The sequence below is a fragment of the Panthera tigris genome, chromosome B4 (genome assembly GCF_018350195.1).
Source record: "Panthera tigris isolate Pti1 chromosome B4, P.tigris_Pti1_mat1.1, whole genome shotgun sequence".
Lineage (NCBI taxonomy): Eukaryota > Metazoa > Chordata > Mammalia > Carnivora > Felidae > Panthera > Panthera tigris.
The window spans coordinates 38,878,983-38,939,930 of NC_056666.1; the positions used below are offsets into that span (position 1 = coordinate 38,878,983).

General features: G+C 46.9%; 1 protein-coding gene across 1 annotated transcript; it reads left to right on the forward strand.

The window, feature by feature from the left end:
• Positions 1–28,908: 28,908 nt before the first annotated feature.
• CCND2 (cyclin D2) lies at positions 28,909–59,482 on the forward strand. The gene is made up of 5 exons (XM_007089662.3): positions 28,909–29,414; positions 31,222–31,437; positions 34,121–34,280; positions 43,513–43,661; positions 53,962–59,482. The coding sequence occupies exons 1-5, from the start codon at positions 29,220–29,222 to the stop codon at positions 54,109–54,111; spliced, it is 870 nt and encodes a 289-aa protein (XP_007089724.1). The 5' UTR covers positions 28,909–29,219; the 3' UTR covers positions 54,112–59,482.
• Positions 59,483–60,948: the final 1,466 nt, after the last annotated feature.

A 60,948-nucleotide genomic window follows, 5' to 3' on the forward strand; every position in this document is an offset into this window, starting at 1 on the left:
AGATACAGATATAGGTATTTGTATGAGAGGGTTCTTACACAGTTGCACATGGAGTATTTATAGATGAGATTATGTGATTGTTCAGATTTGCTTTAAAATCATCTGTGCAGGAAGGGAAGCTGGGGAAAGGTACAGATAAAAGAAGATTGGTCATATGTTAATAATTGTAGAAGCTGAGTGAGGGGCACATGGGAGTTATTTATATTATATTCTCTATTTTATGTTTGAAATTTTTCAATAACAAATGGGAAAAAATACAAAAGGGGAATCAGGGAATGATTAAGCATCTATGACAGCAGCTGAGGACCAAACAGAGGATCCTAAACAGGGACTAACAGATATGTTGGATACAAGGAAGATGCACAGTAATGGGGAAAAACTTGAAATTGGACAGCCTGTCACAGACAAAGCCTTTCGATGTGACCACACCATATAATTTTTTCCAGGCTGCTGTTTCCTCATCTTTGAAGTGAGGAAAAGAGACACAAATGCCCCTTTTGGCTTTAACATGATAAGATTTTTAAGGATTTCAAAATTGAGGACACTTCACCAGATTTTCTGGATAGAATATATAAATCTCACTTGTAAGTGAGTGAAAGCATTTAAAATGTACCAGAAGTGCTCTCAATTTAAAGAAGTACCACGAGGGGTGCCTGGGTAGCTCAGTGGATTAAGCATCCGACTTTGACTCAGGTCATGACCTCATGGTTTGTGAGTTCAAGCTCCACATCAGGCTCTGTGCTGATGGCTCAGAGCCTGGAGCCTGCTTTGGATTCTGTGTCTCCCTCTCTCTCTGCCCCTCCCCTAGTCACACTCTGTCTCTCTGTCTCTCTCTCTCTCAAAAATAAACATTAAAAAACAATTAAAAAGAAACAAAGAAGTACCATGATAAAGTGTCTAGATAAGCAACGAATCTTGTGGTGAAGAATATACCTTCTTCCTCAATTTATTTGTGGCTTCCGATTTGCTCGTTACAGTAACAGGTCAATTGACCAAAGCATACAGAGTTTGGAGAAGTTCTTCAAACATCATTTTTATGAGCTAGATGTGAACTTCACCAAAAAAAACCCTTTTTATGTTTCAATTCTTCTTACAAAAAAAGTCTCACAACCAAGAGGCTACTTTCCTATCTTAGCAAGAGAAATGAATGCAACCTTCATGGTGATCTCAGGGGCTTTTTCTTCTTCTTTTTAATTTTTTAAAATGTTTATTTACTTTTGAGAGAGAGAGAGAGAGAGAGAGAGAGAGAGAGAAAGCGTGAACAGGGAGGGGCAGAAAGAGAGGGAGACACCAAATCCAAAGCAGGCTCCAGGCTCTGAGCCATCAGCACAGAGTCTGACTCGGGGATCAAACTTATGAACCGTGATATCATGACCTGAGTCAAAGTCGGACACTTAACTGACTGAGCCACCCTGGTGCCCCAGAGACTTCTTCTGACTTGATGTCACCACTGGGCACTAGATCTTAACTGTCCAGGTCTGGAGATGTAGACAGACTGGGCAGAGATCAAGTCAAGTCTACACTGATGCCTTGGCATTTTCTGGAAAGTGCATTTTCTTTCTTTCTTTCTTTCTTTCTTTCTTTCTTTTTAATGTTTATTTTATTTATTTTGAGAGAGAGAGAGTGTGTGTGTGTGAGTTGGAGGGGAAGAGAGAGAGGGAGATGGAGAATCCCAAGCAGGCTCCCTGCCATCAGTTCAGAGCCCAACTCAAGGCTTGAACTCATGACCATGAGATCATGACCTGCGCCGAAATCAGGAGTTGGACACTTAACCGACTGAGCCACCCAGACACCCCTGGAAGGTGCATTTTCAACATCAATCCTGGTATGAGCCAGTTTTCTCCTAAAAGCGGCAGACAGAGAGGGAAGAGCAGTTAATAAAGTGGTTTTGATGGGCTGAGTCAATTAATCAAGGTTATGCTGATATGGGGTTGTCTCCCTGTACCCTTCATTCCCAACTGCTTTTCCCCTTTCTTTTTTTTTTTTTTTAATTTTTTTTTTAACATTTTATTTATTTTTGAGACAGAGAGAGACAGAGCATGAACGGGGGAGGGGCAGAGAGAGAGGGAGACACAGAATCGAAGCAGGCTCCAGGCTCTGAGCCATCAGCCCAGAGCCCGACGCGGGGCTCGAACTCACAGACCGTGAGATCATGACCTGAGTTGAAGTCGGCCGCTTAACTGACTGAGCCACCCAGGCGCCCCTGCTTTTCCCCTTTCTGTTTGCTTCTATGAACTGTGTTTACTCACAACCCTTCTGGCACAAAATGTGGGGGCTTTTCCCCAAAACCAACAAATTCTCCCACTGACTGGGTGCCCTAGGATTCATTCAGTTCTGATGCTAACTCCCCAGAGTTAGCACAGACCCCATGGTTTAAGGGCTCAGCCCCACAGGACTGCCCTATGTCCAACGCCAGTCACAAGTTCCAGGTTGCCAACTGCACTACTGACTGACCAGCTATAAATTCAGGGGTTCCCATAAGACCCTTCCCCAGGCTTGATCATTTGGTAGAATGGCTCACAGAACTCAAGAACAGTTGACTTACTATTACCAGTTGATTATAAAGGGTACTATAAAGGACACAAATAAACAGCCAGATGATGAGGTACATAGGGTGAGGTCTGGAAGAATCCAGAGCACGGGAGCTTCTGTCTCCAGGGAGTTGGGGTGTTCCCCACTCCTAGGCATGACTGATTAAATCACTGGCCATTGGTGACTGACTGAATCTCCAGCCCCTCTCCCTTCTCAGGAGGCTGGGGGAAGGAACTCAAAGTTCCAACATTCTAATCATGCCTGTGTCTTTTTGGTGATAGGCCTCCATCCTGAAGCTATGTAGGGGCCACCAAGAGTGGTCTTCCTAGAACAAAGAATGCTCCAATCACTCCCCTCACCGAGGAAATTCCAAGGGAGTTAGGAACTCTGTGTCAGGATCCAGGGACAAAAACCAAATATCAATTTTATATTATATCACAGCTCCTATAATGACTTCGAACACAATTTTCTAGGACACTGCCTACAAATCTCTCACTTCTTCAAAAAGTACCTGAGTTTGTCTAGCAAGGATTCGACACTCTCTTGCCCTCTCAAAAGCACTTTCACTCACTGAACATGGAAAAAGCAGATGATAAATGTCTTTGCACAGTCAATAAGCTAACACTTATGGAATAACTGTTATGCACAGACACTTGCTAGGAGAGATACAAAGGTCTCTGACTTCTTTTTACTGAGGACAAGTCAGAAACAAATCCCAGATGTTGATGCCCAAGGTTTTGACGTTGTGTTTGGGCCAGGGCTTGCTCCTTAGCTGCTGAGGATTTGGGTGTCTATCTCCTTCTCTGTGATTGCTGTGATCATAACATCAACTCCCAGGGTTGTTGGAAGGGTTAAATGAGATAACCCCTGGAAAGCCATTACAATAGTGCTCAGCATATGGTACGTGCTCAATAAGTGTGGCAGGAGCACCTGAGAAATGCACATATGTATGCAAGAAGCTGCTAACACCAGGAGACACCATCCCAGAGAGGTGACAGGCATCCAACGTCCAAGCCCAAATGAACAGCAGAGAAGGCATATTTGCCATGAGAATGGGCTTATTGGGAGAAGAGGTCCCAGGAGTGACTGGGCTGGATTCCAGAGTATCTGAGGCATCAGTCACCTGAATGACTGGTCCCAGCCCACTGGGGAGGGACCCCTGCTCTGAATGAATGTGGACTAGCCTAGACCTCAGAATACTTAGTCTTTCTGTCCCCTGAATGAAACTGAGTTCTACAAGTGTGTGGGGAGTGGTCAGGGTGGGCTGTGTGGAGGAAATGACAGTGGAATCAAAACTCCAAAAATGGATAGGGTTTCAGAAGGTTAGGGGCAGAGATAATGAAGAGATTAGCTTCAGGGTGGACCATCTCCTCTCTCTTACAAGTCCCTCCTCTGGGCACAGGCTCCGTGGCCCGTTGGGGATGTATCCTGCTTTCTTCCCGAAACGTCTTCACTGTCGTCTAAACAGAAACCTACTTCTTCTCGCCTGGCTCTTGGGAGGGCCGCTACCTACATCCCCTATCCCACAGGGCAGCCCTTCTCAGATCTGAATGCTGAGGTCACACCAGCCCTTCCCTTGGGTTCTCTCCTCTCCCAAAGACCATGTTCTGCTGGCCTTCTAGAAGCCACGACTCGTCCCTGTGCACCACCCAGCACAGGGGTGCCAACCCACCAGTGGGCTTTGTGGCCTTTCCTGGCAGGGCCCCCAGCTTGTGGCTGCTGTCTCTGCCGCCCCCATCCTGGGGCTGCAGGGATGTAGCGTCACTGGCACCCTCTTCCAGTCCAGCCTAGAGACTCTGTTCTCAGCACCTTGGCTTCTCCGTCCAAGCTATCACCAGAGATTTCAAGTGGAAAGCCAAACAAAAACCAGGGGATGTCTTCCTATTTTATCACAGAATATAAGCAGTCAAATAGAATGCCAGCCAGCTCTGCCACTTCTAGGCTGGGTGAGGGTAGGCAAATTTCTGTGCCCAGTTTCCCCATTTATTGGACAGAGATGATAGTGGTCCTTATCACAGTGATGTGAGGGCTGAATGAGTTACCACGAGACAAGTACTTGAAACGGTGCCTTGTACGGTGTGAGGGCACAACTCATCGTCAGCACATCGTCATCAAGGTTAAGGGTGCAGGGCATGGAATCAGGCAGACATTGGAGATATCACTTAACCTCTCTGAGGGTCAGTTTCTTCATCATTTGAAAATGGGAATAATAACAGTACCTACTTCATTCTACTGTTACAGGACCAAACAAGATGCTGCCTACGGAGGGTTTAATGTGAATGATTTAGCACCAGTACTTGGCATACATAATGCCAGAAAAAGGTTTACACCATAAAGGGAAAAAAAATATTTAAAGAAAGAAAGAAAACAGGGCATCTGGGTGGCTCAGTTGGCTAAGCATCTGACTTCAGCTCAGGTCAGGATCTCACAGTTTGTGAGTTCGAGCCCCAAATCAGGCTCTCTGCTGTTAGCACGGAGCCCCTGTCTCCCTCTCTCTGCCCCTCCCTGGTTTGTGCTTTCCCTCTGTCTCAAAAATAAATAAAAACATCAAAAAAATTAAGAAAACAAAAAAAAGAAGGAAAACAAATGAAGACAGACCCAGGCCAGAAAAGTAATGAGCACTTGCTGGAGATGGAAGAATCTCGCAAGTTGGCCTTGCAAATCCGGGAGCCGGCCACACTGTCTGCAGTCTGCAGCTCCTCCTGAGAGCTGCCACACCCAGGTCCACCCTGCACGCCCTCACCCCCTCCCCCTGCTCCCGCCCTGCCTCCCCTGGCCACTCTAACAGCTCGGTACTGAAATAAAGCAGTGCAGAGTGAACGGCACCCTTAAACGTGCCTGCTGGACCCCCAGGAGACCAGGAGTGTAAAAAGAATCCCTCTTAAAATTTGTCTTGCTTGCCCAATGCTCAGAGCTCCGCCATCTGGGAGGGCAGCTGCTGTGGGTGGTGCAGATGCCACGCACTGGCCACGTGGCTGCGAGCGCAGCGGTCAGAAGCCCAGGCCTTGGCTTTTGAAAGACTGTGGTTCGAGTGGCGGCTCTGCCAGATACTGACTGTGGGATTTGGGTAAATTTTTAATCCTTCTTAGCCTCGGTTCCCTCCTTCATAAAACGGGAGTTGTGAAAATCATCTCACTCCAGAGTTGTGAGTTAATTAAATGGGTTACCTGCCAGATGCCTTAACACCGTGCCTGATAGATGTAAGGGCTTACTAGATTTGGGCTATTGGTATCAACCCTGGGTTTCTGAACCCCAGAAGATGGGAAGGCATTCTGTTCAGGAAGTCGTTTGGGGGAAAATCTGTGCCTTCTTCATTTTTCTGGGTGCGAGTCCAGAATAAGGAGGGCGTGTGACCATGGCCTGAGCCTCTGGAATGCATCTGCCCAGTGGGGCCAGCATCCCCAACATGTGCCCACCCTGCTTCGGGGTCCTCGTCTTCCTCTGGCTGCAGTCATTATTGCCAGTTCTCCTTCTGCATTGATGTGAACACTCTGGCATTGTTTCCTCCAGCCAATGGCTTCTCTCTGGCCTGTGATTGGTACCCCTGAGATGCCATCGCAACCCAGGCATCTCAGCTATGTCAGCGTGACTCACGTTGTGTGTGTCTGACATCCACACGGCCCCGTAGAAGGCCGGCTCCAGCAAAAGGTTATTTGGAATGCTGCTGAATGTTTGAGGGCTGTCCAGTTATCTTTTTGGGGTGAGGCCATTAACGTTGCATCTGATGTTTTATGGAACGAATGAGATAAACTGCGTGTTGAAATCCATGGGGAGTGGAGGGGATTTTTATGGATGTGGACACAGTGGCAGCTGAAAGTAGGTAGGTTTTTTTCTTTTCTAGAAGTTTGCAGTTTTTCTTCCACAGAGCTATTTCATTTAAATTCAGAACAGAAACAACCCCCCGAAAGTGAAGCATAGTCATAGTAACAGACTCAGTAAAACCTGGAGCTGCAGGGCTACTTTTAATGACAGCGATCTGTCTCTCTGGCTCCTATCATCCCGATCAGAGAGCTGTCTCCTCTGTCCTGAAATTCTCTATCCAACCTTCATCCCACACCCTGAAGAAAAATTTCTTCCAGGCAAACCTAAGTTCTTCCTGGGTGCTTTTTTTTAAAAATAATTTTTTTTAATGTTTATATTTATTTTTGAGACAGTGAGAGACAGAGCATGTGCAGGGGAGGGGCAGAGGGACAGAGAGGGAGACACAGAATCTGAAGCAGGCTCCAGGAACTGAGCTATCAGCATAGAGCCTGATGCGGGGCTTGAACTCACGGACCACAAGATCATGACCTAAGCCAAAGTCTGATGCTCAGCTGACTGAGCCACCCAGGCGCCCCTTTCCTGGCTGCTTTTTAGTCCATGCCCTTGATAACTCCCGACTTCTGTCCAGCCCCTCGCTCCCCTGAGGCAATTGAAACTCTAGGTGCTCCAGCCACGGCAGCCTGTTCTTTGCCCTCTGAGCACACCATGCATGTTCCCACTTTTGTTCCTGAGCTTTGTCTCCTTTCTCCAGAGCACCTTTCCCTTCCATCTCTGTCACTGTTCATCCAACCAGACGGTCGAACAAAGAGTCCAGACAAATAACAGGCACATTGCCAGGGGATGATAGGAAGACAAGCAGACCAAACCTCAGAACCTTCCTATCCTCCAAACCCAGACTTCAGGGCCACCTCCTCCATGCCGCCTTGTCATTCATCCACCTGACCAAACCTTTTATTTTCTGTTTTTCTGCACTCCCATAACATTGAGGTGACCCCATCTCCCTCTCCCTTATATTAATGTGAAAATTATGTATGCATGTGTCTGGTCCCCTATAGACTATAAGGTTGCTGAAGATAGGAACCTCAAGATGTTCATTTTCTTTTTTTTTAATGTTTATTTATTTATTTATTTTGACAGAGAGAGAGAGAGTGACAGAGAGCACAAGAGAGGGAGGGGCAGGGAGAGAGAGGGAGAGGAGAGAATCCCAAGCAGGCTCAGAGCTCTCAGCACAGAGTCAGATGGGGATCGATCTCAGGAACCATGAGATCATGACCTAAGCCAAAATCAAGAGTTGGGTGCTGAACCAATGGAGCCACCCAGTTACCCCAAGATGTTCATTTTCTATCTCAGACCACTTAATTTATAACATCAAGACCCCAAGATTTTTCTCCTCCCATGGATACCTGAACGAATAAAAAAGCAAAGTACAATGATGCTGGATGGAACATTTTTTATAAAAGCAAAAAATTGGTGAGGGAGTTCTCAAATGCTTATTAATTGTAAGAAGTGGTTATATTCTGATACATTCTTGATATTGAAAACCATTTATAATGAATGAAGTACATCTGTATGTACTGGCATAGAAAGACTCCTGAGATTATTGTTAATTACAAAAAAAAAATCAAGTTACAAAATAGTATGTTTGGCATGGTCCTATTTAGATTTTTAAACTCTTATTCAAAAGAAAAATATACCCGGGGCGCCTGGGTGGCTCAGTCGGTTGAGTGTCCGACTTCAGCTCAGGTCACGATCTCACGGTCCGTGAGTTCGAGCCCCGAGTCGGGCTCTGGGCTGATGGCCCAGAGCCTGGAGCCTGCTTCCGATTCTGTGTCTCCCTCTCTCTCTGCTCCTCCCCCGTTCATGCTCTGTCTCTCTCTGTCTCAAAAATAAATAAACGTTAAAAAAAATTAAAAAAAAAAAAAAGAAAAATATACCCAAAAGTAAAGATCTCTGATGTGATTGAGCAGGTGATGGGTTATCTGAAAATGTTGGAAGAAATTATTTTTAAAAAATGAATCATATGTACCTTGGATATTTCTTTGAAGTTAATATGCATTTATTTATCCATCTCTTGATATCAGTCCCAAGTTCATGTTTTTTTAAAAAATATTTTTTACATTTATTTATTTTTGAGAGAGAGAGAGAGAGAGCCACGAGCACAAATGGGGGAGGGGCAAAGAGAGGAGACACAGAATCCAAAGCAGGCTCCAGGCTCTGAGCTGTCAGCACAGAGCACGACACAGGGCTCAAACTCACAAACAGTAAGATCATGACCTGAGCCGAAGTCGGATGCTTAACTGACTGAGCCACCCAGGCACCCCAAGCTCATGTTTTTTTGAAGTAGGTTCCACGCCCAGCATGCGGCTTGAACTCCCGACCTTGAGATCAAGAGTTGCATGCTCTACTCACTGAGCCAGCCAGGTTCCCCAGTCGTAAGCATTTTTCAGCATGCATCTGACACAGAGCTCTACATCATTTTTCACATGTAAGCCACACCCATTATGTATTGTCTCTGATTTCCAGTTTTGTTTTCTGTGAAGTGGAATGGGAACTTAAAGACGTGGATACAGTCATTTGAATGCAGGATCCCAAATGATGATATGTAGAAAATGTGTGAACTACATGCTTAAATAACCTCGCCAAGCATCAGTAAAAGCAGCCATGGGTGACTGAGAGGAAAAAAGATCATTCTGTGTATATAATGCCTAGAGTGTAGTAAGATTAGCTTTAGCTAATCTATGAAGTATTTTACTTTCTTATTATTATGGTGCAGTAAGAAGATGAAGAAGCAACAGGGAATCATTCTGCTGGGGACTCTGTCCACTGTCTCTTTCTGCCTCATAGATGCTCAAAGTCCAGAAATACCAGGGGGAGCAAATATCATGGCATAAATCCTAAGTGAATGAGAACCTGTGATGTGACAGCACCGTGCCCAGTGGCACGGCAACATGGTGCTTAGTAAGTTAGTTTCTGTTCCAAATGACATTATAATCTCATGACAAAGGGTTGAATACACATGGGAAGGTAATAATAATAATATGGAGTATCAATTAAGATATTTTTAGTTGCAAATGATTTTTTAAAGAAACTAATAAAGTATCTTGAATACTAAATTTTTTAATGTTTATTTTATTTTTGAGAGAGAGAGAGACCGAGGACAAGCAGGGGAGGGGCAGAGAGAGGGGGAGACACAGAATCCAAAGCAGGCTCCAGGCTCTGAGCTGTCAGCACAGAACTTGATGTGGGGCTCAAACCCACAAAGGGCGAGATCATGATCTGAGCCAAAGTCGAACACTCAACCGACTGAGCCACCTAGGCGCCCCTGAATAGTAACTTTTTTAATTGCCTGGAGCAATGGAAAATTCAAGAGGTTGAGGCACCTCAGGAGATCAGAACTGTGGTTCCAGTTCTCTTTGGCTTTCTTAGCTCTGCCGTATTGTAGGTGTCAGCTTTGTTCTTGGGCTAGCTTCCTGCTAGCAGAAAAAAAATGACTCCAGCTGTTCTGCTCTCAATTTTGAGACCATATCATCAAACTACAGTCCTGAAAGTTCCTCTGGACCAGTCAAGTTCATGTACCCATCCCTAACTCAACCACTTTGGCAAGGCAGATGGGATTCTGTTGATCAGCTTAAGCCAATGAGGGTTCATCCCCAGATCTGGAGATGGAATCAATTTATTGGGTACTTCTCTCCTGGGTTAGGCACCACTCTACTTGTCTTTACACATGTATCCGCACAAAAACCCTATGAGGTATGTGCTATTAACATCTCCAGTTTGCAGTTGAGGAAACTGAGGCCCAGAGAGGTTAAATCATTTTCCCAAGGTTTTACAGCTAATAAGTAGTAGCGCTGAGATTCATCCTTTGGCTCACTGACTCCAGACCCCACATTCATAACCACTAGACCATAGAGGCTCCCAAGGCAGAAGTCCCAAGGAGGCACCTGCTGTGTGGGTAGTGCAGACAACACATGCAGGGTAAATTGAGAGGGAAGAGCACTTGGCCAGAGTGAGGTGATGATAGAAAAGGCAGGGCTTGAGGTAGGTCTTAAACAAGTGTGAAAAACTTAGAACAAGTGAACTTTTAGAGACAGGAATCATAGAAATAACAAAGGCAATGATGTCAGCAGCTGCCAAGTCAGCGACTTTGATATAAGTTGAGTGACCTTTTCCAAGTTGACTTCTCTGAGCCCTCAGGTGAAGTAAGAAGTCATCAGAGTGAAACAAAGGCCTATGAGGAGAATCTAAAGAGAGAAAAGGGCAGAGAATACAACCCTGGAAACGCTGAAATGGGCCAGTAAGAGTAACGTCAATTCCTACAGAAAATGGAAAGCCCTTTGGGAAGGTAGAGGGTGAGAAGCCACAGCCCATGGACTCACTATAGTGATATGTCTGGAGCAATTATTCAACAGCAAGCTCACACTGCCAGCTAAGAAATAGGAAAGAGGGAAATAAGGTGGAGCCTCAGGAACTATAAGAATATCCTAATAAAGATAGCCCCTCACAATCACTCAATTCTGGAACTGGATGAGTCAGTGGGCAACATGTAATACATCCTGTTTATTTTATAGACAAGAAAGGAGACACATTTGAACACAAATATAGAGGCTTGTGGGTAAAGTTTCTAACACAGTGCCTGGTAAACAGTAGTTACTGAATAGATAAGAATTTTTTTTAATGTTTATTTATTTATTTTTGAGAGACAGGGAGAAAAAGCCTGTGTGCCAGCAGGGTAGGGGTAGAGAGGGAGGGAGAGAGAGAATCTCAAGCAGGATTGGGGCTGTGTCAGTGCAGAGTCTGACAGGGGGCTTGATCCCACCAACAGTGAGATCATGACCTGAGTTGAAATCAAGAGTCAGATGACCAACGGACTGAGCCACCCAGGCACCCAGATAGTAATCCTTATTACTTTTGAAGTGACTTAACCAAGATCTCAGAAGTTGGTTAGTGACCAAAAAAACATGAGCACCTATGTTTCTTAGTGCTCAGTGTAGTTCCTTCCATTACTTTTAGCTTTTTTTCTTCTATGGCAAATTTGAGATGAAGGATGCCAAATTCTACTGAAGAAAGTGGGAGAAAGAAAAGTTATAAAGCTGCTTACTCATCCAAAGCCAGAAACCCTTCTTAGTACCCAAAGTGGGGAAAAGGATCATACAAGGAAAATGTTACAACAAGCATTAGAAGAGAGTTTGGAAGTCTAGATTATGGATGTTGGTCTGCCATTAATCAGTTCAATTGGATCTAACCAGCTTGGGCTCCCATTCACTCATCTATAAAATTAGAGGTTTGTGAAAAAAATAATTTTAGTTTCCTTCCAACTCTGCAAGTCTATGAAAGTAGGTTCCACTCTTAACACTGCAGTAACTTTCTTTATTATAGGACATAACCAAATTGGAAAGAAAGAAAGAAAGAAAGAAAGAAAGAAAGAAAGAAAGAAAAGAAGGAAGGAAGGAAGGAAGGAAGGAAGGAAGGAAGGAAGGAAGAAAGGATGAGGGTCATATTAAAAAAATTAAGTGAGAAAAGACATGAGAGTTGTCTTCAAATATCTGAACAGCTCTCAAGTCACATAGGGATTAGATCTACTTTGTGTGAGGCTCTAGATGGCAGAAATAAGACCAACAAGTAAAAGCAATGGGGGTAGGTTTTGCTCAATACAAAACAGATTTTTTTTCTATGAATTTTGTGTGCTCTTATATTGGGTGCATATATGTTTATAATTGTTAGGTCACAGCACTCAAACTCAAGAGCTGTGAGATCTTGACCTGAGCTGAAGTCAGACACTTAACCAACTGAGCCACCCAGGCACTTCTCCTTTTTATTAAAAAAAAAAATTTTTAAGTTTATTTTTTTGAGAGAGACAGAGAGAGCATGAGTGGGGGAGGGGCAGAGAGAGAGGGAGGATCCCAAGCAGGCTCCATGCTGTCAGTGCAGAGCCTGATGTGGGGTTTGAACATATGAAACTGTGAGATCATGACCTGAGCTGAAATCAGGAGTTGGACGCTCAACCGATTGAGCCACCCAGGTGCCCCTCATTTCCTTTTTAAAAAAAATTCTTTTCTTAGTGGGTGTCTTGGGGATTACAATTAACATTTTACCTTAAAACAATATGGTTTTGATTAATATCAACTAAATGTCAATAGTACACAAAATTTTAGTACTGTTTTTTTCACTTCTTTTTGCTATTATTGTCATACAAATTACATCTTTATACATTATAAACCTATTAGCACAGTATTATAATTATTGCTTTATGCAATTGGTTTTTCAATTAGGTAGAAGAAAATTATTATCAAAAAGAAAAAAACTGACATCTATATCATCTCTGTATTTACCTTTGTGTTTACATTTACCAGTGTTTTTTATTTATTTGGGTGGATTTGAGTTACTATCTAGTGTCCTTTCATTTAAACCACAAGAACTCCTTTTAGGGGTGCCTCGTGGCTCAGTTGGTTGAGTGTCCAACTGTTGATTTTCGCTCAGGTTATGGTCCAAGGTTTGTGGGATCGAGTCCCATATGGAGCTCCACACTGAGTGCAGAGCCTGCTTACGATTCTCTCTCTCTCTCTCTCTCTCTCTCTCTCTCCCTTTGCTCCACTCCCCTGCTCATTCTCTCTATAAATACATACATACATAAAATAAACCATAGGAACTCCCTTTAGTATTTTTTTATTTATTTTCAGAGAGAGAGAGAGAATGAGAGAGCACAGCAGGGAAGGGGCAGAGTGAGAGGGAGAGAGAGAATCCCAAGCAGGCTCTGTACCGTCAGCATGGAGCCCCACAGGGTTTTTGAGGACTCACAAACCATGAGACCATGACCTGAGCCAAAACCAAGAGTCAAATGCTTAATACCCAGGTGACCCTTTAGTATTTCTTGCAAAGAAGGTCTGCTAGCAGCAAACTCTCTCAGTTTTTGTTTATCTGAAAATGTTATCCCACTGCTTCTGGCCTTCATGGTTTCTGATAAGTAGTCAACTGTTAAATTTATTGAGGATCCTTTGTATAGGATGAGTTGCTTTTTTCTTGCTGTTTTCAAAATTCCTTCTTTGTCTTTTGAAAACTTGACAATGAAGTGTGTAGGTGTGACTGCCCTTAAGTTTAGTCTATTTACAGTTTTTTGAGCTTCTTGAATGCATAGGTTAATGTTTTAAAATAAATTTGGGAAGTGTTCAGCTATTATTTCTTCAAATATTTTTTCTGCCCCTTTTTCTCTTCTCTTTCTGGAACTCCCACTATGTGTATGTTTGTATACTTAGTGATACCCCACAGGTCTTTGAGATGCTCATTTTTCTTCATCCCTCTTTCTGTTTCTCAGCCTGGGTAATCTCAATTGACTTATCTTCAAGTTAGCTGACTCTTTCTTCTGTTAGTTCAAATATGCTGTTGAAGCCACTTAGTTAATTTTTCATTTAGTTATAGTTTTCAACTTCAGAATTCATATTTGGATATTTTTAATAATTTTTATCTTTATTGATATTTTCTATTTTTATACTCTAATTCTTTAGAGATAGTTTAGTGCTTTGAACCTATTTATACTTTAAATAACTGATTTAATATCTTTGTCTAATAAATGCAATATCTGGGATGCCTTGGGAATGGCTTCTATGGATTGTTTTTTATCCTGTGTATTGGTCGCATTGTCCTGTTTTTCTGTGTGTCTTATAACTTTTTATTGAAAACTAGACATCTGAAATAATATAAGGTAGCAACTCTGCAAATCAGATCCTCCCACCCCCACTCACACACACATGGTGCCAGGTTTATTGCTTTTGTTGCTCTTTGTTTGCCTAGTGATTTTCCTGACTAATTCTGTAAAATCTGTATTCCTGGTCATGCCCAACCATGGAAGTCTGTTTAGCTTGCTTCATGGTCAAATAATGATTGGACGGGGACTTCCTTAAATGCCTTGAACCAATATGTCTCTTAGCCTTTGCCAAGGGACTCTAGTGTATGTGTGGGCATACCTTCAACAATCTGGTAGGTAGTTTAACACTCTACCTTAGCTATCACTTTCTGTTTGCACAGATGCTCAAGATCAGCTGGTGGCAAGTAATTAGGGCTTTCTCAGGTCTTTCCTGGGCACATGCAAAGCCATGCACATGAATGTAGCCTTTTAGATTCCCAAGAACATATCAGAGCTTTTCAAAGCCCCTGTGGACAGCACATGTTCCAGTGTTCCTTAATTTTTTTTAGCCAGCCTCTTATTAAACCCAATGGGTATTGCCACCTCAGGTGGTTGGAATGTTAAACGACTGCAATTGATTGTTTTGGACGAACATGCTGGCGATAAGGCTGTTCACAGAAAGCAAGCTCTGACTCAGGTCAGATAATGACAAACCCTGAGATTGCAGCTTTTCCAGAGAACTGCCAAATAAGTCAAATAATGACATTTCTCTGCCTTTTTAAAGGCAGAGAATTTTGGACGGGTGACAGGACAAAAGGAAAACCTACTTGGACAGACAAAAGTCACAGGCAGTTATGATCTGGTAAAAAGCAAGGTACCCAGTGCAAAACTTCAAAGTCGGGAAAATCATTAAAATTAAAATGAGCAATAAGTATCTAAGGCCATTCAGAGAACAGAATAAGTTTGTGAAACACAATAAAATACTGACAGAAGAAACAAGAATAGGGAAATTGTAACGATATAGTTTAAATGAAAAGATCCATGCAAAGTATTAACTTTAGTTTTATTTACTTTTTTAATGTTTATTTATTTTTTGAGAGAGAGAGAGAGAAAGAAAGAGAGAGAGAGAGAGCGATCCAGGGAGGGGAAGAGAGAGAGGGGAAGAGAAATCCCAAGCAGGCTCCATGCTGTCAGCACAGAGACTGACATGGGGCTCAAACTCATGAACTGTGAGATCATGACCTGAACTGAAACAAAGGGTCTGACACTTGACAGACTAGGCCACCCAGGCACCCCTTAACCTCTTTAGTTTTTAAAGTGAAGAGTGCTACTTTAATCCCAGCACTGTCACTAACATGCCACATGATTGTGGGTGTAAGTGAGATGCTATCCCTTAGTTTTCCATGGAAGAACCGGAGTTTGGAGTTTGTCTCCCAAACTTTATTTGTATACAACCTTCCTGATTTTAAACTCCCCATATCTATATCCCACTTTGTCAATTTAATTTTTATTTATAGTTTTTTTTAAATGTTTATTCATTGTTGAGAGAGTGTGAGAGCAGGGCAAGGGCAGAGAGAGAGGGGGGCAGAGGATATGAAGCAGGCTCTATGCTGACAGCAGCGAGCCTGATGCAGGGCTTGAACTCACAAACCATGAGATTGTGACCTGAGCTGAAGTCAGACACTCAACTGACTGAGCCACCCAGGGGCCCCTGTAAGTTTAACTTTTAAAAAAATTGATTCCAGGGCACCTGGGTGACTCAGTTGGTTAAGCTTCTGACTTCAGCTCAGGTCATGATCTCACCATTAATGAATTTGAACCCGGTGTGGGGTTCTACTCTGACAGCTGAGAGCCTGGAGCCTGCTTCAGATTCTATGTCTCCCTCTCTCTCTCTCTCTGCCCTTCCCCCACTTGCATTCTCTCTCTCTTTCTCTCTCTCTCAAAAGTAAACATTAAAACTATAAATACATAAATAAATAAATAAATAAATAAATAATACAAAAACTGATTCCTTTTCTCGACACTAATATAGTATTTGCCAAATCATCAGTTTGATATGTTACATTTTCTTCTAATACTCATTAAAATAAATATCAAACCATTAAAATACACAATGGTCCTCCATGTACCAACTACTTCACTTTGGTTTTTTTTATACATATTAAATATAATTTATTGTCAAATTGGTTTCCATACAACACCCAGTGCTCATCCCAACAGGTGCCCTCCTCAATGGCCATCACCCACTTTCTCCTCTCCCCCACCCCCCATCAACCCTCAGTTTGTTCTCAGTATTTAAGAGTCTTTTATGGTTTGCCTCCCTCCCTCTCTTGTAACTTTTTTTTCCCTTCCCCTCCCCCATGGTCTTCTGTTAAGTTTCTCAGGTTCCACATATGAGTGAAAATATACAGTATCTGTCTTTCTCTGCCTGACTTATTTCACTTAGCATAATACCCTCCAGTTCCATCCACGTTGCTACAAATGGCCAGATTTAATTCTTTCTCATTGGCAAGTAGTATTCCATTGTACATATAAACCACATCTTTAAAAAAATTTTTTTTAATGTTTATTTATTTTTGAGACAGAGAGAGAGAGAGACAGAACATGAGTGGGGGAGGAGCAGAGAGAGAGAGGGAGATACAGAATCTGAAGCAGGCTCCAGGCTCCGAGCTGTCAGCACAGAGCCCAATGCAGGGCTCGAACCCACAAACCGTGAGGTCATGACCAGAGCCGAAGTCGGACGGTTAACCGACTGAGCCACCCAGGCCCCCGAAACCACATCTTTTTTATCCATTCATCTCAACTACCTCACTTTAATAAACACTGGGTTTGATGTGTAAGGTTCTTTCCACATCTATGATTGTGTGGATGGGTTTTCCCCTATCCTTCCTATTCACTTTGGAAGGTTACCTCTCAGTATGTGTCTCTCTGAGGACAAGGTAATTTGGAGTCTACTATGGACTACATGTGACTACACGATTACATGTGTGACCAAGCCATGTTGGCAGCAGCCACTGAGTCACTGACCCATGGTGGTGGTAAAAAGTGGGTGGAGATACCCCAGAGCTGACATCTGGGACAGAAAGGTTCATGATTTCATAGAGTAGATGAAAGACATTAATAATACCATCTACCAGAGCTGAACTGATTCTAAAAGAACATGATGCAGTAGAGTTTGACTTAGCTTGATCTCAGCACTTACTGTATGCCAGGGCACTGTGCTAAGCACACAACCTTTACTCTTTACAATCAGTCTCCTCATTAGATGTTATTATCCCCATCTTACAGATGAGGAAACCCAAGCTCAGAGCAACTAAATGACTCATCAATACTCTTGTAACACCCTAATGAGTTCCTATAGGTCCTTTAATTAATCCTGGGAGGTAACCCTTGCTGTGTTGGAATGTATTGTAGGGAAAGCTCATTATATGAGCAGAAATCTTCCTCCTTTTGATGTTTTATCAGAGACATTAGTTTTGTTCCCTGGGGCCACAAAACATAAGATCATCTGTAGTTTAATTCACCCAATTTATAGATGAGAAAATGGAGTGCAATTGTGGGTTTCATTACAAAACCAGCCTCCAGAAGATGAGATAAGCATTTTCTACTTCCTGTCTAGACTAGTATGCCTCAATAGTACTGGGGATGCCAGAAAAGTGGTACCAGAAAAGTGGGTGAGGGAAGGCAAATGTGGCTCATGGCCCTAGTGTGTTTCATCGTAACCACTCTAATGGTCTGCCGGTTTCTGGACTTGCTCCACTTTGCTCTTCTCATTAGTCACATGCTAAGAAATACACCATACTGTAAGATGGATATCAGTGACCTAGTCAGGATCCAGAGAGGGACAGCCTGCTAATAAGGGACTAGCATCCTACTGAAGAGCTGAAGGGAAAGAGTAACCTAGCCCAGGGGAGAATGGATGAAGGGATGGCATTTTCAAGTATCTGACCAACTGTCAGCATAAATGAGGAAGATGGCCAATCTGCCTTGTGTCAGAGGTCAAAGACACCATTTGTGGGCAGAAATTGCCAGGAAGCAGAAAATTCTGGGCACCTGACTAGCTTTGTGATCTTCAACAAGTCATTTAATCTGTTATCCTTTGGGATCATAATGGCACATGGTTCTTGGGAATATCCTATAAGGCAAAGGACCTAGTTCAAGACCCACTGATAGTAAGTAGACACCAATGCTACTGAGTTTAGCCTCTGAAGTGTCTTGTCCCACCTATGAAAGCACTGTATAAACATAGAATAGACAATGAAGATACCTTAGAGGACATGAGGTTCTCAGCAGCAGAAATGTTTGAGCAAAGGCATCATCTTTATCTTTCAGGGACACTCTAAAGAGGTTCCTCTATGACAGATAGGGTATGGACTGGGAGACCCATGGAGGTCTCTTCCAACCCTAAAATGTTGTCATCCCATATAAGTCTTGCCCTAATTTACATAGTTTGTGGCACAATGGGGACAGAACCCACCCCTTCCATCTCCAAGCCCAGTGCTCTCTTCACCAGCCCACATATCACACATTAAAAAAATTATATAGAACACTGTCTAGAAACTATTCCAAGTGTATCTGTTTATTCATTACAAGTTTCTCTTTCTCAGTAGCCACATTTTAAGAAGGAAACATGTCTACAAACACATAATTTTATAAAGCAGATAATTTAAATCATTTTATTAACCAATATTTTAATGTTTATTTATTTTTGAGAGAAAGAGACAGAGTGCAAGCTGAGTAGGGGCACAGAGAGAGACACACACACTTGGAAGCATGCTCCAGGCTCTGAGCTGTCAGGACAGAGCCCGACGCAGGGCTCGAACTCACGAACTGTGAGATCATGACCTGAACCAAAGTCAGATGCTTAACTGACTGAGCTACCCAAGCGCCCCGATAGTTTAAATCTAAGTAGATTTCACTGGAGTACAAATAATCCCAAAGAATGAAGTTTCTCACATGTTCAAAGCTTTGAAAAGTGAGGAAGAAAAGTAGGACCCAGCAGAAAGCCTTATTTGCTCATTCTTAGTTATTAGGACATTCCAGAAAGCAGGGATGGGTATCTTGTGTAAAGATGGCAACTCTTGAAATTTGCTGTACTCCTTTTCCACCAAAGAAGCCACCTGATGCACATGAGATCTGATGCATAGCTCAGAATAAATCTCATTTAAAGATTCCCATAAGGCTCTGAGCCATCTCTTAGTTACCTAAAGAAGGACCTGAAAGTTAGGGTCCATTCAAAACTATATGTTTATATGTGCTCTAATGGGGACTGTGTTTGAGTTGTAGGAATAAAGCATTTGGTTAGTTTAATCCATGTGTTAGGATTTCCTTAAGCACTCTGGAACAGATATATGTTTCATGTATTTTTACATCCTCTATATATTTTTACATTCCATATATTTTTTGAAGACTGCCATCCTATTCTATTAATTTAGGATTAGGAAAACGGTATTCTCTATTAGCTGACAACATGCATCAAAGTGCCTGCCTATAAGGGGAACTGAATTTTAAAGGTTCCAATCTGTGATGAGTTAACAACTCCCGAATACTTAGGGAGGGAGACTATGCCTAAATTCACAATTTAAGAATTGTTATGTAAAACATAAAATATATAAAAGATGCTATAAGATATAATTCCTATTTTGATGATGATGATGATGATGATGATGATGACGATGGTGATGATAAAAGCCATGGGAACATAACAAAAACTTTAAGCTGAAAGGGATCTTAATGATCATTTACTATAGCTAGCTAAGTTTGTAGATGGGGAGCTGTGAAAATAGAAATATTTAAGGTACCTGAACGTCACAGTACTGCTTGGTAGCAAAGTAGGAACCAGAATGCAAATATTCTGAATTCTAGCCTAGTGCCATTTCACCAACGTGATGCCATGAGGACACTATTTTATGCATCAATTTTAGAAGACATCCAGGCTACTAATTAGAGGTCTATATTTTGCTCTATCAACGTCTGGGTGACTAGGGACAAGTAAATGAACTACTCTGACCTCAACTTCTTAACCAAAGGAGTGAAACACTAATCAATACCCTGTCGGATTCAACGAGGATTCATTCAGACGAGAAACAGATGCTCTGGGAAATACAGCTACTCCAAGAAAGGAATGCTCTCAGAATGATGGACCAAGAAAGCAGCTCTATCTTTGGCAACTTTAAAAGGACTAACCATACCCCAAACATGTAACCCAGACATCCAACCAACTAGCTCCAGTATAGACAAATTAAGAGCATAATTTAAGAATAATTTAAGAACACTGTAAAAAACACTATGTAATTCAAGTAATAACTACTTGATTAGACCGAGTTTTAAAGGGAAGATAAATTTCCATGTCCCTGGCTTAAGGTGGGTTGTGTAAGATGGGTAAAACACAGCATCTTATTCTATGTCTTTTGCTCTATAATTTATTATTTTTAAAGCACTCATTTCTCATGCTTACCCACTAGAAAATGTACTTTTCAGAGTTAGGGACTGTATTCTTCAACTCTTTTTTCTCTCCTGCCTGCCTTCCAAAACATTCACTGAGTGTCTAACTGTATGCCCACTACGTTCCCAATGCCTAGCACACTGTTTGGCACGTGGTAAGGACTCAGTTTTTATTTAAAAATATGAATGAATAAATCACAAAAGCTAAAGACATTCTCCAAAGCACAGAAACTTCTACATGTTTGACTCCTCCATTTAAACCATTAAAATTCTACCTCACAAATCTGAAGCATGCCCCCGACATGCTCTGATATATCTGTGCACAGACCTGTGATGTTACCAGTTTAACACATATGTGATTGCTCAGCATGAATACAATATAGAATTTCAACTGCAGGCTCCTAGACACAGAGGCATATTCTGTGACTGGACAAAATGTCATGAGGTCCTACAGTACATTCCCGTTTCTAAGCAAGACTGCATCTAATCTACAGTAGAGAACAAGGCTTTCCTCAATCTGAAAGATTTCCGTTCAGTGAAACATACAGGCAGCCTAGGTAGAGTCTTAAGTGTCTAAATAGAAGGTGAGATTTTGATTTCTTGGGGTATGATTTTCATCCCAAGTGTAGCCAATTTCACCAGAGTTCCATTACTGACTGACTTACATCATCTGCTAGATGACAAAAAATTGCTGGCAATTACACTACAAAGAGTATTTATATGAACTTTTCTCGTACAAAGGCAAGTAAATTTGAGCCTTCTTCAGTATTTTGTTAGGGAAATTTTTAATTAGATACACCACTTTATTTAAAAAGAGAAGCACTAGAAAAACATATTCAGAAATGGGGGGGGGGGGGCAGAAAAACTTACGATTAGCCCAGTTTATTGGAATCACACAGTAGCGATCTCGTGCACTGTTACTTGATACAGCTAAATTTCCTGAGTTTAAGTGATTTCAGGAAGATCCCCACACAGAATGGCCTGTACAGGTCTAGACTCCCTTCTCTCAAAATATTTTTTTAAAATAATGTTTCATGATCCTGAAATAATTGTTGGCCAGATGTAAGACATTTCATCTGAAATCTTATGTAAACTAACCTAAACCATTTTCTTCAGGACATCTTCCTTGACACCAGGAAAAAGTTTTGGTCCTGGGTCTGCATTTGCCTGACGGACTGGCTGGCTGCTCTCAAAAATGGAAACATATGTGGGCACGATGAAGGAAAGGATTTGGAAGTTAGGCAAAGGAATTTTCTTGCTCCTTTTTAATCTTGTATGTTTTTCTCTCCCCCTAAGCAATAGGTCTACTAAATTTTGGTGACTTTTTATTTTCAAAAGTGCAAAACTGAATGCTTTTGGTGTTATTTCCCAGGACAAAAACTTCACTTAGTATTCATAACTTTTTTCTTACAATTTGATGACAATTTTTAGAGAAAAATAATGTGAAGGCTCACACATACACTCATTGAAAGAAGGAGACAGGGGAATTCTTATCATCATCAACATCATCATCACTAAATAGAGCTTGAAGGAACTCACCTCTGTACATCACAAAGAAAGAAGTATTTGGTTTACACTTAAAGGGACCACAATGAAAGTGTGATATGAGATGGCTAACAGCAGAAATAAATTAGGACTTTTTGCTCTAATTTCACCTTCCACATAAACCCCTCTGCTTTGGATTTGTGCTTTCCTAAGTTGTTTACACAATGCACAGGCACAGATTTTGTTTCAAGTTCATGTAAGAGCAGATGCCCTTACTTAAGTAAGGCTGAGCAAAGAGGAAGTGCATTCCTCCTAAGAGCCTAAATCCAACCTCACTTGGATTGTCAAGCACACTTATACAAACTGCTTGCTTTCAGGTCAGTCCTAAAATAGAAAGAATATATCTCTCCAGAGGTGCACATTTTGAAAATTATAAAAATTTTAAAACAACCTGTTTTCACATTTCAAAACTCATTCCTTTTAATGCCACTAAAAGACCACCAAGAAAATAATTTTAGAAAAAATTTTAATCTGCCCCCTGAAATTTGCCACCAGCAAAAAACAAACAAACAAACAAACAAACAAATAAATCCCAAAAGCCTCAACAAGAAAACTATTTCTCCAGTTTTTATTAATTAGTTTTTAAAAATTTGAAGAATAGGAATTCAGCATGTTGTAGAATTATGTTATACACTGAACTAGCAGATGCTGGCAATCCTTGTGTTTAATGATTGCCAAATAAAATATGAAATAAGGAATATTTATTAGAAATATTTTATATTGCTCCAAATTGGTTGTAACCAATGCACAGCTGAATAAAACCATGAAATCAAAAGAATATTCAATCACATTCAGAAAGTGGATTTCTAAAGGGGAATGAATGAACTTGGACAAAACTGAAGTGTTTAGAAAACAAAAATCACTATTGTTCGAAAAAAATTTCTGGTAGGGGTAGTCTTGACATTTTACCAAGAATTTAGATCTACAAAGTGCTTAACTTGACCTTCCACAACTTAGGTGTCTGAAATTAAGCAGGAGCAAAATTTAAAGGGCAGTTATCTCTTAAGTTTTTTAAGCACTTCCTCTGGGTCTTTCCTTTTTTTTTTTTTTTCCCAATAATTTATTCTATTTTTTTACCTTTGTATAAACAAACCAAGTGTCCATAAAATCAGGCACCCAGAAGCAAGCCCTCTCACATACAGTTCACTCAGACTGAACTTCAACAGCAAGTATTGATATTATCACTAATTTTAACTCTTCTCTTTTTTTCAAAAGAAACAAAACAAAGTGTCTTGGGTCAGATCAGCAACCATTAAACGAAAAAGAAATAAATAATAAGTTAAAAATAGAGGGAATGTATTAAAACGAGTGAAGAAAGTAATACTCACAACCAAACTCTGTCATCTTAAAAAAGAAACACTTCCACACTTCATATCTGATTGGGACAGAAAGCTTTTCCTTTACATTTGAGACAAATAATTGCACCTCAAATTCACATTTTCAAAGAAGCCCCTAGCTTTCTGCATCTGGCTCTTTCAACAGTCTCTACCTCATTGAGGTAAAAGCAAGTTCACATTTACTATTTCCGCCACCCCCCCAAACACATCCCACTACAGTTCCTTGTAAATTTCAGCATAAAATCAGGATTATCACTGTGGGTTTAGAAAATGACATATTTTAGATCTCACCCCCCCTCCCCGGACTCAAAGATTAAAAAGGCTTTGCCCAAATTTAGGGGAAATTGAAGGTGCTTGGGCTCTGCCTGCAGTTGGAGTTTCCAGCCCCTGCAGTCTAGAAGGTTCTTCATGAGTACGGACACCACATGGGTACCCAGAGAGTGGGAGGGGAGTCGCCCTGCACTTTTGCCGGTCTATTTGTGGAACTCTTTGACAAGCATATTTCTGGACGGATTCGCTCCTCGTGCAGTAAAATTCATCTAATATCGCTCATGTCCATTTTCGGGAGGCAGAGCATCGACCAACCCAGCTGGTGTTTAAATGGTGAAGGGGGCGGGGGGCAGGAACGAATATGCCGCGCGTGAAAAACTCCTGGCGTAAAAGCAAACGCAGAACTCATGCCCCGAAGAACAGAAAAACACTGTCCCGTCTCCCTCACAGGAAAGAGGGTAGAAAATAGCCGAGTGGCGGGGCGTCGCGACTTAGGAGTCGTGATATTCAGTCTGGTGTCGATACGGAGCGGAACCGGACCACGACCCAAAGCAATGAGCTTTTTCTGCAGCCAAGAGCTGCTCCCGACCTCCAAGTGCAAAAATAAAGTCGGAGGGGGTGGCAGGCGGCGGCGGGGAGGGGAGGGTGCGGAAGGAGGGTCGCCGCCCCGGCTCGCGGGGAGGCCCGCACCGCCTCTCCCACCCCGCCGGCCGGCCGGGGGCCGCGGACCTGCCCCGCCGCTCGTGCGCCCACCGCGCTGTGCCGGACACGCCGCAGCCACCCCGCGCCGCTCCCCTGCCGGCGGGCCCCCTCCCCCGCCGCTTCCTCTAGCTCTCCCAGCCCCTTCCCCCCACGTGTGGGTGACGTCAAAATTCCGCGAAAAAGCCGCGTGGTGGCTCCCCGAGCGGAGGCGCGATTCCGCCGCCCAGCGGCCCCCTCCCGGGCGCGCCGGGGAGGGGAGGGGGGAGGAGGGCGAAGCACCGAGACGGCCGGTTCCTTTTCCTCCGGGGAGGCAGGGCGCCGCCGACGCCGCGAGCCAGGCGCCCCCCGCCCCAAATCTTATTGGAAAATTCACTTTTATAAAGCTAATGCATTTCCAGATCTATTTTCGGCCTCTCGAGGCGTGTCTTGCGGCTGAATCAGACAGGAAGAGGGGGAAGTTCGGGTCTTTTTATTTTTTATTTTTTTTCCAAGGGAGGGGAGTGAGATGCTAGGTGGGTGAACAGACGGCAGGCGCGAGCCGTCGGGACCCACGCCTATCGCATCTGCTGCATCAGGCACACAGCCCCGGTCCGAGCTGAAACACCGAAAGGGCAGTCTGAACACACGGGCCGGGCCCGACGCTGCCCCCCCCCCCACGCTGGACCCCGGGCGCCCCAGAGAGGCGACCGGCGGGGCGGGGGGCGTGGGGGCCGCGGCAGCAGGGTCCCGGAAGCGTATTCACACCTGGAGTCCCAGGGCCCAGGTTGGGAAGCCCTCCTCCGGCTCGTCCCCTCCCACCTTCCTCGCTCTGCGCCCTCCAGTTCCCGACCTGTCCTTTTCCTTTCACACGTTTTTTCAGTTTGCTTTCACTCTTTTCCTGTGACCGCCCCCCTCCCCAATTCCTCTTTCTCTCCCTTCTCTAGCTCTTTCCTGTGTCCCGGGAGCCGGGAACTGAGACTAGGTCACTTGCCACCTACTTTGAAGTAACCGTCGGGTTTTTGGTTTTCATTGTCTAACCATCCTTCAATGGAGAAACACAGACACAGCCCTGCTCTTTCAGGGACTTCGGGGGAGGGCGATGGTACCCATTCCGGAGCCTGAACTCACTCCCCTCCCCCTACCCGGCTAGATCGCCCCTGCGACGCAGCAGCGGGGCTCGAACTAGCGCGCGGCTCGGAAGCTGTGAGCCGACGGCGTGATCACCTGGCCTGCGGGCATCTGCCAGGTGAGCTTGGGAGTGTGTGTGCTTAGTGTTTGCAGGTTCCTGCAGAAATGTGCCTATAAACACCCAACACCCTGCTGCACCCTACACCTACAGGGTTTTGTACACTTTCCAACCGAAACTCCAAAACGCGAGGAACAAGGGGGTGGGGAGCCTGCACGGGAGGGAATAAAAGTCCAATAAAACTTATGTTCACCAGAGTTTATCACTGATCCTATGAAGGACAGGATTTTTTCTTCCTTGAGGGTGAAAAGGGGATAAGGAAAAACCAACATTATTCCCCTCCCCCCTTTTTCCACAGGGACCAGTTTTGACTTAAAAGGCAGAGCACAGGCGCTTGGGTCCCCCCCCCCCCCCCCGCAAACCCGAGTCTATACTCAAAGAAAATTCGCACATTTGCCCAGAAGGCAACGTGCCTTTTCCCGCGTGCTAGGTGCTGTGCTTTTTAACAAGCAAAATTAAGGTTTTAACACATGGTCGGAGTGGCGACCGAAAGGGAAAACTCAGTTTCCAGTCCAAGCCTCCCGGAGACATTCCTGCCAACCTCCGCACCCTCTCACGCCCCACCCCGTGCGTTGGAGACTGAAACCCAACTGGGGGACGGATTCGAAGCGAGGTTAATGTTCGGGAACAGTCCGTAATAGGAAGTGGAAGTGAATGGGGGAACTCGAAGAAGCAAGCCTGCCACGCAGGAAGCGTCCGCCCGCGTGGGGCTGAGTGAATGCAAAGGCCGGCGGGAGAGGGGGCATCCGCCCGCGCCCCTCTGCGCCCCTCCCCTCCCAGCCGCCGCTCCCCCAGCCCCGCGCCCCGCCGGAATTTCTCCGAGAAGACAGACAGGGGTAGGGGTAGGGGTACGGGGGGAGGGAAGGGGCTAGAGGGGCCCTCGGCTTGCTTTTGAGACTCTAGACGTCGCCACCCAGGCTCTCCCCACCCCCCCCCCCCAGGGTGGGCCAGGCCGGGAGGACGACCACCCGCCTCTTCCCCTCCCCCCTCCTCCCCATTTCAGGAGCCCCAGGGCTGGGGATGCTTTCCCTGCCGGGAGGTGGAGAGAAGACCGTGCTTGGTTAGTTATCAAGTGATGTCAAGAGGCTGGAAGCCTTCGCCGACTTCTGTCCTTGCCTGTCGGGCTAGATTTATACTTTAAAAATACCTCTCTCACCCCCACTGCCCCCCCGCCCCACCTCCCCAGCAGCTTTCTTTGAACCGCTCATTGGTGGCTGAGGTGAAGTTTGAGTAATTCCTTTATGGGGTCTTAAAATGTAAGTTAATATATTTATCCGGAGTGACTCAAGCTGGAGTCGGGAAGTCCAAGTTGACTAAAATCAATAGGTAATTGTTAGGGACCGACTCTATTCCGAGGAACACTGTACTTAGCCGGAGTGTCATCCGCTGTGCAGGGCTGTTTCATTTTGAGTTGCAACTTGGGTTTCTCATTGAGCTTTTTTCTTCCCGAAAGCTAATGGCTTCCACAGCAATTAGACATTTTCCTCGCCCGCCCCCTTCCCTCCCCTTTCTTTACCTAAGGTAGATTGGATACTAATTCCCGCGGCTATTGATAAGGTCGGAGGCACCGCGGCCTCTCCCCAGCCCTCGCCCGCCCCAGTCCCCGCTCTCCCTCCGCCCTCCCTTGGCTTCCTTTTGATGTAGCGGGGAACGCGTCCTACTAAAAAAAAAAAAAAAAAAAAAAAAAAAAAAAAAAAAGAAAGAAAAAAAAAAAGAAAAAAAAAGAAAAAAAGTAATCTGCCCGGTAACAATCAGCGCGCAGTAGCAGGAGCCCCAGAGCTATTGGCTATGCAAATAGAGGGAGGGGAGACGGCGCCCCAAACTCTTACTCACACTTTAAAGAGATATACCCCCCCTTCGTCCCCCCCCCACCCCTTCCGCCCCACCCTCGTTTAAAGGGGCTCGCTTCAGGGCCTGAGCAAATCGCTTGCACCTCTGGTTTATTCACTCCCGGCCTTCTCTATTCCACTTCGGCCCCTTCTTTCAGGGAATCTAGTGAACAGCTCACCCAGCTCGGCCCCCCCTCCCGCCCTGCTAACTCTCCACGCCCCGGTTTGGGCCCCCTTTCTCGGTGAAGGAGGTGCACAGCTGACCATGGTGTTTCCAGGGCCCTGACCCACGCCATGCTCGCTGCACGTGCCAGTTCGGCCAACTTGCTGGGGGCTCTGGGCTCCCTCCCCATCCCCCCAAAGTGAAATAACACTGAAAGTCGTGGGGGCGGGGGTGGTGGGAGGAAGGAGATGAGGAAACGCCACTATATCCCCTATAAAAGCAGCGTTGACCCCGGGATGCATTTGAGCACATGTCTGAGCCGACTAGGCTGGCAGCATCTCCACCACAATCCCGCTCCCGGGGAGAAAGCCCTGGCTGGCGGGTGAGGCGTGAACCCCGAGGGGTCGGCGAGGATGCAAGCGAAGGACACTGGGTGGAAGTCTTGGGCCTCCGAGGAAAGGAAGGGGTGGTGTTGTTTGCGCAGGGGGAGAGAGGGGGAGCCAGACCTAATCCCTCCCTTGCCCCCCTCCCCTCCCCTCCCCCTCCCGGGCTATTTCCTAGAAAGCTGTATCAGTGTGGCCACGCTCGGCGGAGACACCTCGGGCAGCTTGTCAGCAGATGCAGGGGCGAGGAAGCGGGTTTTTCCTGCGTGGCCGCCGGCCGCGGAGGAACCAATGGTAGCCCTGCAAACCGGCCCCCCCGCCCCCCGCCGGCCTGCGGCAGCCCTAGGCGTCTCTCCGCTGCTCCCCAAGGCGCCTGTAGCGCCCCCAAGAATGGGCTGGTTTCTGCTCTAGGGTCACATTCTATCACGTCGAAGAAGCTGCCCCCTCCCTCCTAACACCCACCCCTTCCTCCTCTTCCTCTCCACACACAAATGCGGGCGTGGGGGCTGGGGGGGGGGGGGACGTTGTTCTGGTCCCTTTAATCGGACTTTTGAAACAGCCTTGCAGTGATCAGGAACTTAAACGTCCGGGATATAACCTTTATCTCTGGATATCCGAGCTTGCTATTTTCTAAAATCGCTCTCCTTATTTTTCACTTAAGGGATCTGTTTCAAAATTGCACGAGCCTACCTCATCTTCCAGTAATCTACCCGTCATTCTCGGATCTTACATACAGGGGCAGGAGTGTAAGGATCAATTTTGAAAAAGCCCAAGTTGGTCGTATTTTGGCATGATACAACCTACAGAATGTGCGAAATTAGAGGGACTAAAGAGGAATCGGTGTGGGTTTTTTTGTGGGTTCCCCTATCGGGGCCCCTGGCATGCCGGGCTGGATGGAGGGAGAGGGCCTCGGAGAGCTAAGGAGACGGGTGGGGGGGCGGGGGACCGCGTTTGAAGTTAGGTCGGGCCAGCTGCTGTTCTCCTTAATAACAAGAGGGGAAAGGAGGGAGGGAGGGAGAGATTGAAAGGAGGAGGGGAGGGACGGGAGGGGAGGGAAGGGGAGGAGGAACCGGAGAGGGGAGCGAGGCGAGAGGGAGGAGAACTAACTGCCCAGCCAGTTTGCGTCACTGCCTCTCAGAGCAGAGAAGAGCGAGCAGGGGAGAGCGAGACAACTTTGAAGGGGAGGGCAGGCAGAGTCAGCAGCCCCCGAGGCTCTCCTCTCCCACCGCCCATCCCTTTCCTCTCTTCTCCCCCAGCCTCTCTCTCTCTCTGCCCCATAACTTTTCTCCCGAAAACCCCCTACCTAGCCAAAGGAAGGAGGTAAGGGGAACCCTCTCCCCTCCCCCCTCCAAAAACCCCCAATTTTCCAGTCCGGAGAAAGCAGGGAGCGAGCGGGCACCCGGCTGGCCATGGAGCTGCTGTGCTGCGAGGTGGACCCGGTCCGCAGGGCCGTGCCGGACGCCAACCTGCTCTACGATGACCGCGTTTTGCAGAACTTGCTCACCATCGAGGAGCGCTACCTTCCCCAGTGCTCCTACTTCAAATGCGTGCAGAAGGACATCCAGCCCTACATGCGCAGGATGGTGGCCACCTGGATGCTGGAGGTAGGTCTGCAGATAGGATACTCGCTCCCCCCACCCCACTCCACCCCAGCGCAGGGAACCTAAAACTTGGAGAGGGCAGGCTCCGCGCTCGCCTCCCCGCTCCTGTGCGCGAGGTTACCCCGAGCCCTTTGGCGAGACGCGTGGCTTCATTTCTGTTCCTTGCAGGATGCAAGGCTAACTGGGGGAGGGGGAAGGGGATAGGGAAGGGAGGAGGAAAATCTGGGATAAACGAGGCTGTCCTGGAGCGGGGGTGGGGGAGCATCCCGCGCGCGTGTGCCTGCATGTGGCTGCCTCTTCTTCCCACCCCCAGCCGACCTGTCTTTTGCGAGGCCGCCACTGCTTTCGGTGCAGTGAAGAAGGGAGTAGGAGCGTGAAATCGGGACCCAAACGTAAAAAAAGCCAAAAAGCAGCCCCCCAAAAGCCAGAGAAAATTCGTCCTAGCCTCAGGTCCCCGCATGTGGTCGCGACTCCGCGTTGGCACTTAAGGGGGGGGGGGAGAGAAAGAGGGAGGGGGAGGAGGGAGGAGGAGAGAACCGGAGAATTCAGGAGCCCCGGAAGTCGCATTGAAGAAACATGTGTTTTAGGGGAACCCAAAAGAACCACTTCTTTACCCTTGCTCCAAATCTTTGCCGAGCAAGCCGTGTGCCCACGTATGCACAGCTCTGGACCTGCCGTGGTTTCGCCATGTTGCTTTGCAAACTCCGGTTGGAAAGGCTGGAAAACGTCGCCCGCTCCCTCCTCGCACCCCATTATTCCGGCCACCCCACTTGTAATAGTGCCCTCTTCCCCAACCCCCACCTCAGGAAGGTTACTTACAGTTTGGCTTTCCAGTTTCCTCGCTGCGGAGATTTGGGTGGGGTAGGAAGGGGGGGGAGGAGGTGTGTGTGGGGGGAGATGTCGGGGCACCCCTAAAGGAGAGGTCAGAGTCCCCCGTGCCTCTCTCTGGAGGCTCCCCGTTCCTCGGCTTTCCCCCAGCTCGTCACCACGATCCCCAGTTTCTGCCCTTGTGGGCCGCAGCCGGACACTCTTGCCGCGGCGCTCACCCCTCCAAGTTTCCCCTCGGGATCCAAAGCCCCAGGGGTCGAGATACAGACCTTTCCGGCACCCGAAACCTCCGTTTCGGGAAGCCTGGATCCTCTTTGGGGTTTTCACGCCAAAAGGGCTTTTCTAGGATATTTCCTCGATTTTTCATTATTTTTTGAAACCGTCTCCCCATGCTCCCGAGTCCAGCCGCCGAGGCTGCGGCTCTTCCTCCTCTCCTCCCTCCCCCTCTCTTCCCCACCTCTCCCCACCCACCCCCCCAATAGCGGCGCCTGGGCCGCAGGGACCCCCCCGGACATTTTTTCCAATTGTCGGGAATGATAGAGCAGGGTCCGGGGATCCGAATGAGACCAAGAAGAAGACCCCCGGAGCCTCCAGAATATTTTTATTGATTTTTTGAAAAGATGACGAAATCCAAAAAAGAGAGTGTGAGCGAGTTAGAGTGAGCGGAGAAGTCAGTAGCCAAAGGGAGCGTCGCCGAGCCGGGCGGCTACTGCGCATTTGTTTGCCTCCTGGCTTCGGATGTTCAATTCACCTCTTTTTTTTACCTTCTTGGGGAATACCCCAGCACGGATGGACTATTTAGATTTACCCCGTTTTCCTTCTCTTTATTCTTATCACATAGCCTACTCCCCTCCCCCTCCCCACTCAAAAATTAAATATTTTTGCTTGTTTCCATAGGTTGTGCCTTTCATTTTTTTTTTTTTTTTGTCTTTTCCTGACACTATTCCCTCAACCCCCCAACCCTTCCCCACTCCCATTGTAGGTATGTGAGGAACAGAAGTGTGAAGAAGAGGTCTTCCCTTTGGCCATGAATTACCTGGACCGCTTCTTGGCTGGGGTCCCAACTCCTAAGACCCATCTGCAGCTCCTGGGTGCTGTCTGCATGTTCCTGGCCTCCAAGCTCAAAGAGACCATCCCTTTGACAGCAGAGAAGTTGTGCATTTACACCGACAACTCCATCAAGCCTCAGGAGCTGCTGGTAATGCCTACCTCCTTTCTTTTCTCCCTTTCTGCTCTTCCTTCCTTCTTTGCTCTCTCCTGTCCTGATAAGCTTCTGCCCACTGCTCCCCAAAGGAATCCTTAGGATCCCAAATTACCACATCGTTGGGATTTTCACACTTTAGGAGATACCGCTTTTAATACGAATTTTTTTGTGTTCCTACTGTGTGCCAGCCACCATGCTAAGCCCTGAGGCTACATCCACAAATAAGATCCCCGCGACATTTGTGTTGGGGGAATTCATTTGCACTTGTGTGTGTGCGCGTGTGTGCATGCATGGGTGTGTGTAGGGGAGACTTGGAACACGGTGATCACATTTTAATTAAATTCCAAATTTTCAACCACTGAATTTTGAGAAAATAGCTCAACTTCCCACATGGTAGGCATGTGTTCCCGTGGTAAAAGGGTGTTGTGGTGCGTCTCCTAAGAATCCAGAGTTCAAAGGTAATGTCTTATCTGTCTATAAATTTTCAAGATACCTGCACATAGTAGCTGTTCACTAAATATCAGCTCACTGACGTTTGAGCCAAGTCAGAATTTGTCCTTTAATTGGAGGAATCTGAGGCCTGGTTCCCGGGGAGGCCGGCGATGACCTCTGTATGGTGACAGGGGTCCTGTCTTGACTCAGGTTTTCTAACAGCAAACCTTTTCCCCACCCAGTCTAACTCATTTTCCCCACAGCTTCACACTCAAGGCGTCCATGTGGCAGCAGTGTGGAATGGTAGAGTGGTTCCCAAGCCCACCTTCTGTGGTCTGCACACCTTTTCTCCGCACTGTTTGGAAGAGCCCCCTCCCCCACCTCCTTCTGATCGCCCCTCCCCCTTCCTACTGGGAAGGCCTGCACAAAGTCCACAGGGCTAGGACTGGCTCCCAGAACTGAGCTCTTTGTGAAAAGGCCTTCCTTTCTGGGGCTGTGCTGCCATCTAGTGGCAGACATGTGCAAGGTTGGGGGAGGAATTGCGGGGAATGTAGAGAGGGGCATGAATGACTTCACCTTTGAACCGCTGCCAGATTTCAGCTGCTTCTGGTTTGGTCCGGGAGGCCCAGAAAGGTGCTTTCTTCTGGGAGATCTGCTTCCTTTAATAATAGTACAAGACGAGTGGTTTATTTCACACTCCCCTGTGAGAAGAAAGGGCTGGAATTTCAAGCCATCTTAGAAGACACTGGTTGTGTAGTAATTTTACCAGTTTTTTTTTTTTTTTTTTTCCTCTTTTTAAACCCCAATCCTCTGTAAAAAGCCAAGGGGGACTTTAAAGCATGTAAAGGAAAAGTCGTTAGAGTTCATCACCAGTTTGTTTTTCTCAACGGGAAACCAGGAAAATGAATCTTCCATTTGGCTCATTTGTTTCAACGTGATGGTGGGTCGTGGTGTTCTTTGGCACCCGTTTTTCCAGGACCGGCCAAGCCAATTCATGTTGCTTCACAAGCACCCTGCCTTGTCCCCCTTTCCCTGTCTCTTGATCCCAGAAGGTGGGAGGTACAGGAATCCTCCTATTTACTTATGAGAAATCTGAGGCTCTGGAAGGGGAAGGGAGTCCCCTCAGATCACACAGCCACCTAGTGCTACAGGAGGGGACTGGGGCTCTGGTTGCTGGTGTAGCAAATGGAAGAGAGCCGGGGTTCTTAGGGTGAATGGGAGAGTAGCGTGCACTGGCACGGTGGTCTCTTCCTGTCTCTTCTGAAGATGATTAATGGATAGGCCTGTTTTCCCTCTGATCGCACGTAGTTTTAAAGTTTCCTTTCTGGTCTGTTGGACTCTGAACACAATTCCCCAAATGTATCTCAGTAAGGGAGAAAAAAGGATTTTCACTAGGTGGACCAATGGTGAGAAGTCCATGAGAGAGGGGGTCATATTGTCCCCCCTCAGCATTTGGACTGAGGGGTTCCATGACTTTGCCCAGGCACCTTCACTTTGCCCTGTTCAACCTCCAGCTGCAGCATGGGGTTGCTAATGACCATCCTGGTGGGTCCTCCAGTCTCGGTGACAGAGGCCTATGAAACATGTCACCAGGGAACATGTCCCAGAGTGCCAGGGAAAGGGCACTCTCCTGGCCGAATGTCATTTCCCCAAGACTTCTGCATTATGTGTCGAGGGGAAAGTTTTAAAGCTGAGAAAAGTGGCACTTATTGGCACCAATTACAAGTAAATTGGTTGCCAAGGAGTTGAGCCAAGGAACCTTATTTTGAGCTTTATCTGTGTGCATCATTTTCCCCTGAGGATTAAAAAAGACTATTAATCCAGCGATAGAGACCTGTACAATAAATTACTACCTAAGGGCCACAATGACCTTGGCAGTGCCTTGTAAGTTCAGCTTTCTTGGGGGGGGGGGGCAACAGGACTGCATGGAGGTCCATGTTGGCTGGGGGGGTGGGGGGAGCCGAAGAGGAAAAGAACTAGGAAAAAGTAGAATCTTGGCAACAGCTACCTGGGCTCTCATTATTTTTGGTGGAGCCTCACATTTGAGGCAGAAGAAGAGATGCCAGTGACTTCCAGGCTTTGGGGGGGGGGGGGTGGGGGGCTTGGACAAATGGGCCCACCTCAGGATCCAGCAGCATCCTCCTGAACATCATTAGAACTGGTCCGGACCCCAGCCCCTGGTCCCTGACACCAGGTCAGCCTTTGGGTTTTATACTCTTGTCTCCCTCCCTCCCTCCCTCATCAGGAGTGGGAGCTGGTGGTGTTGGGGAAGTTGAAGTGGAACCTGGCGGCTGTCACTCCTCATGACTTCATCGAGCACATCCTTCGCAAGCTGCCCCAGCCCAGCGAGAAGTTGTCTCTGATCCGCAAGCATGCGCAGACCTTCATTGCTCTGTGTGCTACCGGTAGGAGCAGGCTGGAGCCGGAGGGGGCCTTGTGGGGGGCGGGGACACAGGCTGAAGAGCCCTTTGGGGGGTGGTCAGGGAGAGACTGATGGGGGTACTAACTGGCATGGGCTTAGGGGTTCAGGAGAGGGGTGGTCCCAAGTAATCTAGAGTACAAGGTTTTCATGCCCAGGTTGTGTGTTCTTTATTTTATCTGAGCTGGTGTATTCTTTTTTTCTACTAAACTCATAAATGGTTTATGAGGACAGGTGTGGTAAGCGGAAAAAAAAAAGTGCCTGTTAAAATATTCTTTATGATGTCTAAAGTGCTCTTTGAAGATTATATATACTGCTCTCTGGTTGTGTTTAAATCTTTAATCTTTTGAGGAAAAGGATGCTTGGAGATAAGGCCAAGAGGAAATTTGGGGGGGGGGGTGGGGGCAAATATAGGTTAAAGGAACACTGTCTTGATAAATACGCTGCCTGCCCTGATAAGCAGTAAGGGAGGTTGAAGGAGTTCTCTTTACTGTAGGGCACTTACTGCTGGGTAACTGGTGGATGGGGGAGTGAACCTGGCTGGCTCTCATCAAGGACTCACCTTCTGAGCACTAAGTTCTGCTGCCCTCCCTTTAAGTGCTGCTGTTTTGAGTTGGTTGCAGCCTTTACCAGCAAGCGCAAGTGGCTTTTTCATATTAAAAGCTTTCCACCCACCACGTTGATCCCACAATTGATACATAGTTCTTACTGGCCCATTTGCTTTGCATTTCCCTAATAAACTAAAGGCAGTGGTTTGACAACTGTCTCATTAAACTGAGCCTTGGCCAGTTTCTACTATTTTTGTTCCTTGGTAGTGGCCATGGGAGAGACCCTGAAACCTTAGTCATAGGTAAAGACATCATAGGTAAAGAACTGACTGGGCAGGTCTTTTGTTTTGTGGTGGAGGGGGGGTTGGGGGGGAGTTGGGGGGGGGGTATCCAGAGGGTTCAGCCCAAGTTCGCTAAGAGTTGTTGAATTTTAGAGATGGGACTCCTGGGTTACCTTTTTCCAATGTTTTGTTACATGTTATTTGTAAGTATGTACAAATGGATCACACAATATGCAATAGTGTATATGCTCTGTGTTCTCAGTCAAAAGTTCAGGCTTTGCTACTTATCACTGGATGACCTTGGACGGCTGCTTAACCTCTCTGAACTTGAGCTTCTTCATCTGCAAAACACACCTGTTGATACATGATCTTAACAGCCTTTTCAGGGTGGTTAGGAAAACAAAAATCAGAAAGAGACAATGTGCAAAGAGGTACTTTATGAACCAAGGAACGTGTAGACAATGTGTTGTGGTACTAATTGTGAAAATGCCACCATCTCCATGTTTAAGTGTTGCAACTGCCTTAATCCAATTCAACAGGACCCCTTACTCTCTGCCTTCCCTGGCGTGAATGTAGGGTTCCCAGCCACCCACATTTGATTCTAGGGCTTAGATTTTTTCTCACCGGTTTTCTGTAGTCCTGCCCTTCCAGATCCAGACTGGGCCCATGGCCATGTTAATGTGTCCTGTGCCCCTTTATGAGAGAGTAAGCTGTCCTTCCTGCAGCCCTGAGGGGGCCATTCTTCAGAGCCCCCGTGGATACCTTGCTGACTTTTAGACAGTAGCCATTCTTTTGCTTCCTCGCTTCTCTTGCTGTCTGGCCTGGGGCCCTAGAGGTCAATCCCTCATTGACTTGTCATTTTGTCTCCCAGGCCCTGCTGTCCCTTCGTCTCCATTGTCATGATTCACTGTGGGGGAGGGGTCAACCAGTCCTTTTTTCTCTAGCCCTAGGACCCCCGACCCTCTGACCCGAAGCTCCCCCATTGCCCAGCTGTTAGCCAGAATTCTGCTTTGACCTTGTCTCTTGACTGACAGATCTTTTGGGGTCTGTCCACCCATTCCCCATTCTGATCTCTGATTGGGGTAGGGATGGTAGGTGGAATTATCCAGGCATGGGCAGATCCCCAGCTTCTGTAAAGGCCCATTCTCTAAAATTGGGGGGTCCCATCCCCCCACTTCTGGCCTTCTTGCCCAGATCCTTGGGGTGGCTGCCAACTTTGGGGCCAGAATAAGGAGCTGGAACTCAGGCACTGAGGACAGAGGTCCAAGGAGTGGCACAGGAAGTCACGAAGACTGCCTTTGGGGAGCCATGAGCTAGCTCTGGGCAAGGTCTAAGAAAGGATACAGGGAATAACTCCAACTAAATGAAGACCACCAGCCATGTACTAAGCCTTAGGTGTGGACTGGTCAGGGCAGAGGGGGCTCCTCAGAACTTTCCTGAGTCTAGGAAGGATGGCTGTGTCTCACAAGGCTTTTCTTTCTAGATCTGTGCTTGAGTCTGTATGAATGACCAAGTTACATAGAATCCTCACTTTGTGGAGTTTTATACCAGATGGCCTGATGGTATAAAAGCCCAGATCTACTTTTCTTGGAGGAAACACCTTCCAATTAGATGAAACGCATCCTTTTGGGGCCAGGGTGTGACAAATGGTTGAGTGCCTAGGACTGTCTGGCAAGCGGCAGGCACAAGGTAACTGAGAACCAAAGGTAGGTGATACCGAGGAGGTCCAGTTTGCTCCTTGCACCTCACGCCTCTGTCCTTGTCCCCCAATCCTGGATATTCTGCCCTGAAGCCCAAGAGGCACCTGTGGCTGGGGTCTTGCAGACTTACAGTGGGTCTGGAGGAGATGGTAGCCAATCCTCTAGGCTGTGTGGCTAGTTTATGGGATAAGTTGGTTGTGAAAGAGCTGGCAGTAGTTCCTCAGTCTGTGCGGGGAGTGCATGTGTGTGTGTGAAAGGGGAAGAGAGAGCAGGAGAGCAGAGAGGGGCCATGAGAAGGGGAGCGAGTCTGCAGTTTTCCTTAGGGGCTAGAGGGTAAGATGGTGGCAAGGCAGAGAGATGCCCTTCTCTCCCCCCCCCCCCCCCCAACTCATCTCAAAATGGCTTCTGGCAGGAGAGACTGCCTCCACCTGCCTGGTGTCCCTCTCTGGGCCAGTCATGGTTAGTGAAGGCACTGGAGGGAGAGGGAGACCTTCATAACTGACAGCCCCTGGCATTCCCTTTCCTGGAGCTTTTGATCCTGGGGAAGCAGGACTGGGCCTTAGTGCCCCCCTGGTCGTAGGTGTGATGGTAGAGTCCCCCAGGTCTGCAAATGAGGAAAGAAGTACCGTTTAATACGACTCAAGATCGCACTCTGGCACTGGAGGATTCTTGATGCGGGATCTCACGCTCAACAGATGATTCCAGTTAGTCTAGAAACGCCAATGATACTGAGTTTGAACTTGGTGTGGGGGTGGGGTGGAGGTGCTTAACCTCCCTAGCTATGCATGGTATCCCACATCTCCCTCTTTTTGCCTCGGGCCCCACCTCAAGGTGTTTTGCTTATTAGCTCTTTGCAGCATGCACTTGAGTAGCCCCACCCAAGGCTCCCCACCCTGAGGCCTGAGCCCTGGAGCCCCAATGAAGCCCCAGTGAAGCCCCAGTGATGATAACTGCTGTATTTCCAGCCTTCCTGGCTTTACGCAAAGGCGTTTCATAACCTTCTATCATAAGATAGAATTATAGCCGGGGCCCGGAGAAGGTAGGTGGGTTGGCCCCTTACCCCAAAAAGGTTTGCCCTGGCGGCTGCCAGGTGGGAAGAATTTAAGCCACCTTCCTGTCTCTGTGTTGCCCCCACAGCTGACAGGGCGCGGAGCTGAGGGGAAGTGGCGTGGGCAGCCGACAGTGTCAGTTCTGCAGGCGCATCCCGTGGGGACCAGCAGTGTGGCAGGGCTATCTCACTTCCCTTCTGGCCGGACAATGAATGAGGAGTAGGCTGCTTGCTGTTCTCCAGCCGTCTCCCTCCCCTCCTCCTGCCACCTAGGCCTTTGGAGTTATATTAGTGTTCCATGTCACCGTGGTCCTTCCCCACAAGGACAGGGTGTGCTGAACCTATTCCAGGGGTGGTAGGTGAGGTGTGTGCTGCGGCCATCACCTGCTGGCCAATGAGCATCTGGGATTCTGGCCTTTTAACCTTCCACCTTGCTGCAGGTGGGAGGAGGGGGAGAGATGGGGGAAATGGGAAAGGGGGGGGCTTCCCTGTTGGTCTTAAGCCTCAGACTGAGTATCTCCCGCCCCCTAGTGGTGGTCAGAAGCAAGGCCATCACTCTTCTGCTTCAAGGCCTCCACATCGTAGCCAAAACAATCTGCACTAAACTTACGTGCAGGGCCATCTAATCTGTGGTTTTAGACCTGCTTAGCTCAGACTCTTTCTTCAGCGAAATTTTACCAAGACCTGCAGATAGCGAGTTGATGAATATGGAGCCCTCTCTGCCCTTGCCCAGATTAAGAAGCCCAGTGGGGCCCCCAGAGTGCCTCTGGTGGTCTTGGGAAGTTAAGTGGGTTGTACAGGCCACACAGATCACTGGTGCCATGGCTAGGAGTCTCTGACTCCTGAGCTAGGGCTTGCTTTTGGGGGCTTTTCTCCCACTTCTGATAGGAAAATCACCCTGTGTTCCTTAGTGGGATGTGGGAGGTGGCCTTGAGGAGCTGTTCACATTCTGGTAAGTTATAAAGAGCACTGGGTCTACAGTCCAGAAGTCCCGACCTTAACCCCAGGCCCAGCACTGGACATGGGACAAGTCACCTAACCTCTCAAGAATTCATTGATTCACTTGTGAAAGGAAGTGTTTTGAAACAGATGAGTTTTACGGTTTATTAATACCTCACCACTACTGCTACATGGATGAGTAAGCAACCAGTAGAGCTGGGGTTCCCCCAAGGTGTGCCCCTTGCCTCCACCACCTCCCCGGGAGGGGGGAACATCATGTCAGAGGCTTCCGGTATGTGGGCATTGCTCTTTGGCTCTGGGCAAACCGCAGCTGAGTGGATATGGGGCACATCGGGGAGACCATTGCCAACTTCTGTATTCCATTCATCGTATGGGGGCCTCATTTTCTCCCACTCCTGACAAACCAGCATGAGGCTTCAGGGACTCAGTGAGGTCATTTCTGGGACCCACAACACAAGTGACAGTGAAAGATTCTCCAGGCGGCACAGAGCCTTTCTTCTTGGCGGTCTTGGTGCCCTTGGCCTGCTGTCAGCATCCGCCTGTTGCCCAGGGATGCTGGGCACCTTCCTCCTCTCCCCTGCCGATGCTAAACAGAATCTCCAACAGTCAGAATTCCCCTTCACGGTTCCGTTGGAGGTTCCCGTGGTCAGAATAGTGATGGTGATGACACTTGATAGCTTACCACGAGCCAAGCACAGTGCTTTTACATGGATCATTTTAGTTGAGTCCTCAGAACAACCCTACCAGGTGGGTATAATTATTCTTCTAATTTGCTGGTGAGAAAATGGAAGCTCATAGGGTTCAGGTAACTTGTCCATCTTCACACGGCTGGTAGGTGGTGGGTCATCGGCCTCCACATCTCCATCTTACAGTTCTTGCAGCTGCTTGGCCCAAATCCTTCTCATGCCCTCGGAGAGTGTCCTCCTAAGTATCTTCATGCTCCTGTCCCCTTGACCACCCCCTTTCTTTGAGAAGTTTTTTTATAAGCTACCCATGTAGTATGTACTTAGCCATTTAGAAGGCACCATGCTGTATTATATTACTATGCTTTTCAACTGGGGCGGCAGATTAATCCATGCTGCCTGGAACGGGGAGGAACCCTTTGTGCTTTGTCAGAATGGATCACTGGTCAGTTCATTGCCTCTCACTCTGCTGCAGAGGAAGGAGGGTGCTCAGGATGTTACCTCTTACCTTTTCAGGTGGGCAACTGAGGCTAGAGAGAGACCCTTGCCCCTGAATATGCCTCTGCACCAAGATACAACCTGTTGGTATTTTTGACCAAGACATGTAGAGATTTCTAAGAGATTTTTACTTGGTATTTTCTTTTTGCTGAAATAGAATAATATTAAGAGAAAGTATTATAAAATTGCTTACCATTTCTTCCATCTAACTGCGGGAAAGTTTAAAATGTTTTCTGTGAATCCTCCTGCTTCAACCACATGCATGTGCATGTATGTACATTTATTTAGATGTTTCTGGGAGGTTGTATTCTTGGTCATAGCGTGCATGCCATCTGATTTTTCTGTCCAGCCCCCCTGCCCAAGTGGATCTGGTGAACACTTTTCAAGCCAAAGTTTATGGTTTCCAGGAGTGGCTGAATGGGCTGGGTGAAACCTTCCACGGGTGAGCGTGGAGGTTAGCTAACTAGAGCTAGTACGAGGACATGACCCTTCAGATGTTTTATTCTGGTGTTTTCTTCCTCTGCTGTTTCCCCACCAGCAGAGAGGGGTTGTCCCTGAGCCTAGTCCTGGGGCAGCCCCTGATGCCGTGAGGAACTAGCACTGCTGTCTGTGGAGAGAGATGCCTCGTGACTTTGTTGGCTGACGGAAGCTATGCTCTGTTCTAGTGATTCTCGCTTGTCCTTTTCTCGGGGGTGGCTCTTCTAGATCCTTAAGGAAGAGCAAAGTAGAGCTGGAAGGCACCTGGGAGATGAGCCAGCCTGCTGTCTCCCAACTTTTTGACCTAAGCCGTGAAGAAAGAAAATACATTTTATAACATAACTCAGGATGTACATAAATGTACATCAGACTGATACAAAAGTTTTTCAAGAGGATATTTACTTCTACTACATGATTACTTCCTGATACTTTCTATCTTGTTCTGTTCCGTTAAACAGCAACAAAAACAACCCACAAATGGGTTTCATGACCCAACAATGAGCTGCAACACTGGAAGTCAGAAAAACACCGATCCAACCCCACCCTTTATTAGACAGATGGAGTGTCAGGGACTGGAGGAGGAAGTGACTCACCCAAGGTCCCACAATGTGGATCTGGTTTTCAGTTCTAATGTCACCTCCTTTGGACTTACCCAGAGGAGAGCCTGGCAGGTGCTCAGGAATCTAGTAGGAGACCCTGGTTTGCCGCTGTGGTGGGTGGCAGAGGAGAAGAGCAGTGACTGGCCCAGCTTCCGGCAGCTCTTCCCTTGCTGCGGGAGCACTCCCCAGTCTGAGCTGCCAAGAGGCAGCTGTGTTCTTGTCCATGATGCTCCCCAATTCCAGGAGGCAGGGGACCGTATCCCTAGGAGGATGCCCTTCAGCATTTTCCTAGCAAAACAAGAAGGGACGTAGAGTCCTTACAGCAACCTTAGCACCTGCTGCACCCCAGGACCACCCTGTAAATACCCCCTGGCTTCCAGAAGTTAATTAGTTTGCTAAAATTGGAAGTGAGTTTTGCGTGCAGCAGCGTGACAAAAGACAGGCATGTATGAGGTGTGCTTCCCGGTCTGAGGCCTGGGACAGAGGAAAGGGAGGGCCAGGGATATCCTCCTGTCCTTCCCTGCCAGATGCTCCCACCCAGGGCCTTTGTGGGCTCAAGGCCATGGGCTGGCTGCCTCCTCTGCATTATGAATGTCACAGGGGGAAGCTAACGAGGTTATTGGGCAGAGAAACACTCCTGTGAGCCCATGTGGAAGAGACCTACAGCAGAGCAGGAGGCAGGGAGGCCGACTTTGGCACCATCCATGGGGCTAGAGAAGGAACTGAAGGGGTTAGTGGACAGCAGGCTTTGGCCAGAACACGGTAGTATACATCCCTCAAGAAGTAGAAATAGTGAGCGAGCGAAGGAAAGAAAGCCAAGGATAGAAACAGACTGACAGGCGGCCAGGCTCGCTCTGTTCATGGGATTCGGCCAACATGGGAGGTGTGTGTGTGGTTCAGTGCTCCAGCAGTGTTTCTGACAACACCAACATGACGCTGGACAATGGGATCACCTATAAAAGTGCTTTTATGGAATATGCTGTTGTAATAGGGCATTTACAGTAAAAGGGGAAATGTTAGGTTGAACTTTGTGTTTCGACCTAATGTTTATGCTGTAATTTGAAGTGTGACACATGTCCTCCCTCTGTCCCTCCCTCCCACCCCCCTTCTTGCACTGCTCTGTACAGTAAACTCTCTGGAGTGATGCTAGAACCAGAGGTAGCACACTGGAGGATTTACCCCACTCCAGGACTGACGACAGTGAGTGATGGAAGGAACCTCTTTAACCTATCAACATAAGGCACTGGTAAAGGCAGTTTAAGTTCTCAGAAGTCTGCCCTTTTTTATCCGCAACGTTAGGGCATTCGTGCCCACCGTATGTGGTGGATGTGTGGATTAACTGGGACATAGCCCGGAAGGGACTGTACATGTGGGTAGTTAGCAGTTAGTAGCAGCAGCAACGGGAGTAAGGTGTGGGTGTCCTTGTCTCCTCCTTGATGGCTGGGCAGTGGCTGATCTCGATCCCCCAGCCTGAGAGCTTGTGGGAGTGCTCAGAGGAAACCGAGGCGTTTGGTCTCCCATGCTGAGGCCTCACAGGAGCCTCCCCTCTCTTTGCTTGTGGAGAACTGGAAGTGGATGAGGGTTTGAGCTCCTCCGATCGATCTTGGTGTACATCTCATTAGCAAACCGCTCTTTTTCTCCAGCAAGAAAATGCGATCTTAGGGCCCAAGAACCATAAAATCTAAACCAAGTCATCTGTGTGATGCAGTGGTTAATACTGGGTGCCTGCTTTCCCTCCTAATATTCTGAGGGCCCTTGGCATTGGGTTAGAAGCTGAGGATTGTGCAAAACTTGGCCCTCAGCACTGTCTCCTGCATTACTGCTTCTCTCACTTCCCTTTTTTCTTTTTTTAATGAAATCATCTGTTGTTTTGTTATGGGCCATGTCAGTCCCTGTTGACTTGCCACAGAATATGGCAAGATCACATCAGGATTATTGTTTATAAAATGTTACCAACTTACACTTTTCCTGCCTTCCACCGTCTAGATCCCCTGGTCTGTCTCACTTCTGTGGCACACAGGTTACTTTGTCTGGACTCGTCTCAGACCTCCCTCCTCTATTCCTGCCATGACCCCCAGAGGAGACTATGTTTCTTGCCCCTTGCATATGCTAACCCCTCACAGGATTGTGGAATGAGGGATTGGGGGACCTGAATCCTCTGAGAATTCACTGTGCACTCAGATAGGCTTTCTACCGTCCCTGCCTCAGTCTTCCCATTTTAGCTCTGGACCTGCCTCAGGGATGGCAAATAAATAAATAAAGGGCATCTTGTGAAGGAAGACTGAAAAGAGACTGTGTCTGTGGGGTAAGGGGTTACCTGTGCAGCTGATCTATCACCACCCTATATCTGAGTATCTTCAAGCTGGGGAGCTCCCGGATCCAGATTCTTCCTGTGCCTTGACCTTCTGCCTCTTGTCCTCACAGACTTTAAGTTCGCCATGTACCCGCCATCGATGATTGCAACTGGAAGCGTGGGAGCCGCCATCTGTGGGCTCCAGCAGGATGAGGACGTGAGCTCGCTCACTGGTGATGCCCTGGTAGATCTGCTGGCCAAGATCACCAACACGGATGTGGTAGGTGGATGCCATCTTGGTTAAAACCAGATGTCTCTTTTCTCAGCCCAGGGAGGGAGACAGTTGGCCTGACGATGATGTGTTGGAGATATTTTTCTTTGTTGGTGGTTTCTGTTTTCCAAGATCAACATCCAAGGTAGTACAAAATCCAACAGATGAGGCTTCCTCTTAAGGGTTTGAAAGCCTGTGTGCCATTAAATAGAGAAAAGAGCCTAGCAGGCAGATAACAAGGTGGGAGGAGGGCTGTTTACTAATTTTCCTTCATGGTGTGGGCTTCCCCATGGGTCTGAATCGTTGCTTCATTTCCATTTATGTACATGTCCTCAGGCTGCCTCTCCCCCACAGTGTGCTGCTCTGCTTACAGCCACTAAGGTGGAGACACAGCATGGAGAGGGGACTAGAGCCTGGCTCTGCTGCACTGGGGGCGGTGGGGATCTAAGAGGTGCCCTGCCACGAGAATGGTGTCTGGCCTTGACACACCTCTCAACCCCACCCGCCTCTCACTTCCCTTTTGTTTAATGTGGTAATGGATTAAAAAGTACTTCTGAAAGAATAAAGAGCCAGAGTAATTCAAAGAACTATTATTAGCTATAGATTTTTCCATTCTTGTGCCCCGTGGACTGCCCAGAGGCTGCAGTTCTGCTTGCCAGAATTTGAAGCTCTTTAGAAGAAAGGTCTTGAGAGACCAGGGTCAAGTGAGGCTCTGATTCAGCTGGTAGGAAATTGCAGTCCTTAGAAGGTCCGAGCCGGGGTGGTTCTGAGAGGTCAGCGAGGCAGTTCCTGCGTCTTCCAGTGGGGACTTTTTCCATGCGGAGGGCTGAGGGAAGCAGCTGGGGGTGGGGCACTAGCAGAGCTGGGACTGGACCCAGGAAGCTCAGACTCCTCGCCTGGGAACTCTGCGCTCCACCCTTGTGGTTGCTCCCAAAGCTTTTTGTTTGGGGAAGGGCCTCTGCTCCAAACCAACTCCGAGAGGTGTGTCAGCTCAGAGGCCCTGGAGAGTCCACACGAAGATGCCCCCTCTGGATGTTCCAGGGAGATTCCGAATGCCCTGCTGTGGGAGTATATTGAGTTAAGAGAGAATGTGGTTTGTGGGCCTGTGGCTGATGCCCCACAGGGATGCTGAGCAGAAGGCTGAAGCTCAGAGAGTGTGAGGCTGCAGCTTCCTGGCTTTCTCACCTACGTATCTGTATTTTGCCTTGGCCTTTATCACCATCTCAAGGAAGTAGTGCAGGGAGGTGTTAAAGGGCCTCATGGAACCTAGGGGCCTGCTGTGAAGCAGTTCTTAGGCTTTTAAAATTCTAGGTCCAAAACATAGGCTTTAAAAACATGGTTTCCAAAATAGAGATTGAAAAGACCCCTCCAGGCAGCTTCACGTGCAGAATGCTTTTCTAATCCTCCAGAGACAAATCGTGGACAGGACCTAACATTTATAGAAATGAGAAGCTTCCTTCCTTTTCTGAATATCTCCTATTAAGGCTGCCTTACAAAAAGGAGTCCCGAGCAGCAACCAGCTTAAGACCAGCTCTTCCTTCACCCACCCCAGAGAGACAAGAATGTCAGTGACAACAGTTTGACCCCAGGCACTGTAACCTCTTTAAGATATTTATAGATCTGCTCCAATTGGCCGGTTGCCCCATGGGTCTCCCGCCTTCTCCACATGTCCTTTTATCACCCCTTACTGGTTTCAGATGGACAGAGGTCACTCCTGAGGTGCCACTTGGGGTGCTTTTCAAGAGTCTCTTGGGAGTCTCTTGGGAGTCTCTTGGGGTGCTTTTCAAGACTGCAAATCAGTTTCTCAGGGCAAACTGGAGAAAGTGCTTGCCCCTTTCAGATACTATGTAGCCAGTCCATCCAAGTTAGCTGTCAGACTGAGTTAAATGGATGCAAACCCGCTCAGAGGTCTCTTAGAAATCCCAGCTGTTGCACTGGACTTGCATGCACATGTTACATGTTTACCGGTGGGCCCTCAGTTACATATCTTAATATTTAAAAACCAAGCATGAGGGGCACCTGGGTGGCTCGGTTGGTCAAGCTTCTGACTTTGGCTCAGGTCATGATCTCACAGCTTGTGGGTTTGAGCCCCGCATCAGACTCTCTGCTTTCAGCGCAGAGCCTGCTTTGGATCCTCTGCCCACCGTGCCCCACCCCCCCCTCCCCCCACCTCACCCACTAGCACTGTCTCTCTGTCTCTCTCTTTCTCAAAAATAAAATAAAAATTAAAAGCAAAAAAAGCCCCCAAAAAACAAAAACCAAGCATGAGCAGAGGAGAATGTAAAATCCATAGCACTTTTTCAGATAACCACTTGAGCCCTCCGTGAGTTCTGCTGGGTCTCCTCCCATCTGTCTGCCTGTGCTGTCTGAAGTGCTGAGGCTGAGAGTGAAGGAAAATGAAAGGAGTGGCTTTAGAAAGCATTAGCATTTGGAGGGAGGCAAGTTTTGTTTCCTGAGCTCATTTACTATTTCATGAGTCGAGAGGTGGGGTGTTTGAAGCACTTGACTCTCCGTTCATTCCTGGGAATGTTGACTAAGGGCTCACTAGCCGCAGGCTTGCATTATGAGGAAAGCCTGGATGGCTTGGAGGTAGAAGTGGAGGCAGGTGGGTAGTGCATGGAAGATGAGACCTGATGTTCCTGGCCTGAAGGAACTTAGCGATCCTAAGACAAATCGAGAGTGAAATGTGCAAAATCCTAGCAAATTAAGATCATAAGGAAATGAATGCTACAGTGTTATATACTCTAAATGTAGAGGAAGGAGCTTACTAGGCCTACTGTAAAATGCAGGCCTCCTGGCAGAGTCCACTTGATGATAGAAAATGTCCTTGGAATGGAGAAACAAAATGTGGTATGTATTCTCCTTAGATGTGTTCTCCTTAGTGAGTGCAATGGAATATTAGTCAACCTTACAAAGGAAGTGTAATGCCAACACAGGCTACAGCATTGAAAACATGCTAAGTGAAATAAACCAGACCCAAAAAGACAAAAATACATGATTCCACTTTTGTGCCATACCTAGAGTAGTCAAGTTCACAGAGACAGAAAGTAAAATAGAGGTTACCAGGGCCCCGGCGGCGGGGGGAAGAGGAAGTTATTTAATGGGTATGGAGTTTCACTTTGGGATGATGAGAAGGTTCTGGAAATGGAGAGTGGAGGTGGTTGCACAGCAAAGTAAACGCACTAAATGCCACTGTACACCCAAAAAATGATGCAGATGGTAAATGTTACATTTAGCTTATTTTGCCACAATTAAAACACACACACACACACACACACACACACACACACACACACACACAATGCTCTCAGACCCACACTGTGAAATGCCCACAGGTTTGTGTTGAGCTCTCCCATGGAGAAGTCAAGTACACAGCACCACGTTTTGCACATGGGCTCTGGTAAGATAGGACAGACAGGAGTCAGAAAGAGCTGACGTGTCACGCTGGAGTCCCCACAGTGGTGCACTCGCCAGTGCACCTCGTTATTTGTGATGTCTTCAAGCTTACGGTGTTTTCTGGCTGTGCATTGTCAGGGGTCAAACTGCTGAGAGCACATCCCCCCCACAACCCCGATTCCTCTGAGACAGCCAGTCCCCCCTGATTCCTCTGGGTCACTGGCTGGAGGCAGATAGCTTTGACAGGAGGGACCCATGCAGCTCTGAGAAGGTTGGTCTTTGTTGCTCCCTCTGGTTGCCAAAATAAACCGGAACGCTTCATTCCAAAGAGAAAGCTGAGTGAGAAGCCTGACAGTTTTACAGGGAATAAAAGTCTCAGAGGGTGGTATATTTTAAGTACTTTTTCCTTCCAGTTATAAGTGTTGCTAAAAACAGACGCCAGCCAGCGAGGCAGTGCTGGCTTTGGGGGAAACTTCTACCGGGCCTTCCGTTGCCAGGGGTGAGTTTGAGAGGAGGGACCGAGCGTCCCGGTTCCCCAGTGGACCTTTCCCGGCTTCGCCAGGCAGACTTGGGGCTCCTCTTCCGTCCCCTCCGCGCTCGGCTCCTGCTTTGTGCCAGCGTTTATCTCTCTGTTCGCTTGTCTATAGAGCCTCTTGAACAGGACCCAACTTTTACTGCGCTCTTTATCCAGAGCCCCTGGCAGAGTCTTGGGAATGATGCTGAAGAGAGGGAGGGAAGCAGGAAGGAAGGAACGGCAGACAAAGGCCAGGCAGATGGGCTTCGAGTGGGTTTCTAATTCTTTGGTCTCCCCCAGGTCTTTTGGAAAGCCTGAGATTTCTTAGCACTAATTACATGTCAGGGTCCTGAGCAAATCACATCACCTTCACGTGACACGGTTTTACAAGTCGCCTAATAAAAAGGGCAGAACTTGGGCTCCCGGGCCATGACGATGCTGTGAAGCTACCCAGAGATCTTTAACAGAAGAAGATCTAGACGCTAGTCACCTGATCGTTAAGGTCATCCTTTTCTGCCTGGGTTACAGCCAAACTCTGTCGCATTCTTAAATATCACCCAGAGAAGATTCTAGAACATCCCTTCCTTAGGGTCATCCTGGCATGCTAGGATCTTGGTTGTCCGAGAGCTATTAAAAACCCATCAGCTCTGCTGTGGAAGAAGTCTCGATTTTGGCTACATGCTCTTCACAGGGTCCCCAGCATCGTGTCTTTGTCCTGCTTAGTAAGAGGCACTGACACCTTCACAGCACCTTCTCCTAAAGACTCCTGTAGGACTGGGGCTCTGCAGACTCCACAGGGCCTGTGGTCAGGAACCCTGTGAAGAGTGGCTGGAAGGGAGGCTGGGGGTGGGGAGGGGGACGGGATAGAAGTGGAGGCTGATGCTTCCCTCTCCTGCCTTATTTTTTCTGCGGGCCTCATTTGGTATGCAAGGAAATAGCCAAACAGCCTGTGAAGAAAGGAAGAATGAGATAGTTTCCTAAGTTGTCTCTGCCTGAGTTGGCCGCGGGTCTGGGGTTCATTCAGCCCTTTGTCCCCCTGTTGAGTGCAGTGCGTGTGTGGTGACAATGGAGTGATGCAGTTACACTGAGGGCTAATGGTAGGAGTTCCGTCAGCCCATTCATGGAGGCCGAGGAGGGTGCAGGGCGCGGAGCCCGAGCCAGCAAGCAGAGGAAGTCGGAGGCCCGTGTAACGAGCTGGAGATCACAAACACTGCTGTCAGGGCTCTGGGGCTGGGGGGGGAGGGGGGGGCATGCAGGGCCAAGGGAGGGGGCCTATCATCATCGAAGTTGGAGGTTTGCCCGACCTCCAGCACTGTGGAGTGCCACCTGTCCGGGCTGACAGACGAGCATTATGGCTTTCCTTTTAATCAGCTTAATTTGGGGCATCTTAACACAATGACTGGTACTTTCGGAGGCTGCCGGAAAGCAGAGGTCCCGGAGCCGCTGCACTTTGCATGCACGTAGCATCTTTTCACTGGAAGCTCTGTTGGTTCCCCCCCACTCGTGCCCCCCTCCGCCTCAGCCACTTGGGCTATGACTCCCTCTCTTGGAGATTCTCTGCCCTATATGTCTTTACTTAGAGCTGGGAAGAAGCACAGGGTGTCAGGGGAAGCAGTTCTGAAGCTGGAGGCTTGCCCATTTAAAGCCAGGCTTAGCTTTTAACTAGATGTAACTGGGGGACAAGCAGGCTTTAGTTCTGTTCTCTAGCGGCAAAATGAGGGCATGTGGCTGTCTGAGCTCCAAAAGCCCTTCAGACCCCCAGATTCCCCGATTCTGTAATCGCCTGTGTGTGTTGTCCCACAGTTCTGCCCTTTGGAAATGACCTTAGTTCTGCTCCTCTCCGGCTCTGCCTCCTTTTTCTTTCCAGGCCCCGCTGGATTTGTGGCAGGGTACCCCTCCCTTCAGGTCACCACTTCCCCCACCCCAGGCCCATGCACTGTCCTGCCCTTCTGCTCGGGAGAGCAGGGGCTCCTTGGACAGGAGTGTGTGAAGTAGGCATGTCTGGCCGCAGGTAGTGGTGCCACCACACATTTTCCTCTTCATCAGCTCACTGGAAGTCCTCATGCTCTTTGCAGGCCCAAGAAGGGCTCCTAACAATATGCTAAAGGCAGGCATTAAAAATACAGAGAGTGAGTTCTGTGTCTGGGCAGGAGGGTGCTGATTTCTCTGTTCCCACCATCACAGACTGTTCGACACTGTTCCTATGAGAGGCTCTTGCCCTGAAGTTTTTCATCTAGATAAGGGTGGTAGTATCTGCAGTTAACAGTCAAGCTGGTAACAGCCAAGTTGTGAAGAAGGGGAACCTGGAGCAGGGTTAGGCAGAGGCCCCAGAAAGCTTTCCAGGAGCGGGGACATGAGTGGCCCCAGAGACATTTAACTTCCTGCTCTGTCCCAGGTGAATCTAGAAGAGAACAGGGAATGGGGTTCAGGGTCCCTCATTTCTGGGATAACTGCTGTAGTCATTACTTAACTCTTCAAGTAAGAGGTATCAAAGGTCAAGAGCTGGCCATCATCAGTAACAGTATAGATTAAAATTAAAACAGGGTTGAAGAAGTGTTTTATACGAAAACTTCCTTCAGTTTATTCGGGAAAGCCTATACACGTGCTTTTGGCTGGAACTTCTATAAATGTGACACTTCATATCTTGAAGGCCCTTGGCTCTGATGTCCAGTAGAAGTGACTGCCAAATGTCCCAGCCTTCCCTGTAGGATTTTTCCAGAACTTTCTTTCCGGTTTCAGGCCGCTGGAGGGGAAGACTAAATACCAGAAACAGTAGAAACATTGGTGACCCACAAGGGAAGACTCTGTACGGCCTGAAATCAGGTTCTTTAGCTTTCCTGAGCTCTGTCTCATTTGGAGGACGATCTTTCTCAGGGATGCTTGGTGTGGCCAATGCAGTGATGATCATGGAATCCTGAGATGGTCGTATCTTGGGGGTGGAAGGTGTGCTGATCCTGATTACCTCCCCATGGCACCCAAATACAGGAAGGAATGCTGGACAGGATTGTCCAGGGGGCATGAGGTTTCCTGGGGAGGGGAAGAGGGGGTGGTGGTGTGGGCAAGGTTTTCTACACAAACTTGACATCAGGAAATCTTCAGCAAATGGCTGTGCCATGGGAAGCCCTCTTTTTAAAGAGGCCTCATTCCTGACACCTGACAGGCATTTCTTTTTTAATTTAATGGCTCAGAGCTATTGTCTGCCCCTTCCCCCTTCTCAATCAGTTGAGAATCCTGCCGTCCTCCTTAGATAACAAAAGCTCTTCACTTGATCTTAGCCAAAAGGCTGAGAAGTGAGGATAACAAAAGCTGTTTTACACTATACCTGCAACTAATATGACACGGTATGTTAATTATACTTCAGATTTAAAAAAAAAAAAAAAAAAAAAAGCTCTTTATGCCATATGCTTTGGATAGGATTTGTCTTCCATGGAGGCAAACATATGGTTACCATCCTTATGGTGTGGAGGGGTTCTGACTCATTCTCCCTGCCTCCTAGAAAAAAACTTGTTTATTTTTTTTTTATTTAGAGAGAGAGAAAGAGCATGAGTGGAGGAGAGGGTCAGGGGGAGAGAGAACCCCAAGCAGGCTCCATGCTCAGTGTGGAGCCCGATGTAGGTCTTGATCCCATGGCCCTGGGATCATGACCTGAGCCGAAATCAAAAGTTGGACATTCAGCCAACTGAGCCACCCAGAAAAGAAACTTTTGTACAATAACCTTCAACAGCTCCTGAAGGACCTCTGTAGTGGAGGGGCGTCCCATAAGAACTGGCTAGATTCAACTTCTTATTCTCTGCAAGGAAAAAGAAAGAGGAAATTAATATTCATTTAAATTCTGCCACCCTGCATTTCTGAATGAGGAGGGGGCTGAAGGAGCCGGAGATGTGAGACAGGGTGTGTGAAGATGGTATTATGGCAACACGGCCTTTAAGAACAAGTCAGCTCCTTCAGATGGTGCTCAAATGGAGAACAGAGCAACCTAATTCCAACTTTGGAAGGAAGACTGGCAGAGTGGGCCCTGCTCTCCATCTCTGACACAGAACCTTCCCAAGGGACAGTCGACCATGGTTTGCTGATGGTCACTTGTTTGCTGTGTTTATCCCCACACTAGCTTTGACTTTATTTATGATCAGTTTTCTTTAGATTGTGTGGCTTTACAGTGTTCAGAAACCCTCACTGAAACATAAGTGCCCTTAGAAACATTATGCCTTTAGGGGCACCTGGGTGGCTTGCTCAGGTCATGATCTCACAGTTCGTGTGTTAGAGCCCCCGCATCGGGCTCTGTGCTGACAGCTCAGAGCCAGGAGCCTGCTTCGGATTCTGTGTCTCCCTCTCCCTCTGCCCTTCCTCCACTCACGCTCTGTCTCTGTCTCTCTCTCTCTCTTTCTCTCTCACAAAAATAAATAAACATTAAAAAAAATTAAGAAACATTATGCCTTTGGCCTTCACCCCCAAGCATGTTGGGCAAGTGGTAGGTGACCTGGGAGCACAGCCCCTGGAGGCTGAGTCTTGGAGGAGGAACAAAGGGAAGGTAGAGAGGGTCAGACAGGGTGGGGGATGTGACCATGCCACAGAAGTTTGAGAGAGGTTGCTGGGTGCTTGGTTGCCAGTCCCTGAGTCCTCAGCTTGTTTGGGGTGGCACGCAGACCTCTGCAGCCAGGTTCTGTATGTCTTGTGGCACAATCCACCTCCTGTGGCAGACGCATGGTGCTCCCTTTACCAGTCTGAAGCACATGCTTCTCTGTACCACATCTTAAAGAAATCTAAAGAATTCTTCCAGACTCCAGGCCTGGAATGATCTTCATTCCATAATAAATTGTCATCATTTACTGAGTTTAACAACCTATATATGTGATCTCAGTTGACCTTTACCCTGTGAGCATTTTTTTTTTTAATTTTTAAAAAAATTTTTTTTTTTAATGTTTATTTATTTTTGAGACAGAGAGAGACAGAGTGTGAACAGGGGAGGGGCAGAGAGAGGGGGAGACACAGAATCTGAAACAGGCTCCAGGCTCTGAGCTGTCAGCACAGAGCCTGACGCGGGGCTCGAACTCACAGACTGTGAGATCATGACCTGAGCCGAAGTCGGACGCTTAACCGACTGAGCCACCCAGGCGCCCCTACCCTGTGAGCATTTTTGATCCTTACTTTACAAGTGGACGAAACGTAGCCGCTGCCTACAAGTGCGGTGTGTGGTCGCAAATATTACCGTCCCTCTTTTCATTTTTCTTACATTTTGGGGGATAGCTGTTGTTCCTAACCTTCATTTTCGTAAAAAGCTGTAGTTTGAAATGTGGGATGGACAAGATACGAATGGAAAATTTGGGGGGTATGGAAACCGTGTCCCTGAGTAGTTAGTTCCAACTCTATTTTAGATCTTCGGAAAATAAAGATAATGCTTTTGTGCTTGGCAAACAGTAACTTCTGGGCAGTGAAACTTGCTCAGTGAAACAAACAGAAGGGAAGCATAGATTAAGCTGTGGAAAGACCCAAGCAGAATCCAGTTAACGTATTTTCCATATGTATATGCTGCTTGAGTGCAGAAAAGCAGCCTTGCAAAGGAGTGGGGGAAGATGTCTGGTAAGAATGATTTCTTTAGCTCACACCCACCCCACTTGCTGGAGCAACCAGCCCCTCCCTAGTGACAGCCAGGAGTCGCCTTGGCCTTCCAAGGCACCCGGCTAACAGAAGCATCTGCCTGGGGCAAACCCACTCTGAGTTTTCCCTACCAAATATAGACTATAATATCAAACAATGCTGCAAATTCTTACTTATTTCCAAATTGGACGGTTCAAGTGTCCGGAGTTTTGTAAACATTCTGTGTTGCATTTTTATGAGAATTGAGGGTGGTAAGTAAGCAGAAAAATGTTTTTTTTAAGAACTTAGACCTGGTTTGTGTGAGTACAGTTCAATCCATTCTCTTTGTATCCATTCTTCCAGTGCTACCCTTGCCTAGTTCTGTAGCTGTCTGTGGTGCTGGCCTTTCCTCTCTCCGTCACCTCCCAGTGTCCACAAGCAGAAAGCATCCAGTTGGCACCTTGATTACCAGGTGCTGCGTGTCCATAAGTGGCTCGTCACCTTAGCCAGGTTCTCATGTGCATTCGACTCTCCTGGCCTTCTGCTAAAACATGGATTCTGTTATAGGTTGATCAGGAGTGGGCTGTGATTCTGCATTTGCAACAAGCCTCCCAGGTGGTACTGACGCGGCCGGCTGGGGACGCCCCATGAGTCAGTGTGGTCCCAGGGCACCACGGGGACACACATCTCCTTTACTTCACGTTTCTTACCACTGGGAAACTAGCATGCAATATGCAAGGCTTACATTGTGTACATTTTCTTCAGAAACGCTCTGCACATTGTTGATCTTGCTAACAGCTCTGGTCTGACCCGTTCTCCTTTTAGGACTGCCTCAAAGCCTGCCAGGAGCAGATTGAGGTGGTGCTGCTCAACAGCCTGCAGCAGTTCCGTCAGGACCAGGGGGATGGGTCCAAGTCGGAGGATGAACTGGACCAGGCCAGCACCCCTACAGACGTGCGGGATATTGACCTGTGAGGATGCAGTCGGGCCGAATGGGAGAGACGCGTTCACATCTGCTCTCTCCTTCTCTCTGGTTGTGTTTTGTTCTTTATGTTTTAGGATGAAACTTAAAAAAAAAAAAAAAAATTCTGCCCCCACCTAGATCATATTGAAAGATCTTTTAGAAGTGAGAGAAAAAGGTCCTATATAAATGGAATAACTAAAAGCATTTGGTGCCTATTTGAAGTACAACAGAAGGGAATCCCTTGTATATGCGAACAGTTATTGTTTGATTATGTTAAAAGTAATAGTAAAATGCTTACAGGAGACCCTGCAGAGTAGCTAGAGAAAAATGTACGCCTGCAAATATGGGAACAAATTAGAGGAGGCTTTTTTTTTTTTCATGTTATGAACTAGCACGTACACACCCCTTTTAGGATAATTTCAAGGAACTGCGTGTGCCATTTATGGCGTCATTAGATTGCGAAGCAATGAACTCAAGAAGGAATTAGAAATAAGGGACATGATGGAGGCAGGGAGGACAAAACAATCTGTTAACGCGGTCGAACCATTTTGGACGTGGAAGCACCTTTGCTCTCGACCACCTGTTTGTCACTAAGTCAGGAGCATAGCTGAATCTCTAGTTGCGAACTCTTGCTGTCTACAGTAGCTGCTACCTAAAAGAGGAGGTTTTATTTTGCCAGTCGGACGCAGGTGATGGGGTCCTGGGTTTCACGTGTCTTTTTGACATCATGCTTCTTCTTCCAAACATGGTTCGTGGCAGACACCACCGTGTTTTTATCAAAAGGGGCAATTTCGCTTTGGGCCATAACCAAAACTCCTATGAAATGGAGGCAGATGGAGACCGAGGGTGGGATCTGGAATGGAATCTTTTCTCTTAATGTATTGAAGAGGGTAATGTGACCTTGGCATCCTTTATTAAAAAAAACAACAACTGATTTTTGGTGCTGATTGGCATGTCTGGTCCACAGTTTAGCATTGTTATAAACCATTCCATTCGAAAAGCACTTTGAAAAATTGTTCCTGAGGGATAGATGGGATGGTTTATGCAAATCATGCTGGATAGACTCCTCCCTTGTCCTGTGCCCCTCCCCCTCCAGCCCTCAGTCAGGTGACTATTCACTTCTGGTATCTGACATTCTTTGGTACACAGTTCTGGTATCCCTACCAGGACTCAAGAGACACCCCTTTCCACCAACATCCCTGTCACAACATTCCTCCATAAAGCCTACAAACAAAAAGCTGTTACATTTTGATGGCACAGAAGGATCTGAATTCCCACCTATATACTTCTCCTTTGGACATGGAAAGAAAAGTTATTGCTGGTGCAGACAGACAGCTGAATATGAATATCAGAGTGTGGCATTGTGTTCCCTTTTCCGTTTTTTGTTAATTTCATTGCAAAGTTGTATTCAGCGTACTTGAATTTTTTTTTCCTCTCCACTTCTTGGAGGCATTCAGTTAGCAAAGAGGTTGGAGCAACAACTTTTTTTTTTTTTTTTGCACAATTATAATTGACAGGTAATGAAGCTATTAAAATATTTGCCTTTTTGAGTAAAAAAGAAAAATCAGAACAGGGCTGCTTTGAAGAATTATTTTATACACAGATTCTGCCTTGTTTCGTAGTATGAGGGTTGAAGATGGAGAAAAATCTAAGGGTCTCTTATTTTTCATTTTATTGTGTTCAGTTTTTTATTATTATTTTTTTTTTTTTGCGCTGCTAAGAAGCTGAGATCATTCATTCTTATTCACATTAACAGTACCTAGCTGTAATGTTTCACAGAGTGTGCTGCTATTTTATAAACATTTTTATAATATATTATTTTACTGCTTAAATCCCAAGTCCTGAAGTAGATGGTTGAGATAGGAGTTCTTCGTACTGGAAAAGCCCTTCCATAGTTTATTTTCTTCTGGTAGCGTATTCATGGTTGGTTTTTTTTGTTGTTGTTGGTTTGTTTTTTTTTTTTTTTCCATTTGGGTTTTTTGTTTTTGTTTTTTTTTTTCCCTCTCTCTCTCTCTGATCACATTCTTCAAAGACAGAACATTCTTTACCTCAGGTTTACTGGACAAAATCAATAGCTACAAAAGAAAATGATTCACATTTTTGTTTTCATAATACCTCACAGCCGCATAGTTTCTGCTTGGGAGCCATTAGTGTGGGGAAAGAAGTCGGGGAGGAGGCTTCAAGCCCTTCTCAGTGGAGGGTAGGGTGGTTTTGGGTCCTGGGTCTCACACCCAGGGACCTTTTCAGTCATGAAGGTCATCAGGCTTCCATTTTGACTCCGGTATCCTCATCATGATGGAAAAAATACAATAGAACCAAGGGATTTCCCTTCCCCCTTCCCCCCCCAAGGCAGACATTAAGCAAAACCTTTATGCAGTGAACTAGGAAGTCATAATTTGCACTTAGGTACCAGGTATCTGGAGACAGATTGAAAAGAATTCCAGCAGGCTATTTGGAGACCCTCATCTTGTGGCCCTTTCGTAAAGCAGGGCTTTCATCTGCTTAGGGTCCTTTCATCTTGAAAGCTTCCCCTCTAGCTTTCCCCTTCCCTGACATGGGCATCCCCAGTGTAGGATAATCTCAGAGGCTCTTCTAGATCTGAATCTGTGGGCATGTGAATCTGCAGCATGTGGTATCGTGGGGGTTCCTTCTCCCCTACCTGTCTCAGACTGCGGCAGGCTGGCACTATGCACAGCCAGCCCCTCTGCTGAGTGGCACTGCATGGACTTCAGGTTTTAAATTGCATTGAATTGGCAAGATTGGGAAAATAGGTCAGATAAGTATTGGATTGGTAGTGGAAGGGAGGTGGAGAGGCTGTGTCTCTACAGAGATGCCATTCCAGAGGAGTCAGTCTCTCTTGAAGTATGTTTGGAAGGGTTCAGGATTTGGTGAGTTAGCATGACCCTAAAATTCTAGGGAGTTTCTGGTAGGGCGGTGAGTTGTGAATTCTGGTTTTGGAGAGGAAAGCTGAGCAGCCAGTGTTTTGTCAAGAGCTCACTTTGCACAGGATACTCTTTGGGGCCGTGAGGAGTAACACGGGATGGAAGGATACGTGGTCCCTAAAGTCCTTGGGAGTATTGGAGCCTAAAGAAAGCGAGGTATGAAGTCACTTAACAGTGACTGTCCCTGGCTCAAACAGAAGCAGCAAATGAGAGAACCTGATGAATAAGGAAGGGAACAGGCCTGCAGACTCTCCCTGCAGTCTGTAACTTCCTGGGTGCCACTGGGGTGATCTTTTTCTCCTTCTTGCCCTCGGGGCCTGGTGTGATGGGAGGTGTGGTGTGGCTGATGGGGAAGGTGCTAGTTTGTTTGGCTTTTCTGCCTGCTCCCTCCTTAAAAGAAGGAAGCCTAGATTTGTTAAAGTAGCTGATGCCCTCTCCTTAGATCTTGGTTTCCTTGGTAGGAGTTTTTATGTGACGGAGTTCAGCTCTCCCCCACAGATTTTTTTTTCCTCTTTCTCACCTCCCACAAATGGGGTTCCAAACCTATTGGTCTTTTTCTACTTTGTTGTCTTTCTATCTGTTCTTCCTCCTCTCTGTTTCAGTTTTTGGTTTTTTGTTTTTTGGGGTTTTTTTTTTGTTTGTTGTTTTTTTTTGGTCATTGCTATTACTGTTTTTCTCCATCAGTGGGGGCTAAGTTGTTCCCCTAGCCTGCCAAATTTTATTCCCTCCCCTAGTTTGGCCAAATCCCGGGGGCGGGGGAGAAATCCTAGTATGCCAAAAATATATGCTAAGCATAATTCAATTCCATGCAGGTTTGTAACAGCCAAGAAGCCCTGCAGGGTGGAAGCTGGGGACAGATCCCTCAGTAGAATGTCTTCCCGTGTTGAGAGGAGGGCTCCTCAGAGCAAGGAGCTTGTCTTAGGGGAGGCTTTATTCTGGAACTGCCCCAGGACCCCACTGAAGAGTTCACCATGTCTTAAAGCCAGATCCCCTTTGGTCTATGTGCTCTGTACAAGAGGCGGGTCAGGTAAAGCAACCCTCACGCTGTCGTCCCTTCGCCAGCAGGATGGGCTCCTCTTCATGGGGAACTGTCGCTTTCCTGCAGTCTGGCACCCTTGGGGCCTTCTACACTACCCCAGGGGCTCTGAGGATGAGGTTAAAGAGCATTAGGCAGGATTGGATGACTTTCTCAAAGAAGGTGGGGGGAATTTTCTCTCCATGGGCCATAGGGGGCAGGGCTGGGAGAAGAAATAGACTTGCACCTTATATCATGTAAATAATGATTTTCTAGTTCAAGAAGATAATATTGGTAGTGTGGGAATGGGAGGGAGGAATGGGGAGGAAGTCTGAGTAAGCCAGTTGGCTTCTAAGCCAAAAGGATTCCTCTTTGTTTATCTTTGAGACAGTCCAACCCTGAGTATAGCTTTAAAAGGGAAATTAGTGCTGAGACGGTAAAGTCCCCTTAAGCCAACAAACTGTAGCTATAGAACGAGTGAGCGCAGGCTTCTAGTGGTGTGGGCTCGGAGCAGTTTTTAAGAGCTACTTGTGCTGTCGTCCGTTTGTACAAAATAGGGCAGGAAGATTCAGGAGGAGGTTTATGACTTTCTCATACCACGTGGCTTTTCACGGTTCTGGATTCTAAACATCCCAGAACAGTCCTTTCAGCCAGACATTTGTGTGTCTCTGCTTTTAGACTTGGCTGGACTATCAGACCCGATTCTTGGCTCAGGTTTCAAGAAGCCATCAGCAACTGTATCCGTGCACACTGTAGCTGCAGCATGCCTTCCTCTGCCTGCAGCCTACTTTGGGGAAAAAAGTGCCTTACTGACTGTAGACATTACAGCATCCAATGTATTTTGACAGGTGCCTGTCCTTTAAAAAAAAAGTTTTGTTTTGTTTTGTTTTGTTTTTGTTTCTTTTAATTGGGTTTTGTTCTTACCGTTGGCCAACTCTTAAATCCCCAGCAAATCACTGGGCCATTGGATTTTTTCCATTATGTTCATTACCCTTGTACCATGTACCTCAGATCTCTTTCTCTCTCAGTTACAGTTTCTCGTCTTGGACTTCTTTTATTATTATTATAATTTTTTTTTTTTTTTGCTTTAAAATGAGTGTGATGCCATATCGAGTCAATGTTATTCTCTCACAATGTACTCTATAAGAGGTGTGGGTGCTTATTTGGTCAGGATGCTAGCAAGTGCTAAAGTAGCATGATCAGTATAAACAAAAGGTTTTTTAGGAAGTGTGGCAAAAGTGTTTTCTTGGTTATGATGGTGACATGGTATAGTCAGCTGCCTTTTAAGAGGTCCTGTCTGTTCAGTGTTAAGTGATTTTTAAAAATAATGGCCTGTTATTTTGACTAGCTTAAAGATGGATTTGCAAATGGTTTTGGATGCAATTAGGTTATGCTATTTGGACAATAAACTCACCTTGACCTAAATTCTCTGGCCACTTCGACTTATTTCTAGACCAGCAGTCCTCGGAATATAACATATCTTTTCTCATGTCAGAACTCTGTTGGCAACAATTGGTAGTGGCATAAAACACAAATCTACATGTGTCTGTGTTATCACAAGACAAGTAATCTTTTTTTCCCTTTTGGGGCCCCCGTGTAGCCATCTTACGCACTAGATGCCTCAGCCCACCTTTCTTTCCTAAGGTGGGTAGGTCCCTGCTATCACGACTGGGCTTATCCCTGACTTCTGCCAGCTGTTCACTCCTGTTGTGAGTGAGCATCCCTGCCTTGAGAGGCACCAGAGGCCCTGAGTGCCATCTCCAGATTCTATTCTAGGGGGGATGTGAAGAACTCCACCTCTGTAGTTTTCTTGACTCCATTCTGCTACTCTTCGTGGCGCCCCACTGATAACTCTCCCAGGAGGACTGGGCCATAGCTACCCTTTGGGGGGGTGGGGTACGGCAGAGCCTAGGAAGGGGGTGAGAGAGTCCACACTTTGATGAATTGCCAGGCTCTGTTCCTAGCTGCTCCTAGACCACAGCTCCTCAGACCAGCTTCTGAGGGTAATGCAAAAGGCAATGGCTTCATGGCCATTTTGATGTTGCTATAAACACTCATGCTCTCTATAGATCCCTGTCTCTTTCAAAGTGACTAGAGGCTGTTTTTCCGTTTAATTCTGACCTGAGTTGCAATTGGTCATTGGGAAAGTCCAGATTAAGACATTGCCAGTTATTCTCCACCAACTCCACTTAACAGGATTTCTAATCTTACAAGGACCCTAGAAAATTCCCTTTGTCTCCATTCCCCCACTGATAACCACCATTCTTGGAGACAAGCAGGGATAACTTTGTTCTTGGGTTTCTGCCTAGTGGAGTCCGTAAGGCCTCTTGGGAGTTTCCAAGGACCCCAGTTGCCACTCCTAACCATCCTTGGAATTCTCTTCTGCAAGACCCGTTGTACAGCCAGGTCCCTCCCTCCCACCCCTCCCCCATCTGTTTGTCCTGCAGTGTCGCCGTGCCTGTCTGTTACAGGACAACACCACTCCTTCCAAATGCCTTCCAGTAACCCCGAGGGCTTCTCCAGTTCAGAACTGTGGATGTCTAAGTGTGGGAAGAAGACAAGGCAGGCGCTACATTCCACACAGCTGGCTATTGATAAATCTAAGGTCCCCTTTACAGGTTCTTTCAGAGCCATTTCATCCTACACTTGAAAAATCTCTAACCTGAGACACAAGTGCCCTTTGTGAAAGTGGAAGTTTGTGATGGAGTGAAGAACCAGAAATCTCAGGTCTTTTGTGCTCTGGTGACTACTTTTGTATTTCTTATGACTTTCCAAAGATCTGGAAGTTTTATGCAGGACACAGAGGTAACACCAGAATAAACTGTTCCAGTTGGCTTAGTAATCTTCTCAACACACTGTCATGAAGCGAGTATTCAAAACTGAATATTGCA

Bases quoted from the DNA above. Each gene is read 5' to 3' on its own strand.
- CCND2 (XM_007089662.3), top strand. From the start codon at position 29,220: ATGGAGCTGCTGTGCTGCGAGGTGGACCCGGTCCGCAGGGCCGTGCCG. The intron at 31,438-34,120 runs GTAATGCCTACC...CTCCCTCATCAG, and splicing joins TCAAGCCTCAGGAGCTGCTG to GAGTGGGAGCTGGTGGTGTT. The intron at 43,662-53,961 runs GTAGGTGGATGC...TTCTCCTTTTAG, and splicing joins AGATCACCAACACGGATGTG to GACTGCCTCAAAGCCTGCCA.